This window comes from Triplophysa rosa, linkage group LG6, assembly GCF_024868665.1.
Source record: "Triplophysa rosa linkage group LG6, Trosa_1v2, whole genome shotgun sequence".
Taxonomy (NCBI): domain Eukaryota; kingdom Metazoa; phylum Chordata; class Actinopteri; order Cypriniformes; family Nemacheilidae; genus Triplophysa; species Triplophysa rosa.
In genome coordinates, this window is record NC_079895.1 from 14,381,277 (window position 1) to 14,443,713 (window position 62,437).

Below are 62,437 nucleotides of genomic sequence, written 5' to 3' on the forward strand. Positions count from 1 at the left end.
GTGGGTGTCTAAAGAGGGAATTTTAAACATCTTTTTGCGGCATATCAGTGAAAAATTTGACTGGGCCAAAATAATTTCCTAAGCAGTCAAAATGAGGGTTTCCTCGTCCACCATGAACTCAGCACCTGTTCCAGTACATCAAACCAGCTAATGTTGCTCACTGGCAGCACGTTGTAAAAGTTTAACAACACAAAACAAATTGAAAACAGAACAAAACTTTGATCAGAAAAACAGCTCTGGCATCAGAAATGTTAGCAATTTGCTGGACAACTAAAAACTCACAGGAAGAAGACATGAGAGGAAATGATCTACATCTTGTGAAACAGTGTTAATATTTTACTAGGGCTAGATAAAGTATTTTCTTTTTCAATTACTAAGTTCTGAATAAAACTGTCTCCCTAATATTTGGTTTAATAAATAAATCATTTCATTTACGAGTTTGAGCCATGTGGCTTTCATCTTTTTCATTGGCGGCACTTCAGTGTTGTTACATACATCGTTTTAAATTACTCTTAAGCTATGACTTTACCTCTCTTGCAATAACGTTGAGGGCATCTTCCTCAGCCGTCAAGCCATTTTTGCTGGTGGTTCGTTTACGTCCTGGCCCTTGTGATCCCATTAGTACAACCTTTAGTAAATCCTTCTAGGCTATGAGAAACACGCGTTTGCGCTGTATACTTGAGACCCTGATCAATAAATACGAATCCTTAAAAGTACAAAACAAGAATATGTATATCCAGTTTAAAGCGTTAAACAGAAAGGCTACGCTGTGTGGTTGCCGACGAAGTTCATTGCGTTACATCCGTCTTCTGCGCTCTTCCTAGTGCTGTACTTTCAAAGAGCGAAGAAAGTCACCGGTGCAGAGTGCGCAAAGACGTATTCATGACACACGTGTTGCCCCCGAGGAGCTGCCAGAACGGCTGTAAACGAGCTGAAGTAAGTCAGTTAGAGAACCGGACTGTTTTCAGTGTGGCTGACAGTATTAAAGCTGGCTAAAACGTTCCCCCTGTTGTTTAGTTCACTCTTGGTGTGCGCAGATCGACTCGAGCGCCTGTTCTGAGCGAGTTGGGGGAGTGACAGGCTCCCACCCTCCTCGCTATTTTTAAATCATGGCAGCGGTCTAGTGCTAAAAACAGAAACCTTATCGTGCACTTCTAGAAGTCAGACTATCAGTAGTTTCACACCGTTCTCTATGACAAACAAAATATTATGTTTGTTCTTAAAGTTAGGGTTAGTTTTGTACTTTTATAGTAGGCTATGACAACATTTGACCACAATATCAAAATGTACAAGTCTAAATCAGTTTGTAAATGAAATTTAATTAGCAAACAACTTTTTTGTTATTTATTTAGTGATAATTATTCAGTCGGCTATGTATAGCCTAAATCTCCCGTAAGCGATGAAGGCAGCCTGTAGGTTTCAGTTGGTGTATTTTGACATCTAGTGGTAAATGAGGAGAACTTACCAGTCATATTGCGACTCTAAATTGTTTCGACGAAAGTAGAAAAATAAATAAAATACTGCGCTTAAAAATGTTCTGTTTAGAATAATTTTTATAATTCCCTGTTGTCTTTGACGAATATTCTTGGTCTTGGATGTGCTCGTTATATAATTGATTCGAGTAATGATGCAGGTGTGCACAGGTGGATGTGATTTAAATGAAGATTTTAGGTGTGCTGTTGGTAGCTCATTTCAGGCCCGTGAAGGTGATTCTTCTGCTTTTGCAATTCTGTATCTTTTATACAAATGCTTTTCGCTAGTGATGGGAGAAACGAAGCTTTGAATCAAATGCTTCGCAAAACGATTCAGGTTTTCGAAGCGTTCGAAACACCACATGCTGGCGCCACCTACTGGTGATAATGTTGTAAGAGCATCGAGATCTCAGGCCATTCACGTGCACAAATAATATACTGTATATACATTCACAAAAAAACAATTCACGTGCGTAAAATAAAATGATATCCTCATAAAATATGTTTCACAAACGCTTAATACAATTCACAGACGTACAACTGTGCACAAATATTTCGAAAGTTTAAAATGTACAAGTTTATCATTGAATTTGAATGCGCAAACCGTCACTCACGTGTGAATCGCCTTGGATTTGTGCGTGTGTATTTTGAGACTCTAGGCTTGTTCGACTTGACGCGGCGGCGCAAGATCCGACAGGCGGATGACATCAAAGTACCGCGAGAGCATTTCGAAAGCAAACACTTTATGTTTTTTTTAAATCGCTCTCGCGGTACTTTGATGTCATCGGCATGTCGGATTTTGCGGCGCCACGTCAAGTCGAACAAGCCTTCTCTTGGCAGCGCTGTCCCTCCCACTTGAGATGTCATCCTGTTTAGCCAATCAGATTCAACCTTACCATTCAACCAATCATAATCGTGGAGAGCACAGAACTGAAGGTCCAGGAGCGCTAGTGTTGGCACTAAACTAAAGGCTCGTTCGTACAGCTTCGCTACTCTACTCTCTGAGCTGTTTTTATTAACTTATTTTGCAGAAAAAAGTATGAAATAGTGAGTGAACATGACCACTTAAACTACACAACCAGCAGTCACTTCCACTTAACTGCTAAATACGTCTGGGTAACAAACTGCCTGTTTGAGATGTGTTCATGTTTGTATGTCCATACAATGTATGTTTTAAATGAACAAGGACAATAAATGACTAGTTCTTGGAAACATTGTTTTGTATGGGCGCAAAGATTTGTAGCTAGCCGCCTTTTCGAAAAGATATCGCTAAAGGGGGCTGAAATCACTAAATTGGCAACACAGGAAGCGAGTCAAACTGAGCAAAAGGTGCGCAGACTCAGAGCCGTTTTCCTTGAGTCCTGTGCTCTCCACGTTTATGATTGGTTGAATGATAAGGTTGAATCTGATTGGCTAAAGAGTACGACAACCCACGTGGGAGGGGTTGCGCTGCCAGGAGAGTCTCAAAACACACACACACACACACACACACACACATCCAAGGCGAGTTTCACGTGAGTGATGATTTGCACATTCACATAACACGATAAACGTGTACATTTTAAACTTTCGAAATATTTGTGCACAGTCGTATGTTTGCGAAACGTACTTTATGAGAAAATAGTTTTGTTTTACGCACGTGAATAGTTTTTTTTAATGTATATTTATACTTTGTGCACGTAAATTAGGTTTTATTCATGTGAAACTGTTTACGCATGTGTGTATCTTGTTTTATATAATAAGAGACTAAAATCGCTCCATAAAAATTTTGTGTTTTAGTTGTATTTAATTATAATCATCAGGGCTGCGTTTCCCGATAACGTTGTCTCTTAGCGCGCTACGAAGACTCTAAAGGTACACCTTAACTCAAGTTATACCTTTTCTAGGCGTGTTCCCCGAACTATACCTTTTGAGGTTACTTAAAGGTACAATGCGGGATGTTTTGTATGATCTATTAACAGAAATGCAATATAACATACAAAACTGTGTCTTTAGATGTGTATAAAAACCTTACGTAATTAAAAGTTATGTTTTTATTACCTTAGAATTAACCAGTTGTATCTACATAGGGAGCGGGCCTATCTACATGGAATTTGTTATGTTGCGCAGCCATGTTTTGTACAGTAAGCTCTAATGGACAAACAGCTCTACAGAGCGCGTTTCGTATATATGTTGGTCTTCTTCGTGTGTTTTTTTAGATGCAGCTTGCGTCATCACTGAGTTGAAGAAGCACAAAGTAGTAAGTTGTAGTACGGAGAGGAGGAGGAGTAGTCGTCGTCTAGCTGAAGCAATTGATTGTTCTGTTTTAGAAGTTTTGATAAAATGGAGGACCATGCGTATTGTGCACAAGAGCCGACAGAGCGTGAATCTCCGTCGTCAAAGAAGTGCAAACGTGATGCTGCCAGACGAATTAGAGACAAACGGCGGCAGAAATCCAGGATAAGCATCGATGTATCTATTATGGAAGGCACTGTTGAAAGACAAATGTTTTCAAGGCGACGCCGAAGTTGCCTGTTTTCTGCTAGACTGGTAAGATAATTCAACATTTTCAATGTTTCAACTTTTTCAATGTTTACCAAACAACTGTTTTGTTGAAACGGTAAAGTTAGCATTTTATACAAATGGCCATATAACCTACGAATAATAATGTTTTTCCGTCCCTGCAGTACGTACTCCGGTTGTTCCTGACTTTACAAAGGGGGAGACAAACGTCTACTAACTTACACCTAACTGCCTATGTCGCTGTCAGATCAAACGCTTTGAACAGTGTTGCTATTTACGATTAGCTAACTTTAGTTACTTCACTACTCTCAGCGTGTACTAGATAGCACGCAAGAAATATATCTAATTATAGAATTGTAACAGTAACTTTCGCAATAAAATACATGTTAAATGATTAATTACGTTAATATATTGTCTTACCTTTGTAAAGAAACATCGTTGCTTGTATCAGTAGACGACATCTTTTTTTACTGTTGCGGCCACCGTCGTACTTCGAAAGGGAGGGGTGAGCAAATGACTCAGAGATTCGTTGCAAAACTATAATACAACGCTAGTGGGCGCTGATTTTCAAGAACTGCGCCTTTAAGGTAAACCTTCTTAAGTGCGACGTTAGCAGGTGCTGTCCATGGCGGTGGTGCTGAATATGTTGATATCGATGCCTCGAGAATCGATTGTTCGCTCTACTTTGCGTTATAGAGTGGGTAAAGTATTGAGAAAACGATGTTTATTATAAAGAAACGCTTTAGAAATAGTCGAAATTGCATTTATCAGGGCTCACTGAAACACTGTGTGTGTGTGTGTGTGTGTGTGTGTTCATGTTTGTATATCCCGGTGGGGACCTAAACCTGAATACACACCAACACATGGGGACTCGTGTCACCGTGGGGACCAAAATTGAGGTCCACAAGGGCAAAAAAGCTAATAAATTGTACAGAACAATATTTTTTACAAATCTAAAAATGCAAAAAGTGTTCTATGATCTTTAGGTTTAGGGATAGGGTTAGGGATAGGGGATAGAATATACAGTTTGTACAGTATAAAAACATTACGCCTATGGACTGTCCCCACGGGGATAGTCAACCAAAGCCTGTGTGGGTGTGTGTGTGTGTGTGTGTGTGTGTGTGTGTGTGTGTTCATGTTTGTATATCCCGGTGGGGACCTAAACCTGAATACACACCAACACATGGGGACTCGTGTCACCGTGGGGACCAAAATTGAGGTCCCCAGGGGCAAAAAAGCTAATAAATTGTACAGAACAATATTTTTTACAAATCTAAAAATGCAAAAAGTGTTCTATGATCTTTAGGTTTAGGGATAGGGTTAGGGATAGGGGATAGAATATACAGTTTGTACAGTATAAAAACATTACGCCTATGGACTGTCTCCACGGGGATAGTCAACCAAAGCGTGCGTGTGTGTGTGTGTGTGTGTGTGTGCGTGTGTGTGTGTGTGCTGTGCGTGTGTGTGTGTGTGTGTGTGGGTGGGTATGTATTTATAATTTTGCAAGTGTCTGATCCCGCACCCTCACGTCCATACGTTTTCTGCGTTAACCAGCTACATTAACTGGCTGTTTGGCTTCACTTGTTTTTGAAAGGGTCATTTATATTCTCATAGTTTGCCATCGTGTGTTAATGTTCTCCACGATCTGTGCTGATTCACATTATTGGCGTAAATAACTCATTTGTGTATAGGAATAAGTGTCCCATCCAGAATGCCAATCACTCGCGGGACACCCGCAATGGCATGGAAGCCTTGATGTGCCTCCATCACGTCGTGCCTGGCAAAGGCATACATATGTAATCGGTGGCATGACGGACCAGGATGTTTGTCACTGAGTGAACGCACCGCCACACCGAGGTCTTTCTCAGCCCATATTCATTCCCAAACACCTCCAGAAAACTCCCCACGGCATAAAAACGAAGAGACGCCATGCAGCAGCTGATTTTCGGGGCTGAGGGGGTAGTTCCGAGTTTGTCTCGACAAAGTTGGGCGAACAAGATACAAGAGCTGCAGAATTTGCTCCCGTGGCAGGCTAAATTTGTGTAGAGTTTTCTTTTCTGACATGGTAGGCAGGGGACTAAAATGTTCTCTAATGAAATTGTGCAAATACACTAACTGGCTCTTTGATTAAGACAACTATTCGCTGTCTCGCTTCCATAGTTTGACAAAACTCCCCATAACATTCATTCCGTTTATATAGACTACATCTTTCCTGTCAAATGGTTTGCCAGCTGATGTGCCTTGGGATAATAGGCTGTAATTAAAAACGCTAACAACCATCAGTGTATGACAATTTTATTCATGAAAACACTTCAATAGCCTTCACTGAGTGTTAAAACCAGAGTATTTTATTTGTAAAATTAAAACTAAGTTAAAGTAAAAATCTAAATTTAATACTAAATAGAATTTTATATTAAATTATTATATTAAATTTTATATGTGAAATTAAACTGCAATGTAGAAAAGCTTTTTGCATAGCGGTATGAACCATCAAAGGCAATAAGGTATAGCTAAGAGCGGTCCAGACCAACCTTACGAAAGTATGACTTACAGAAGGTACTGTATACTTAACTAAGAAGGTTTCGGGAAGCACGTATTAACAATAAGGTACAGCTTAAGATATAACTTAAGAACGAGGTAGCGTTAAGAAGGTTTCGGGAAACGCAGCCCAGAGCATTAATGGGGCAGTCGTGGTCTAATGGTTAGAGAGTCAGACTCGTGACCAGAAGGTTCGATCCCCAGGGCCGGCGGGTAACGACTGAGGTGCCCTTGAGCAAGGCACCTTACCCCTACTTGCTCCCCGGGCGCTGCAGTGATAGCTGCCCACTGCTCCGGGTGTACGTGTGTTCACCACTTGCTGTGCGTGTGTTCACTACTCTCTGGATGGGTTAAATGCAGAGTCACATTTCGGGTATGGGTCACCATACTTGACAAATAATTGAATTATAATTATAACATATTGTATAACATAAATGTATTTTAATAATACACTTGTTTGCCATTAAAGCTGTGTAGACAAACAGTTAGGTAAAGTAAAGGTAGTGTTATACATCTGGAAAAGGACAATTAAATTATTTTTTAAATGTTTCTGTGTTATACAAAGTTTATTTCCAGATATTAATTGTAAAAACTCAACAAGATGTTTCACATTTTGTTTTAAACCACACAGGCTTATGTGTGAAAGGGAAATTATGTTTGACAAAAATTTAACTGTGAAATTCGTCATTATAGGGTGATATTAGGCAAATTGGGCCACTTTTTGGTTAATCGCTTGGGACACTAACAAAAACCCATGTGTGCTTATGATTAATAAGAACTGTTTTTAGTATTTTTGTGTTGAATTGATGTAATAAAATACAATTGTTTAGGCCCTACAGGTTTTTAAACATTAGCTGTCCCACATTTTTTGAAATAGCAGCGTTCAGGTAAAATGGGCCTGCAAACTGCAAAGTGAAAGAGACATTTCTAAAAAAAAAAATTATAATGTTACAGTGTAACATTAAATTTAAATTACATAAGAACATCAGTTTTAATTACATTAAAAGATCCAGTTCATCAACTAAACTTCATGTTTCATTTCATGACAAAATGTAACAATAACAAGTAGTGTTATGGCAACAGTTTAAAAGTTAACAGCCAATGACTGCAAAGAATTTCAAAGTGATAAGACACTCAAACCTTTCAATTAATTTCATCAATAAAACAAATTTAATGAAAACAAATGTTACAATAACAATAACAAGTAGTTATGGCAACAGATTAACACAGATTATTTTTGCCGCATCCCTGGCAGACATCCTTTCTATCTCCTTTATGTTCCTTTCTGACAATCAGTGAGTAATCAAGACATGAGTTATGAATCATTATTTTTAAATGTGCATTTGTTTTTTATTGATGTATAAACCTTATTATTGAGAAGTAAGATTGGATATGTCCGGCCACTCACCTTACTTTTTTCTGGCACTGTCTGAAATTGAGGCATTGCCCCCCCCCAGCAATCAGACCAATCAAATCATTTGCTAAATGTCAAGTACTGTTATGGCATCAGTTTGAAATTCTTTGCAATCAGTGGCTGTTAACTTTAAAAGAGATTAGACACTCAAACCTTAAATGGCCCAATTTGCCTGATATCACCCTACATTTTTATTTAAGAAAACATGCTTTTGTAATGTTTAAGCAATTACAGTTAATGATTCACTTTTTGCAACATAGCATCTTTTTGAAAAAACAAATCTTTCCCCTGAAGCCTCATCCTCCACCACACTGAAAATGGCTGTAACTCTTTGATCATGTCCAGTAAAGCCCCCAAAATCCCCTTAGGTCTAGCTAAAAATAAAATAGAAATGATTCATGTATACTATGTGTTTTGTAAATATTTATAGTCTACAGTTTTTAGGATTTGAGGGGTTAACATTTCTTTAATCACATCAAAATGTGTTCTTTAATCACTTTGTAAGATGTCTAGAAGAGTCAGTGTGAAGCACTTAAAACCTTGTCTATGAACATCCTCTCTATCAGATGTATGCCAATCCAATAAATCAGCCTGTTGGGAGTGCGTTTGTTTCAACATTGATGAAATGGTGTTAAGATAAGTGGGTTGCCGATCACAAATTATACGCCTCAAAAACTTCACTCCACTTATCTAAGATATTATGTATTTAAAAGCCAAATCACCAGACATGTCAGCCTGCTACTACGAGAACCTCCTGCTTGTGGTGTACAACGTCAGCTGTGTAAATGTGAGAACACAGGGGGAACGGTATAAGACAGTAAGATTCTCAGCTGTCAGTTACCATTCCCCCTGCAACAACTTGAAAAATGTAGCCTTGAAGGCTTATAACGTCGCGATAACGTTCTAGAACAAAAACAATAGATTCTTATGAAGCCTTTCATATAGACTGCGAAAATGCAAAGGTTTTTTTTCCGTCTAGTGCGATGAATCTTTCCCCATTCGCAAAGCGAAGAAACGGACCCTCCAATAAGAATCGAGCATTTTACATCACGTGCCTAGAGCCACTGAAGGCACGCGGGGGCGCTAAAGGCTCAGAAAGCTGTTGTGAGAGAATGGATGTCGAGTTGTTACTGTCGTTGGTGTCAGAACTTTTTGAAAAAAAGTCACAGCGACTACAAAAACCAGGACATAAAAGAAGTTATGTGGCATAATTTGAGGTGGCATTCAAATCTAAAAGTGTAAACAGTATATATAAACTAATATATATATAATCTTTCATATGAATACAATTCACATGTTATGTTGTAGTATGGGATATTACAAATATACTGGCGGTACCGGTAAAAGTCATCAAATACAATCAGTTTCTTCAAATTTCTTTATTTTTATTTATATACAATAACTAAGCAGTTTTGCTTGTAGGTAGCACAGGCACATGTAAACAAACATCAGGTCATGTGTACACATATTTTACAACAGTTTAAATAGTACAGCTGCAATGCAAATGCCATTTGGTAACTAATTAACCCCCAGACCATCCTCCTGAAGTAACGAGGAAAACGATCGTGGTACAGCTTTAACTCCTGGATCAATCTATTAAATTCCCCGTGCTCTTCTCTCTTCTCAAGAATAGGGTGAACCCAATATCGTCTTCTCTTCCTTTGCTCATTCAGGCAAAAACCAATAAACTCATCTTCTGTAACGGATCGTGCAGGGAAGACTCAAGAAATGCAGATAATACAAAGTGGTTTAATATAATCCAAGGAGACACAGGAAAAACACAACACCATATACACATACAATACCAGACCAAGAACTGAACTAAGGAGAGAACTTAAATAAGACAGATAAGAGGGGTAGACAGGTGATGGGAATTAGTAATGATGTCCATATGATAGGGATCAGGTGAGATGGGTGCAAAGGATTATGGGAAGTGTAGTCCAGTGGTAAATGAGGGCAGACGGTGGACCGTGACATCTTCGCTGCTGCTGCTGCTAGAGAAATCCATTTCTTGTTCTGCTGTTGTAAGTATGTAAAGCAAACAGTACTAGTAGCCTGTATTGCTACGTGCTAAGCTTTAAGCTTTTCTTCTTCTCAGCAGCCGAGGCCTGAATAGCGGTTGAGCGCTACCTAATGTTTAGGCGTGAAATGTATTCTCCATCAGCGCCATCTACCATGCAGGTGTCAAATAGAAGAAAGCGAACATTCGTTTCGTCGATGATATGAAAACTTGGTTCGTCAGGTATTCGTTTCGCTTTTTTGCATCTCCCGCAATCTGAACGGGCCTTAAGTTGGCCCCATCTACAAGGCCAAGTGGTTTAGGTTAGTGCTAGGTTAGTGCTTTATGATGAGAAGGTCATTGGTTTGATACCTGCTTGCTTTCCCTGGGGAAAAGGGGGACCTTGTCTGACAGCAGTACTCTTAGTTGTCAGAAGACATTCTTCTGCTTTCTTGACTAGATTTATAGATATCATATATAGATGAGACACATAAGACTTTTATATCTTATGGAACACAGGGGGAACGGTATCCGACAGTAAGATCCTCAACTGTCAGATATCGTTCCCCCTGCTATAACTTGAAAAATGTAGCCTTGAAGGGCTTTACATTTAAGCTGTCCACTTCTAGAAAGTCTACTAATTCCAGTAGTCTAATGTAAAAGCAGTGCAAATTTGGTACACATATGACTTTTCTATCTTATGGAACACAGGGGGAACAGTATCTGACGGTAATCTCCTCAACTGTTAGATACGGTTCTCATCTCACTGAACACAGGGAACCTCATCTGGGAGAAACATTCTTAAGCCGGGCTGAAACTACGGGACTGTGACACTATTTGAATTGCTATGGTGCTTACACTGCATAATAAGGTTTCTTGTCATCCTTCATCTTCTTGTTGTAGCAGCACACACACAACGCAGACAAAATGAGCTAACAACAAGACTTTGGTCAAGGACCAACAGCGAAAACTCCTCCCACATCGTGAACACTTCTAGTTGGATGGTGGATGGCAAACAAGTTGCTGGTGCGTTTATGCCATCCACTGGAATGGAGCGTGAAACATTGAAGTGTTATTAAAGGGTTTTCTATATTCTATTACACAGACTTGTTACTTTAGGATAGTTTAGTTTTGCCCAACTGCCAGGATTCTACACCCTTTAAACTTTTGCATGGATACACATATGATAAAAACATTTGATGCATGGACACAAGTTACACCAAGGCCCGGTTTCACAGACACGGCTTAGCTTAAGCCAGGACTATGCCTTCGTTGAATTAAGATATTTATTAAATGCTTTAGAAGAATACATTACTGGAGTGCATCTTGAGACAAAACAATGGCACTAATATATAGTTTAAGATTTTTCTGGGCAAGATATATTCAGTTAAGGCAGGTCACACATTCATTTTAGTCTGGGACTAGCCTTAAGCCTCGTCTGTGAAACCGGGCCTAAATGTCTCATGTAGAATTTATTAATATTTCCATAGACTTGCAAAAATTTCGAGACAACACAAACTGCATGTTACACATGGCAAGATAATATTTGAGGCGAAAAATTGGCGAATGTGGTGAGCACTGGCTTTATGATGAAAAGGTCGTTGGTTTGATTCCTGCTGCCTTGCCAATTTTAACCCAAATGAACGCATGGGTAACCTTATCTGACAGCAATATTCTTATTTGTCAGGAGACATTCTTCTGATTTCTTTGAAAAATTTAGAGAACATCAGCCTGAAACTACGAGTACCTACTTCTTGTGGTGTTCAAGGTCAGCAGTGGAAATGTGAGACACATATGCCTTCTCTATCTTATGGAACAAAGAGGGAACGGTATCCGGCAGTAAGATTATCAGTTGTCAGATAGTGTTCCCCCTGCAATAACTTGAAAAAATTAGCCTTGACTGTTTGAACTGGTCACTTTCAGAAGGCCCAGGGGTGTAATGGTTGGTGCAATGGGTTTGTCATCAACAGGTCATTGATTTTATTCCTGCTTGCCTTTCCTTTCCTTTTTACCTCATTGAACACAGGGGAACCTTGTCTGACAGCAACATTCGTAGTTGTCAAGATACATTCTCCTGCTTTCTTGGAGAATTTTACATATCACTGTGAAAATCCGACAGCCTTCTTTTTGTGGTGTTCAAAGTCAGCGGTAGGGATGCACCGAAAAGACAATTCTTGGCCGAAGCCGAACATGATGTGAAACACCGAAGGCCGAATAATACCGAACACCGAACATGCTTTTTTGCATTTCTTCTATTTATTAAGCCATTTTTTTCACTATTGCACAAACTGAATAGTCAAAATGTGCTTTTTATAATTTGTCTTGCTTTTCAATAAAATACAATACAACTTAATATAAAATTGAGCAAAACAAAGTAAATTCAAACAAAAAATGGAGCCCTCTCCCTTCATGAATAGCCTATATTAATTAGGCCTACAACTGACTGCTAAAAGAATGTAATGTAAGTTACTCTGTACCCCTATAAAACACTTCATTAAAAACTGTCATTCCACATTAGGCCATAAGATAAAAATACGAATGAACTAAAACTGTTGGATTATTATAGGCTATATTGCAAAATGATTTGAGAGAAAAAAAACATCCAATGCAAGCAATTCTGACCGATGCTGACTGACAACCATTTCCGCCCACAAAAGATGACTGTTCTAGAAGGTGCACTCGTGGATGCACCGAACATACTTTGACAAGTTGTTTAGTACAGGGAACTGTGTGCACGCGACCACTGTATGATGTCAAAGGATGTCGCGAGCGGCGGGGCTACTGTCAGACAGCCCGCTTCCGTCTGAAGTAAAGTTACCGACCGGTAAAGACGCTTTCATTCGGAAATTTACTTCCGTGCGGCAAGTCCCGTGCTGTGTCTTTCTCTGACACTTTAAAATGCTCCACACACACACACGCACGCACACACACACGCACGCACACACACACGCACGCACGCACGCACGCACACGCACACACTTCCAAAATGTTCTCTCTCTCTCTCTCTCTCTCTCTCTCTCTCTCTCTCTCTCTCTCTCTCTCTCTCTCTCTCTCTCTCTCTCTCTCTCTCTCTCTCTGCGCTGGTTGCTGCTTGATCGTATCACGAGTCATGTTTATGGCGCCTAGTTCGGTAAAATTTATTCGGCCACTTCACAAATTCGGCCGAACACCGAACTTGCGTTTTTTGCTATTTTCGGCCGAACATTTTCGGTGCATCCCTAGTCAGCAGTTCACGTTTGAGACATAATGACTTTTCTATCTTATGGAAGACTTGCAAAATTTAACCACGAAGGGCTTCACATTTGATTTGGTCCCATCCAGTGGTTAGTGTATTGGGTTTATGATGATCAGGTCATTGGTTTGATTCCTGCCTGCCTTTCTTCTTTTTTCATCTGACAACAACATTCTGAGTTTTCAGGATATGTTCTCCTGTCAGCTAATTGTCAGCTGTCAGATCATGTACACTCTGCTATAAATTGCAATATTTATACTTGAAAGGCAGTTAAAGAGACTGTGAATATATATTTTTAAAGTTGCATCAAATGCTATAAGTGAGAGTTCACCCAAAAATGAAAATGAAAATTATGTCATCATTTACACCCTCAGGTTGTTCCAAACCTGTATAATGTCTTTTGTTCTGCTGAACACAAAGGAAGATATTTGGAAGAATGTCAGTAACCAAACATCTAAACTCCCATTTACTGCTAAGGGAACTAAATACTGTCATGGCTCTGCTTCCTTAGTCATGTTTTTCTTGGTCCTGTAGCAGAGCCATGACAAAGTCTTTGGTTATGTGTGGAGAGAAACATATTATTGTCCGTTTGACTATAATATACGTTCTCTCCAGTGTCTTGTCATTGGCCCTATTCCTCTCGTTTCCTCGTTATGTTTCCCTGAGTGTTTAATGTCCCACACCTGTCCCATGTCGTTATCCCTCGTTTGTCTTCCCCTATATATACCCTCTTGTTTCTTTGTCTTGTGCTCGTGGGTTGTACTACGTCGTGTTGTGTGTCCGTTCGTGCCCCAGTCCTCTTAGTGAGTTTTGCTGTGCCTTTGTATTGTTTTATTGTGCTTGTGTGCCTGTTAGTAGACATTGTGTCATAGTTGTTTTATTTTGTCCTTTTATTTTTGCCCCACTGAGGGAAGAGTTTTGTTTTCAGTTTTTGCCTTAGTCGTGTCCTTGTTACCCCCTAGTGGGTGTTTTGTTTCTGTTATTGTTTATTAAACGTTTCTGTTAACCCCTTCACTGCCGTTGCCTGCGCTTGGGTTCTTCTTTCTGCCAGTCCGTGACAGAATCCACGAGACATCCCAGAACCCAGCAGGCAGCAGTATGAACACTGGACGGTCCCACCTAGCTCGCCTCCTCTGCGGACTTCGCCAGGGAAGCGAGAGTGTGGACGAGTATGTGGAGAGGTTCCTGGATGTCGCCGAGAATGGCGTCTTTGGGGAGGAGGAGCTGGCGGTGCTGTTCAACTCCGGTCTCAGGAACCCACTCTCAAGGGCGGAGATGAGGGCGTTGAGGCCGTTGGACTTCGACGCCGTGTGGCTCTCCGCCGCAGAGCGGTCGGAGTCCATGGTCTCAACAAGTGCCCGCTACCCATCTCCGTTGGTCACGATCCCTGAGGGTGGTTCCCTGCAGATCGGGGTTGTGGGCATCGGCACGCCATCCCCCTCACTCTCGGCAGCCTCTCCACCGTCCACCAGCCTCGTGGGCAAGCGGGGGAGGCGAGCGTCCTGGGGATCCACCTCCGAGGAGTCCCAGCCGGAGCCAGCCGTGCCTATACCTCCTTCCATCACCCGACCACCAGCCGGGTGGCTGGCGGAAGAAGAAGAGGCACGGGGGCAGCGTGGCTCCAACCAGCCGGTGCAGCCGGCGTCCAGTCCGGTGCAGCCGGCGTCCAGTCCGGTGTCCAGCCGGCGTCCAGTCCGGTGTCCAGCCGGCGTCCAGTCCGGTGTCAGCCGGCGTCCAGTCCGGTGTCCAGCCGGCGTCCAGTCCGGTGTCCAGCCGGCGTCCAGTCCGGTGTCAGCCGGCGTCCAGTCCGGTGTCCAGCCGGCGTCCAGTCCGGTGGTCAGCCGGCGTCCAGTCCGGTGATCCAGCCGGCGTCCAGTCCGGTGTCCAGCCGGCGTCCAGTCCGGTGATCCAGCCGGCTGTCCAGTCCGTGTCCAGCCGGCGTCCAGTCCGGTGATCCAGCCGGCGTCCAGTCCGGTGATCCAGCCGGCGTCCAGTCCGGTGATCCAGCCGGCGTCCAGTCCGGTGATCCAGCCGGCGTCCAGTCCGGTGATCCAGCCGGCGTCCAGTCCGGTGTCCAGCCGGCGTCCCAGCCGGCCTTCCAGCCGGCGTCAAGCCCTGTCCAGCCGGCCTTCCAGCCGGCGTCAAGCCCTGTCCAGCCGGCCTTCCAGCCGGCGTCAAGCCCTGTCCAGCCGGCCTTCCAGCCGGCGTCAAGCCCTTTCCAGCCGGTCCCTGGGAGACTCCCAGGGCCAAAGACTGTTCCCCCCAGGACTCCCCCTAAGTCCCCCAGGACTCGCGCCCTGAGCGCAGCCGGGGACTGGGACTTTCCCCACCCCATGACTGCCCCCTATGGGCCCTTGTTTGGCCCCACCCCCCCTCCCATGTTTGTTATTTTTATTGTCGCACCCCAACCCCATTGTCATTTTGTCTTGTTTGCCACTGATTCTGTTCTCCATGTTTTGTCTGGTCTTGTCTTTGTCTCAGTCTGCCTTGTCTTGTCCGTCTACCCCTTGGTGAGCACCTGGAGGTGCTCATTAAAGGGGGGGCTTCTGTCATGGCTCTGCTTCCTTAGTCATGTTTTTCTTGGTCCTGTAGCAGAGCCATGACAAAGTCTTTGGTTATGTGTGGAGAGAAACATATTATTGTCCGTTTGACTATAATATACGTTCTCTCCAGTGTCTTGTCATTGGCCCTATTCCTCTCGTTTCCTCGTTATGTTTCCCTGAGTGTTTAATGTCCCACACCTGTCCCATGTCGTTATCCCTCGTTTGTCTTCCCCTATATATACCCTCTTGTTTCTTTGTCTTGTGCTCGTGGGTTGTACTACGTCGTGTTGTGTGTCCGTTCGTGCCCCAGTCCTCTTAGTGAGTTTTGCTGTGCCTTTGTATTGTTTTATTGTGCTTGTGTGCCTGTTAGTAGACATTGTGTCATAGTTGTTTTATTTTGTCCTTTTATTTTTGCCCCACTGAGGGAAGAGTTTTGTTTTCAGTTTTTGCCTTAGTCGTGTCCTTGTTACCCCCTAGTGGGTGTTTTGTTTCTGTTATTGTTTATTAAACGTTTCTGTTAACCCCTTCACTGCCGTTGCCTGCGCTTGGGTTCTTCTTTCTGCCAGTCCGTGACAAAATACTATGGGAGTCAATGGGGGATGAGATCTGTTTGGTTACTGACCTTCTTCCAAATATCTTCCTTTGTTTTTAGCAGAAGAAAAAAGTATACAGGGTTGGAACAACCTGAGAGTAAATGATGACAGAATTTTCATTTTTGGGTGAAATGTAAGAAAAGTACAAGTATGATACCACCAACTGTATGGCAGAAAGGATAAAAATAGCAGCAGCACCTTGGTTTTTTTGGAGGGCTGTTTATGGTTGGTTTGGTTTCTGAAGGGCATTTTTCTCAGCTGTGCAAAACATTTCCAAGGGATCTGTAGATGTAGTGCATTGATGTCCGGAGGCATCATTTTACTCACTTTTTGCCATTTTCTCTGTATTCACTGTATTCTGTGATCTTATATGTAGTAGAATACCCAGTATTCGCATCTTTGTTGTCACAAACAGAGTTGCAATATCAATCGCAACATGATGCCATATTTGACAACAATGTTACGCGCTACCCTTTAAAATGTTCATTATTATTAATGTGTACTGTTTTATATACAGGCTACTACTTTTTTAAAGTTAGCATGTAGGATAAAGTCTACACGGCTCAGTGAGGAGTATGCTAGAACCCCATTAAAAAGGTAGGCAATGAAACCCCTTAGACCTATAGGGACCTCTTGTGGTGTTATTGAGAATGTGTGAATGCATGTATCAGGGTTTGTACATGTACATTAAACCCTTTTCTCTGACAGATTTAATACTTTTAAATAAAGTCAGTTTTAATTGATATGAACCCAAAATACACAGACATACATAGAAACCAATTTCAAGTGCTCTGTTGTGAATTAGTGTCTGTCTGACACGCATATTGGAATGCATATCTAAACGCTGATGGCTCTGTTGGCATATGGATGAAACAAATCATCTTCTGACCCTGTTCACAAGATGGTTTGTTTTAACCGTATGCCCAATTACAGTACTGCAGGTAAACCTGTTCATTGAAAATTTTTACTGATAAACAAGGCAAATAAAGGCTGTATGTGTAAGAGATGTACCAAGCAAAGGACATGCACTTAAACAAACAGATTCAAATCATGTTAAGTTTCCATTTTAATTTGTATTGTTTTTTGCAGGACAAAAATTGCAAAAAAAAACATTGCAAAAGCATTTAGCATTAACTGGAAAACCGATCGCATGCAAGGCGGATTTGTGTGGGCTCTGCAATGGAAGGATCTGTGGTTTTAGGTGACAGTCTTTACAAGCAGTCTTCTGGGCGTAGATCAGTTTTGCGTGCAACACACCTTTCCTGGCTTGGCTAGACACCCTTAGCATGCTAACCACAATTCGAGCAGTTCAATGTACAGTTCAAAACTGTTCAAGACAGAGAACTGTGTAATACTAATGATACTTGTTTAATCTGATTTAAATGGTTTAAGATATATCTGAAAATATTTGGAGACTTCAGCAATGAGTAATCTATATTTCAATACTGGACATTTCTGAGTTAAACAAATGTAACCACTAATAGAAATACAGTGACTGTCAAAATGGTAAATTGTTTGTGTTTGACAATAGGCTACTTTGATTCAAAAGTAAAGCACACTGTTGGATCGCTTTGTTTTGTTTTTCGATGTGCACCACATAAGGAATCACTTATTTCATGTTTTCATTATCCAAAACAAGGAGCCAATTAGAAACTTCAAAATGGTAGACAGTATTCCACCATGTGCTTGTGGTATATCAAAGGAGCTTCCTGAGTTAAAGACTGTCCTTCTGGGAAAAGCTCACAGGCTTGACATGATTTTGAGATCTGTCCTGAAGGTTATTTTGATTAAGTAATTTAAACCCACATGCCTCTCATTAAATGGACCCCGATGGGTGGTCAAAAATTGACCACAGATAATACCAAATTGTCATTTCAGATGTTCAGAAAAAAATAAAGTGAACATTTTTGACAAATAACAATAGCATTTTATTTCCAAACAAAGTAGCAGTTATTCTGTTAAACTCTGTACAGTCTTCAAAGGTTTCACCTTTAGTGAACACAGCATGGGATAGCTTTCATCTCCAACGTCCAGACTATACAAAAATATTTAATTACAGTGAAAGACTCTGAGTCAAACACAGCCTAAAGAATCGGTTCCTATGCTATTACCGGCTATTCGTTTTTCCATCAATGGCACAGGCTGGAAGTCATAGATTCACATCCCCAATAAACTATATCATTCAGTTACCAAAACCAACACATGAGCCCCCGATGTCAGAGGGAATGACTGGGTCCATCCCCCACACTGATTTCAGCATTGCATGGCAGTGAGAATTTACACGAGGGAGTCTTAAAACGGGAACCACCTGGAACACTATGGCGTGGCATAAAGTCTGTTTTCTTGCATGATGGCACTCACCACATGTGCGTATTTCACAGCCGTGCTGTTTCTTGAGGCGAGATGTTTTTTGATGTACGGTTTTATTTAGTTCATAGAACAGCGACTCAGCAACTGTAGAGGATATTGGTCCTTTACTGCAAGAAGGGATTACGTTAATTACCTCCATTTGTGCACATCTAAAATTTTAAATAAAAAAAACTAACAAGCATAGGTGCTGTTGTGCTGAACATTGGCATTGTTGTGATTTGGAATAATATGTTTATTAATGCTATATGACATTATAAACATTATAAAGTGCAGTAAGTTTTTATAAATTCTCAATGTTAGCACATGTAAACACAACTGCTTTTTCCATTGTATATTTTGTACAGCATTTACTTCATCACTTGATCACTGATGAAACAGTGCTAAGAAGTAGTAAGTCTGTACAAGATACCAAGACATTGTTGAGCAAACGGCAGCAATGGGAGCTGTGGTTGGTCCCAAAGCTTTCAAGATAAGGCTGTCCCATGCACCAGCTGAGCTGTTTTTTATTAGTGAGAGTGAACCGTCGAGGTCCAGGAAACGTCCTGAGAGAAACAATTGAAATTAATCTCCTTAGCTAGAAACTGATCAATAAGACAACTATACATTTCCTCTTCATTCCTAGAAGCTCTAATTAAAGAATTAAAAGTAATAATGACAGTAATGTAATGACAAAACTAATGATTTACTGCAAAACCAAGACTAATGTGTGAAAGCTGCAGGGGTCACAAGTTGAGCTATCACATTAACAGTGTGCAAAAATAAATGTCAATAAGGAATAGACTAGACTAGACTACACTAGACTAGACTAGACTAGAATAGAATAGAATAGAATAGAATATACAATATATACAATAGAATACAATATAGAATATAGAATAGAATAATCTGAAGAGTCCCAGACACATTAAATGACACCAAACTCACACGTCTGAACTAGGAAAAAAGATTTCACCTAATACAAACATAATCCACTTTACTACATTCCCTGCCAGCTCACAAGACCAATAATGTACTTAGGAAGAATATATGAACTGTATTTGAGGAAATATAAACTTCAGTCTTGAAAGTATATGGCCTTAAACTGCCTCTAATCTTTGGGGCTCAGAAATAAAAATACAATGAGATGAAAAGAGCAGGGTGTTTCTCTTGCATTGTCAATGTTTAAACAGATTTTCCTAGGTCAACAGTTTCACACACACTCAAATTTCACACCTAGAAATCATTTAATTATATGTCCTGTTAATCCCAAAATTTGCTTTTAAACTCTGCATGTAAAAGAAAATGCCCACGATATAAACGAAAAATACTTCTATACACCCTTTCCAAGAAGAGCTTCATAATTCTTAAGAAGAAATATGTCACCCTATCAGTTATCTGCTTGTTTGGGGCTTTAAAGAAAGAGCTGGTTAGAGAGACATATGTGACCTCCAGTTCCTGGCCTTGACCTGGACGAAGAAGAGGACATGACCCAGGTGACACCTTTTGGACAAGTTTATCCAGTAGCTTCTCAGCTGTCACCCAAAGTCTTCCATGCTTATTGAGACATCTGTAAATTCCAGATTGGAACTACAACCACATCTTACGATTTTGTGTCATTGACAAAATTATGTGTTAAACAAAATTAATCATCAACTGTCTGTTTCTTTTCTAGTTTTCTATTCAGTGCTTCTATTCCACTCACTCATAAAACTGCGTTAAAAGCTGTTGCTTAGCAGTAGAGAATAAGTGTTCCAGGAGCTTGGACCCCTGCTCTTTTCCAATTCCCTCCCTAATTCACTTCATTAAATCTCTGTTTCGAAGCCTTCTCCAAGAAGAGACGAAAGGTCTCTCCCCTCCTGCGTATGTGGAAAAAAGGCTTAGATGAAGAAGCTGGGACAAGGTTCAGGGGAACCAGGATGCTTATCCGTGACTGTTTGAAATCTGTTCTGATGCTTTTGATTAGGGGAGACAATATGCTTAGACTGTTCTTTCATGCAGGTTATTGTGATGGAAACAATCACTCTATCATTCCTTCATGAGGTCAGACCTTTTCTCTATCACAGGATTAAAACTATGGCATATCATGTAAAGGCATGGTTTAATCAATGATTAAAAAAATATAAGTATAGGCTATATAATCTACAATGTAAATTTCAATTGTCAAATTAAAGATATTTGCTGAGAATGATCTTTAAAGATATACTGTAATCTGAGATATAAAAATATTTTTATTGTTCCAGTGTAGCCTATAGATTTACTATATTAAGATCTACCACTTTTTAGTTTACCAACAAAACTATAGCCTATTAAAATTAAAAGTAATGTAGAAACACAGAAGTTTAGTAAATTGAAGAACACTCATCAGTGAAAATGAGTTTTTAAAATTTCAGTTTGTCGTTTTGGGCGATTATGTTTCATAATGTGTAATCAGGCAGACAGACTTGACTGTTTTGATGTGTTGGGGAGGATCCGTGCTGATCATGTTTCATCATGAATCATCGAGTAAAAAGACAACATTAACAAAGAGTTACTATCATACAAAGGCCGAACTAAGAGTTACCAGTGTCAGATTGTGAGAATGCGAATAGCCAGTAACTGTACATGTGCGCAACTCTCGTCTCATTGCCGCTTTTCACAGACGCTTATGGGCGTCACCGCTTTCAGACTCTCTATTTAAACAACCTGCAGCGGACGCGTGCTGGCGGGAGCGCTTCTTGTCTTTCTGGACTACAACAAAAACGAGGATTAACTCTACTGCGTACATTAAAGGGACAAAATGACGGAGGTAAGTAATATAATTTAGTTTTAAAGAACGAGCAAATGTGGAAGACTAGACAAACGTGTAAGTTTTTTAGTTACACCATTGTCTGGTTTAAACACCTGCACAGATTTGCTACTACCTAGTTTTTCTTTCAATACAGATAGGTTTGAATGTAAACGAACGAAAACTAACAGATTTATTCATTTACAACTGTTAGACAAACATGACTATGCTGATATTTGTCTGGTGTCGTAATCAAGTTACTGAATCCTCGACAGCCGCATCAGCATATGACGTTAAAGGTGTATTAACTTGTCATGGATGGTCATGCATGACCATTTTTCCCACTTCAATTTAAAAACAAGTCGTTTTGCTGCCCTATAAATGTTTTAAGTTGAATCATTATGCTGTTGGTTACAAGTCATTTCAGTTTAGTATTTTGGTGCTAAATTAAATTTATAAAAAAAATACGTTTGTATTGTAATATGTCGCCATGACTTATTGATCACGTCATTTGTACAGTTTCCTATCATTTATTTTAACCAAAAATCCTCTTAATTTTTATTGCCTTAATAATGTGATAGAACGTTACCAAAGACTACAATCCAGAGGTTTGTTTTGAATTATAAGTTAACATATGTTACACATTTTCATCGAAGTGCATTATGTCCATGACTCTGCATACATTGCTCTGCAGTTCTTTGCTGGAAATGATCTCAGTCTGTCACATTTGTTCGTGCTTTAACTCCATGTATAATTCTATTTCATTGTTTATATCTGTCAAAATCCATACCCTCAACAAATTTTGTTTTTAATTTGAAACAGAGAGTTAACTGGCAAAAACAGAATATATTTTATTTGAAAATAATTAAATTCTGAATTTAGGGCTGTAGAGACCTTTCAAAGCACCAGGTTGAGAATAGATACTACAGAGGTATCCAGTGAGGGTCCAGGCAAAACTGTGAGTGAACCATGACTTAAGCATCCTGTCAGTAAGACCAGTGTCACAGGTTCAAGGCCCTCAAGGTGTCTGTTGTCATAAAACATTTGACTTTTGACCTTACGATGTCCTTGCTTTAACCACTTTGTACCATGTGCAGGGAGACAGAACAGTATTAGTGTTCACAGATTTAACTGCTTTGACCGAGAACCATCAGAGATAGTTAACCCAAAAAAATCATCGCCTATGACTCTTTCTTCTATGGGTCATAAAGTAAAAGAGATAAAAAACTCAGAAAAAGTAGGTTTGTGTCAGTACAGTTGAAGTCAATGGGAGAGAATCAATTTTATTTTTTGTTCTGCAGAAGACAACACACATAATGGCAGAAATACAGAAAGGACATGNCTCTCTCTCTCTCTCTCTCTCTCTCTCTCTCTCTCTCTCTCTCTCTCTCTCTCTCTCTCTCTCTGCGCTGGTTGCTGCTTGATCGTATCACGAGTCATGTTTATGGCGCCTAGTTCGGTAAAATTTATTCGGCCACTTCACAAATTCGGCCGAACACCGAACTTGCGTTTTTTGCTATTTTCGGCCGAACATTTTCGGTGCATCCCTAGTCAGCAGTTCACGTTTGAGACATAATGACTTTTCTATCTTATGGAAGACTTGCAAAATTTAACCACGAAGGGCTTCACATTTGATTTGGTCCCATCCAGTGGTTAGTGTATTGGGTTTATGATGATCAGGTCATTGGTTTGATTCCTGCCTGCCTTTCTTCTTTTTTCATCTGACAACAACATTCTGAGTTTTCAGGATATGTTCTCCTGTCAGCTAATTGTCAGCTGTCAGATCATGTACACTCTGCTATAAATTGCAATATTTATACTTGAAAGGCAGTTAAAGAGACTGTGAATATATATTTTTAAAGTTGCATCAAATGCTATAAGTGAGAGTTCACCCAAAAATGAAAATGAAAATTATGTCATCATTTACACCCTCAGGTTGTTCCAAACCTGTATAATGTCTTTTGTTCTGCTGAACACAAAGGAAGATATTTGGAAGAATGTCAGTAACCAAACATCTAAACTCCCATTTACTGCTAAGGGAACTAAATACTGTCATGGCTCTGCTTCCTTAGTCATGTTTTTCTTGGTCCTGTAGCAGAGCCATGACAAAGTCTTTGGTTATGTGTGGAGAGAAACATATTATTGTCCGTTTGACTATAATATACGTTCTCTCCAGTGTCTTGTCATTGGCCCTATTCCTCTCGTTTCCTCGTTATGTTTCCCTGAGTGTTTAATGTCCCACACCTGTCCCATGTCGTTATCCCTCGTTTGTCTTCCCCTATATATACCCTCTTGTTTCTTTGTCTTGTGCTCGTGGGTTGTACTACGTCGTGTTGTGTGTCCGTTCGTGCCCCAGTCCTCTTAGTGAGTTTTGCTGTGCCTTTGTATTGTTTTATTGTGCTTGTGTGCCTGTTAGTAGACATTGTGTCATAGTTGTTTTATTTTGTCCTTTTATTTTTGCCCCACTGAGGGAAGAGTTTTGTTTTCAGTTTTTGCCTTAGTCGTGTCCTTGTTACCCCCTAGTGGGTGTTTTGTTTCTGTTATTGTTTATTAAACGTTTCTGTTAACCCCTTCACTGCCGTTGCCTGCGCTTGGGTTCTTCTTTCTGCCAGTCCGTGACAAAATACTATGGGAGTCAATGGGGGATGAGATCTGTTTGGTTACTGACCTTCTTCCAAATATCTTCCTTTGTTTTTAGCAGAAGAAAAAAGTATACAGGGTTGGAACAACCTGAGAGTAAATGATGACAGAATTTTCATTTTTGGGTGAAATGTAAGAAAAGTACAAGTATGATACCACCAACTGTATGGCAGAAAGGATAAAAATAGCAGCAGCACCTTGGTTTTTTTGGAGGGCTGTTTATGGTTGGTTTGGTTTCTGAAGGGCATTTTTCTCAGCTGTGCAAAACATTTCCAAGGGATCTGTAGATGTAGTGCATTGATGTCCGGAGGCATCATTTTACTCACTTTTTGCCATTTTCTCTGTATTCACTGTATTCTGTGATCTTATATGTAGTAGAATACCCAGTATTCGCATCTTTGTTGTCACAAACAGAGTTGCAATATCAATCGCAACATGATGCCATATTTGACAACAATGTTACGCGCTACCCTTTAAAATGTTCATTATTATTAATGTGTACTGTTTTATATACAGGCTACTACTTTTTTAAAGTTAGCATGTAGGATAAAGTCTACACGGCTCAGTGAGGAGTATGCTAGAACCCCATTAAAAAGGTAGGCAATGAAACCCCTTAGACCTATAGGGACCTCTTGTGGTGTTATTGAGAATGTGTGAATGCATGTATCAGGGTTTGTACATGTACATTAAACCCTTTTCTCTGACAGATTTAATACTTTTAAATAAAGTCAGTTTTAATTGATATGAACCCAAAATACACAGACATACATAGAAACCAATTTCAAGTGCTCTGTTGTGAATTAGTGTCTGTCTGACACGCATATTGGAATGCATATCTAAACGCTGATGGCTCTGTTGGCATATGGATGAAACAAATCATCTTCTGACCCTGTTCACAAGATGGTTTGTTTTAACCGTATGCCCAATTACAGTACTGCAGGTAAACCTGTTCATTGAAAATTTTTACTGATAAACAAGGCAAATAAAGGCTGTATGTGTAAGAGATGTACCAAGCAAAGGACATGCACTTAAACAAACAGATTCAAATCATGTTAAGTTTCCATTTTAATTTGTATTGTTTTTTGCAGGACAAAAATTGCAAAAAAAAACATTGCAAAAGCATTTAGCATTAACTGGAAAACCGATCGCATGCAAGGCGGATTTGTGTGGGCTCTGCAATGGAAGGATCTGTGGTTTTAGGTGACAGTCTTTACAAGCAGTCTTCTGGGCGTAGATCAGTTTTGCGTGCAACACACCTTTCCTGGCTTGGCTAGACACCCTTAGCATGCTAACCACAATTCGAGCAGTTCAATGTACAGTTCAAAACTGTTCAAGACAGAGAACTGTGTAATACTAATGATACTTGTTTAATCTGATTTAAATGGTTTAAGATATATCTGAAAATATTTGGAGACTTCAGCAATGAGTAATCTATATTTCAATACTGGACATTTCTGAGTTAAACAAATGTAACCACTAATAGAAATACAGTGACTGTCAAAATGGTAAATTGTTTGTGTTTGACAATAGGCTACTTTGATTCAAAAGTAAAGCACACTGTTGGATCGCTTTGTTTTGTTTTTCGATGTGCACCACATAAGGAATCACTTATTTCATGTTTTCATTATCCAAAACAAGGAGCCAATTAGAAACTTCAAAATGGTAGACAGTATTCCACCATGTGCTTGTGGTATATCAAAGGAGCTTCCTGAGTTAAAGACTGTCCTTCTGGGAAAAGCTCACAGGCTTGACATGATTTTGAGATCTGTCCTGAAGGTTATTTTGATTAAGTAATTTAAACCCACATGCCTCTCATTAAATGGACCCCGATGGGTGGTCAAAAATTGACCACAGATAATACCAAATTGTCATTTCAGATGTTCAGAAAAAAATAAAGTGAACATTTTTGACAAATAACAATAGCATTTTATTTCCAAACAAAGTAGCAGTTATTCTGTTAAACTCTGTACAGTCTTCAAAGGTTTCACCTTTAGTGAACACAGCATGGGATAGCTTTCATCTCCAACGTCCAGACTATACAAAAATATTTAATTACAGTGAAAGACTCTGAGTCAAACACAGCCTAAAGAATCGGTTCCTATGCTATTACCGGCTATTCGTTTTTCCATCAATGGCACAGGCTGGAAGTCATAGATTCACATCCCCAATAAACTATATCATTCAGTTACCAAAACCAACACATGAGCCCCCGATGTCAGAGGGAATGACTGGGTCCATCCCCCACACTGATTTCAGCATTGCATGGCAGTGAGAATTTACACGAGGGAGTCTTAAAACGGGAACCACCTGGAACACTATGGCGTGGCATAAAGTCTGTTTTCTTGCATGATGGCACTCACCACATGTGCGTATTTCACAGCCGTGCTGTTTCTTGAGGCGAGATGTTTTTTGATGTACGGTTTTATTTAGTTCATAGAACAGCGACTCAGCAACTGTAGAGGATATTGGTCCTTTACTGCAAGAAGGGATTACGTTAATTACCTCCATTTGTGCACATCTAAAATTTTAAATAAAAAAAACTAACAAGCATAGGTGCTGTTGTGCTGAACATTGGCATTGTTGTGATTTGGAATAATATGTTTATTAATGCTATATGACATTATAAACATTATAAAGTGCAGTAAGTTTTTATAAATTCTCAATGTTAGCACATGTAAACACAACTGCTTTTTCCATTGTATATTTTGTACAGCATTTACTTCATCACTTGATCACTGATGAAACAGTGCTAAGAAGTAGTAAGTCTGTACAAGATACCAAGACATTGTTGAGCAAACGGCAGCAATGGGAGCTGTGGTTGGTCCCAAAGCTTTCAAGATAAGGCTGTCCCATGCACCAGCTGAGCTGTTTTTTATTAGTGAGAGTGAACCGTCGAGGTCCAGGAAACGTCCTGAGAGAAACAATTGAAATTAATCTCCTTAGCTAGAAACTGATCAATAAGACAACTATACATTTCCTCTTCATTCCTAGAAGCTCTAATTAAAGAATTAAAAGTAATAATGACAGTAATGTAATGACAAAACTAATGATTTACTGCAAAACCAAGACTAATGTGTGAAAGCTGCAGGGGTCACAAGTTGAGCTATCACATTAACAGTGTGCAAAAATAAATGTCAATAAGGAATAGACTAGACTAGACTACACTAGACTAGACTAGACTAGAATAGAATAGAATAGAATAGAATATACAATATATACAATAGAATACAATATAGAATATAGAATAGAATAATCTGAAGAGTCCCAGACACATTAAATGACACCAAACTCACACGTCTGAACTAGGAAAAAAGATTTCACCTAATACAAACATAATCCACTTTACTACATTCCCTGCCAGCTCACAAGACCAATAATGTACTTAGGAAGAATATATGAACTGTATTTGAGGAAATATAAACTTCAGTCTTGAAAGTATATGGCCTTAAACTGCCTCTAATCTTTGGGGCTCAGAAATAAAAATACAATGAGATGAAAAGAGCAGGGTGTTTCTCTTGCATTGTCAATGTTTAAACAGATTTTCCTAGGTCAACAGTTTCACACACACTCAAATTTCACACCTAGAACTCATTTAATTTTATGTCCTGTTAATCCCAAAATTTGCTTTTAAACTCTGCATGTAAAAGAAAATGCCCACGATATAAACGAAAAATACTTCTATACACCCTTTCCAAGAAGAGCTTCATAATTCTTAAGAAGAAATATGTCACCCTATCAGTTATCTGCTTGTTTGGGGCTTTAAAGAAAGAGCTGGTTAGAGAGACATATGTGACCTCCAGTTCCTGGCCTTGACCTGGACGAAGAAGAGGACATGACCCAGGTGACACCTTTTGGACAAGTTTATCCAGTAGCTTCTCAGCTGTCACCCAAAGTCTTCCATGCTTATTGAGACATCTGTAAATTCCAGATTGGAACTACAACCACATCTTACGATTTTGTGTCATTGACAAAATTATGTGTTAAACAAAATTAATCATCAACTGTCTGTTTCTTTTCTAGTTTTCTATTCAGTGCTTCTATTCCACTCACTCATAAAACTGCGTTAAAAGCTGTTGCTTAGCAGTAGAGAATAAGTGTTCCAGGAGCTTGGACCCCTGCTCTTTTCCAATTCCCTCCCTAATTCACTTCATTAAATCTCTGTTTCGAAGCCTTCTCCAAGAAGAGACGAAAGGTCTCTCCCCTCCTGCGTATGTGGAAAAAAGGCTTAGATGAAGAAGCTGGGACAAGGTTCAGGGGAACCAGGATGCTTATCCGTGACTGTTTGAAATCTGTTCTGATGCTTTTGATTAGGGGAGACAATATGCTTAGACTGTTCTTTCATGCAGGTTATTGTGATGGAAACAATCACTCTATCATTCCTTCATGAGGTCAGACCTTTTCTCTATCACAGGATTAAAACTATGGCATATCATGTAAAGGCATGGTTTAATCAATGATTAAAAAAATATAAGTATAGGCTATATAATCTACAATGTAAATTTCAATTGTCAAATTAAAGATATTTGCTGAGAATGATCTTTAAAGATATACTGTAATCTGAGATATAAAAATATTTTTATTGTTCCAGTGTAGCCTATAGATTTACTATATTAAGATCTACCACTTTTTAGTTTACCAACAAAACTATAGCCTATTAAAATTAAAAGTAATGTAGAAACACAGAAGTTTAGTAAATTGAAGAACACTCATCAGTGAAAATGAGTTTTTAAAATTTCAGTTTGTCGTTTTGGGCGATTATGTTTCATAATGTGTAATCAGGCAGACAGACTTGACTGTTTTGATGTGTTGGGGAGGATCCGTGCTGATCATGTTTCATCATGAATCATCGAGTAAAAAGACAACATTAACAAAGAGTTACTATCATACAAAGGCCGAACTAAGAGTTACCAGTGTCAGATTGTGAGAATGCGAATAGCCAGTAACTGTACATGTGCGCAACTCTCGTCTCATTGCCGCTTTTCACAGACGCTTATGGGCGTCACCGCTTTCAGACTCTCTATTTAAACAACCTGCAGCGGACGCGTGCTGGCGGGAGCGCTTCTTGTCTTTCTGGACTACAACAAAAACGAGGATTAACTCTACTGCGTACATTAAAGGGACAAAATGACGGAGGTAAGTAATATAATTTAGTTTTAAAGAACGAGCAAATGTGGAAGACTAGACAAACGTGTAAGTTTTTTAGTTACAACATTGTCTGGTTTAAACACCTGCACAGATTTGCTACTACCTAGTTTTTCTTTCAATACAGATAGGTTTGAATGTAAACGAACGAAAACTAACAGATTTATTCATTTACAACTGTTAGACAAACATGACTATGCTGATATTTGTCTGGTGTCGTAATCAAGTTACTGAATCCTCGACAGCCGCATCAGCATATGACGTTAAAGGTGTATTAACTTGTCATGGATGGTCATGCATGACCATTTTTCCCACTTCAATTTAAAAACAAGTCGTTTTGCTGCCCTATAAATGTTTTAAGTTGAATCATTATGCTGTTGGTTACAAGTCATTTCAGTTTAGTATTTTGGTGCTAAATTAAATTTATAAAAAAAATACGTTTGTATTGTAATATGTCGCCATGACTTATTGATCACGTCATTTGTACAGTTTCCTATCATTTATTTTAACCAAAAATCCTCTTAATTTTTATTGCCTTAATAATGTGATAGAACGTTACCAAAGACTACAATCCAGAGGTTTGTTTTGAATTATAAGTTAACATATGTTACACATTTTCATCGAAGTGCATTATGTCCATGACTCTGCATACATTGCTCTGCAGTTCTTTGCTGGAAATGATCTCAGTCTGTCACATTTGTTCGTGCTTTAACTCCATGTATAATTCTATTTCATTGTTTATATCTGTCAAAATCCATACCCTCAACAAATTTTGTTTTTAATTTGAAACAGAGAGTTAACTGGCAAAAACAGAATATATTTTATTTGAAAATAATTAAATTCTGAATTTAGGGCTGTAGAGACCTTTCAAAGCACCAGGTTGAGAATAGATACTACAGAGGTATCCAGTGAGGGTCCAGGCAAAACTGTGAGTGAACCATGACTTAAGCATCCTGTCAGTAAGACCAGTGTCACAGGTTCAAGGCCCTCAAGGTGTCTGTTGTCATAAAACATTTGACTTTTGACCTTACGATGTCCTTGCTTTAACCACTTTGTACCATGTGCAGGGAGACAGAACAGTATTAGTGTTCACAGATTTAACTGCTTTGACCGAGAACCATCAGAGATAGTTAACCCAAAAAAATCATCGCCTATGACTCTTTCTTCTATGGGTCATAAAGTAAAAGAGATAAAAAACTCAGAAAAAGTAGGTTTGTGTCAGTACAGTTGAAGTCAATGGGAGAGAATCAATTTTATTTTTTGTTCTGCAGAAGACAACACACATAATGGCAGAAATACAGAAAGGACATGTGCTTGTTTGTGTATTATGTTTTTGTTGCTTAAATGATATTCATCTGTTACATTTTGTGCTATGAACTTCCCAAAATGTTTCCTTTTAGGGCTAAAGCACATAAACCATTTTTAAACAAACATGAGATTAAAAGCTTTTATCACACAGCGCTATTGTTTACTTATTAAATGAAAGACAATTATATTTGACTTTGTAATGAACTTCAAAAGGAAAACAGGTGGAGTAACAGGAAATTTCCTTTTGGAGGGAAATAGTGTGTAATTCAGACTTTGGGTATATCAGTGCAGAAATACAGTCACACACTGTTTATATAATGATAAGGCTCGCAACACAAAAAAAGGCAGAGATTTATCGATTGATTGATACAGAACGTAGCATACTGACCTCCACATCCACAGTTTCAGCTCTGCTTGAGTCTGAAGGGTTCCACTAAAAAGGATTTAAAGACCAGAAAAAAATTAAGGTCAAAGGTTTGCGACCTCGGCACCCACATAGCAACAGTCTTTTAGAAAGGACCACTTAGATGTTTAAGATGGCGTGACAGAATCCCTAAACTGAAATTACTTTGCTCACAGAATTTGCTGTGAAGTCATAGAACCAAATCGCTTTGATTTTTGGAGAGCAGAACCAGCTTATAGGGTGCTTGAGCACGATTGGCTTAAATCCAAACAGCTTTGTGCTTTTGAAGTAGTGTCAACTTTCTAACGGAGCTGAACCGTGAAATCATAATAGGATGTTGTGACGATTTCACAGATATGCCACTCTAGTGCCATAGACAGGTTTGTCTTGCGTGACTGGAAAGGTAAATGTCAAATAAATAATCAAAACATTGACTCCTAAATGCTTTTTTGCACATATGAGCCTGGCACATATAGCCTGCATCTGTTAGTTCTTACTGTACTATTAAGCAATATGTGAGATAGTTGGTTGCTGTTTTTTGTATCTAATAGACAGTCAAAAAATCCTTATAGTGGGTTGGGTAAATTTAACAAAACTTAAAATCAAAATGAATGAAAAAAATCTAAATAAATAAAAAATGAAAGGTCATATTTCCTCGCATAATAACAATGAATCACAGAACATTTGAAATACAAAAATTGAAATAAATTAAGACAATTTTGTGAGTCACCCATCAGAGAATGTGGAAGCCTTTTTATGGCAATCAAAACAAAGAAAGCTGGACTTTGTGTTAAACTATCCTGTTTCCTTCCCTTTCCACAGTTGCTGTCTTCATCTCCAAATGAGAAGATGGGTCTAAGTGCCAGCGAACTGTCTGAATTCTTTGCCATGTGGGAGGAATTTAACTTCACAGATGCCAACGAAAACATATCACAAGTGGAAACACAAATGTGCCCAACTTCATTTAACCGTTCTGCTCTTCTTCATGCAATGTGCACCCTTTACGCCTTCATTTTCATCTTCGGCCTAGCCGCCAATGCACTAGTGGTGTGGGTCAACCTACGCTCAGAGCGCCATTATCATGAAACACACTTGTACATCTTAAACCTTGCAGTGGCTGACCTGTGTGTGGTAGCTACTCTCCCCGTGTGGGTAAGCTCGCTGGCACAGGGTGGCCATTGGCCGTTTGGCCAGGTAGCTTGCAAGCTAACACATCTTCTGTTTAGCGTCAACCTTTTAGCGAGCATATTTTTCTTGGCGTGCATGAGCGTGGACCGGTATGTTTCGGTGGTACACTCAGGGGAGATATCTCACAGACGGGGAAGGCAAATACGCCGTTTAGTGTGTGCTGTAACATGGCTCCTTGCTCTGTTCGCATCGGTGCCCGACACATACTTCCTGCAGTCGGTGAAGTCGCTACACGGTCATGTGACCTTGTGCCGTCCCGTGTATCCCGAGGACAACCCTCTGCAGTGGATGGTGGGCATTCAGCTGAGTTTTGTGGTTTTAGGTTTTGCCATCCCCTTCCCCATAATAGCAGTGTCTTATGCCCTTCTGGCAAACACTCTGGGTTCCCCTAATTCCCCTTTAGGTGGAGATCAGGATCGCAGCGTGAGCAGGAAGGTCATCCTCACATACATAATGGTCTTTATAGCCTGCTAGGCACCATATCATGCCGTGCTCCTAGCCGACGCTCTAGCCATGCTCGGGGTGCTTCCTCTGGGCTGCAGCGCGGAGAACTCTCTCTTTGTGGCGCTGCACCTCACGCAGTGCCTGTCGTTGCTTCACTGCTGCGTGAACCCTGTGGTCTACAGCTTCGCTCATCGTCATTACCGATATGACCTCATGAAGGCGTTCATCTTCAGGTACTCCACCCGTACAGGGCTGACACGTCTTATGGAGGGCTCTCAAGGCACCGAGACGGAGTACGCAATGGTGGAGAACACCCCTACAGCGGTGAGCTAGGGGACCTTGGGGACCTTGGCAACCTTCACCCTCCACCACCAAAGTTCTGCACTGCTTCAAACATGACCTCACCTGACATGTTTCAGATTTGGATTTCCAGATAAACAAAACTCAATTAGAACTGAATGTTTTTCATCAAAGGTCTAAATGCTTAACGTTGGCCTCAGAGACATTGATAGCTTTTGAGCTTTTGGAATATTTCCAAAGGCAGTTATGCAAAAATGTACCAAAGTCAGATGGGATTTTATTTTAACTCTATAATGTTTTTAACCAGGTTAGAGAAAACTTGGTATTAAGTTACAGTGTGTTAGAAGAATGGCTGGCACATCTCACAAACAGTAATTGGGTCAATAATAATCTCAGAAATGTGAGAGAACTTTGAAGCAATTTATGATACAGTATGCACAAATGTCACATAATTCTAAAAGTGTCTTGCTTCTAAAAATTCAAAGGTAAAAAAGGACATAAAAACTTTGAGAAAGTTTAGTGAACAAAATGTTTATTTGTGTTATTTGTAACGTTTATAGTGGTCAAGTTCTCTTTCTAAGAGTAGTAATGTGGCACACTTGCTAATGCTTTAATTGCTCAAAGCACTTTGAGGAGGAGCAGAGTCTCTTATCTCCCGGGCAAGAATTTTAGCATTGCTTTTGTATTTTGAACTGTTACATTTTTGAAGGATGGAGCAATCTGGATATTTGCAAAGAGCACAGTTTGAACTGGATTTGAAGGATAGAGTCTTCACATGCTACTGCATGTGTTTGTGTTTATATGTTATTGTATTTTTTGTTCTTGTGTATATGATGCTTTTTGATAGCTTCTATTTTGTAACAGAGCCTCCTATGTTGTACTTAGAAGAACATTGTGTTAATATTAGATGTGTATATTTAGATTTTCTGTAAGGTATATACATTGCTGTATTTAATTCTATCATATATTTTTGTTATAGAGTTCTGATGGAACATTAAAAAAACCTAAAGTCATTGTTCTGGAAATAAATATCATACATTTTATTCATAATGCTGCTTATTTACACATTTTTTACAACTGCTTTGTATATAAAGCTACTGTGTATGAAAACTGTTTTCCTATGAAAACTGCATGGATAGGATTAATTCATGCATACGCTGAAGTCAATATGGATTTAATAAAAACTTGCCTTTTAATGTTTTATAAATATAAAATACTCTGTAGTATTACTGGTTCACCATCTGTTCAGCAGTGGTGGCCCACTTTTATTTACACCCTAAGGGCTTCATAAAAACTTAAAGGTAATGACTACATTCTTTTTTAGTGCAACAACAAACATCTTTGAACAACTTTTATCTTAATTGAAAATACTCAGTATATCACCACACAATGTTTCAAGATGGTCACAGTCAACGTATACTAACTTTTACTGTTTGCAATGGTCAAGCATGTTTACACATCTGTACACTCATTGCAGCTAAAACATACGTTTAACATTTGGAAATGTGAAGGGATGTTTAGATTTTCATGCAATGAAAATGTAATTAGCTGCTTTTTTTAATTGAAAATGCATGAATGACTGTGGGAATACACTTCCCATTTCAAGCAGATACACTTTGAGCAATTTATTGGAATGGAATGTTAACAATCAAAACAAAACCTTTTTCCAACATAAACATTTCAATGATGAAATAACTTTTAAGTTGTGAATGCATCAAATAACATTTAAATGTATTTATTCAATGTGACAATTTGAAGATTCAACTCCACAAAAAATGTATCTTAGAAAATAAAAAAGGACTCAAATCAGATAACAGTCTTATTTGATACTCATATTGAATTAGATCTTAACATAAAATGTGGTCATAAAAATGTGGTCATGTTTATTGAGTCATATAGAAAATAATTTTTGACTTCAATACATAATACATTCAATACAGAATCCTTCCAGGAAGATTCGTGTTCTTGACTAATACATATTTTCACATTAAAAGAAAGAAAGAAAGCAGGTCTACTTCAATTGAAATATCTATGTCGAAAGCCCTCTACAGTACATGTGTGCACATGTGGGACACATGTTGAGGTTTAATTTAGCAACACCCACTGACAAAATCCCATCTGTAGTCATTGTAGCTTTAAAACATTGCTACTTTGCAAGCTGCATTTATCTAAACTGATTGAATGGAATTTATTCGTTCAAAAGGAGCCAAAATCAAACTTTATCGTTTCTCAGTACTACCTTTGGTTACACTTTCTATTAAGGTACACACATTTATCATTAACTACTTGCTTATTAACATGCATATTGGTTGTACAACATATATATAAAACACATATTAATCCCTTATTCTGCATTACTTTATTCTACAACCCTTAATCCTTCCCAATACCTAAAGCTAAAAACTACCTTATAAGCAGTAGGCCTAATAAGGAGTTTATTGAAACAAAAGTCGTAGTTAACAGTTTATAGTGAGGTCCCTATTCTATACTTTTACCCTATAGACAGTAATTGTTGAGCTGCATTTCCACACCTACCAGTAGCAGAACAAGAACGGAACACATTAGAGCTTGATTTATGTTGATCTGTGTGCAGTCCCTGTCTGCTCTCTAATGCTTTCAACACTTTTTTGTGACCTGCAAGGTCTAACCACTTAAGGTCACGTTAGTTTCCGGCTACAAAGGACACGGTCTTCTTCAGCATAATCCATGGCTTCAGCATAATCCACGGTTGCCTTGATGTTTTACATTCTCTGATGGCTCCTTTGCGGCCGGAGATGGTCTGCAGCCTTCAGCACTCCTCATGGCCCTATATAGGATAAGATGGATAGAGTATGAAACAGAGATAGATGATGTTTTTTTAAGCTTATACCATCCTAATGTTGTATCTGAAACTTTGTACTGTCGAAAAAGCATGAAAAAAAGCATGTCTGCATGATGAAAAAAAATAGTTGAGCTATTAATGCGGTATAATTATCCCAAAGCTTATAATCATTTTCAGTATCTTACCTCTAATCAAGTTTGCATGATATACCGCGGTACATTCAGTTTAGTAAAACGAATAAATTCTGTATTTCTTACAGCCGAACCAAAAATATTTTAGCCTCTTTAAACTCATTTGGTTTTAATTAGTCTGTGATCTGTCTCACACTTATTATGACACATCTTAAATGATCTCTTGTCTTTCTCTCTCTCTTATTTGGCAACTGTTCATTGTTGCTGTCATGCAAAGTGTTCAGGTCTGGAAAATAGCACCACATTAAAAAAACTGCCAGACATCAGGACAACACAGTAAAACACTGTTAAAACTCAAAAGACATTAAACAGCTTCATAAAAATGTGTTCTTCAAACACACCATTGTCCCGAATGTAGGCTGTGATTGTGTTAAACCCACAGAGGGAAAGAAAGTGAGCATCAGTTTGAAACAGGTCGTGACAACATAAGTTCTGTTTCTGCTAGAGAGGGCCTCAGTTTACAGGCTACCCAGCAGCAAAGACTGTGAACATTGGAATTTTAACAATGTGGATGAAGAGACTGAAGTTGTTTTCAATGTTTTCTAGCACAAAATCATATTTAGAATAAACATTTAGAGTAGACGTATTGGAAGAACTACAAAAATTATAAATTTATATCATTGAAAAGACTTGCTGATATCATTTGTCATGTGTTGTAGAGACATCTGCACTTGATTGTGTTTCAGCTTATATTGAATGTCGGGTCTACAGGATATAAATATCGGTCTGTCATTTCAGTTGCCTCCTGTGGTTTGGCTGGTGTTCCAAAAGGGATTTTAAAAAAGGCAGGAAGACACTGGTTCAGACTGAATGAACAGCTCAGAACGCCATGTAATATGAACAGCCGGTATTTCTGTGTTGGTTTTACAACAAAGCTAGAGGATTTGTTTCTGATTCGGTTGATATAGTGTTTGTAGGTTTGCATCTAAACATACTGCAGTTGCTATACGGGTCTACAAAGATTCTGTGAAACATGAAAATGCCTGAAGATTATTATTTATATCCACCAACAATGTTATGCATATTTCTCTTTCCGGGACAAAAAAAGGTATGCTTTGCTTTATCTGCAACAATTCTGTGTGAAATAGTTTTCACTTAAAGTGATAGTCACCCAAAAGTAAAAAGTCTGTCATCATTTACTCACCCTCTTGTCATTTCAAACCTTTATGCCTTTCATTCTTCCGCAAAACACAAAAGAAGATATATTTGAAAAAACTGTCCTGAACCTGAAAAGTTTTGTCTTCATTTACTAGATTTTTATTTAAAGGGAAACACAACAGAAATACAATCACTATTACCCCTACAGGACTGACAGCAGACTGTAAATATGAGCAGAATGTCATTGTTAAATGAATAATGTATTTTGCTTATTCTTGCCACAGTATGATTTACTATAAATGGCTGGTGGGGTTAACCTCCGGGTTGGCAACACAGGAGTCCTAAATTTAAAGGCAGGGTGTCCGATTTCTCTTAGCTGTTGTTGATGTTAAAATCACCAAAACAAACACACCCCTACCCCCATCTTTCGCTTTCGTCAGCGCTCGGCTCGGCTACTGTCTGTCCTGTGCACTGTACACCTTACTGCTGATTGGCTACAAGGTTGTTTTGGTACTCGGCCCGACTCAGTTGTCTAAGGCGTAATTGGGAAATCGGTTACCCCGCCTTTAAAATCGGAAGGAGTGATATATGAACAATTAGCACTATGACCTTGAGACAGACACTTTTGGATGAAAAGCATTCATTAAGTGATGAATAACCAAACCGTCAGTCATGGAGAAGTCAATGAGAATCAAGTTTCTCTCTAGGGTTCGATGAGTGTATAGATGCGTTGAGTCTTATTTTTCATCCCTGAAATGTCTGTCTCTCCTATACACTCCAGAGCATAAATTCCCACGGGAATCACTGGACTGTGAGGCTAAAGAAAGCAAAAACCCTCTCAGCCCCTTTTCACTATCACCACAATATTAGCTCATACAATATGCTGAAAGGGTTGAATTTCACATGGAAATTGTAGCTTGATTAGTAAACCAGCAAAGCAGGTTTATCCCACCCACTATTCTTTCTATTCATCCTCATGTCCATGTGTCCTAAATTGGAGTCCCGGGGACACGGAAAACAAAATACCTAAAGTCTCTGTGACTCAGCAAAGTAAATAAAAGATCAGAAAGAGTTTTGCAATGTTCATTGAAATCCTTATGTGCTACTTTTAATTACCTCCAACAAACACTATATACTGGACTATGTTTTCTTTAGAAATAGGATAGCTATGAATAGTGTAAATGTGAATACTGTGTGACCTTGTGAAATACGATGAGTACACCTTATTTAGCTTTCCATATTTTCAAAATAAAGCCTAAATCATGAGTCATATTAATATGTTAAATTAAATTTAGTTATGGACACGCATGCACCTCAAGATTTTCCTGCTTTATCATTATTTTATATTTCGTCATACAATTTGAGAAGTTTTTCTGGTCATATTTATTTCGAAAGACTACAACGATAAACTTACAGTAAGTTTCTTGTGCATTGCGGGAGTCAGTACCACATGTCTGATATCATCAACAATGTTACGGTGTGGTTTCACATGAGCGCTCATAAAGAGTTACAGCTCAAAAACAATTGTCACACGTGAAACTTGTTTTCACAGTAGCTCTGAATTTCAGTATACTCTGATCAAATTCCTCAATCATATCCAGATGGTTTATTTTAAGTAAAATGATCTCATACCACAATCACTGTCATTTCATGGCTCACCTCTCTCCCCTTTTTCCAAAAGCTTCTGTGTTAGTTGGAGCTTTGTATGACCTATGCCCAGGTCTAGACCACATCTTACGCTTGTGTAAACAGATGCATTATGATGATAACCCAGAACATTTTCAGGCTAACTTAAACCAGGCTCTCGATAAAAAAAATCCAAAAATGTTAGTGAAATCCAACTAAAGTCCATCAGATAAGTTTGTGGTAAAATATCATTCCATCATGTGAATCACCTCTCCTCTTTTCTCGTGTACTTTGGCTGTTTGTGGTCCATGAACAAGACAATCAAGATGTTTTTTCTAGTGAAGGTCTCTAGATTTAAACTAACAACATTAAATTTACAAGTCTTTACCCACAAGGTTATACAATCCTCCACATACTGATAAAACAATATAGTTTGTATACCCTGTAAGTCACTTAGGATAAAAGCATCTGCCAAATGCATAAATATAATGTCTAAGAATTATGAATTTTGTAATATACTTAAGCAAATCTAAACCTACGGTTTCATCGGACGCATGCGCCTTGCCACGAATTTAAAATGACATGTCATCCTAAAATTTTGTCACCATTTACTCACCATCTTGTCATTACAAACCTTTACTTATTTTTCTGCAAAACAAAATAAAGATGTTATTTTGAAGAAAGTTGGTACCCGAACAGCACTGGACACCATTCACTTCTATTGTATGGACACAAAACTAATGCAAGTGAATGGGGTCCAGTTACCAAAATTTTTCAAAATATCTTATTTTGTGTTCTGCGGAAGAAAGAAAGTCATACAGGTTTGAAATGACAAGAGGGAGTAAATGATGACAGAATTTTTATTTTTGGGTGAACTATCACTTTAACCTTTGGTCTGTGTTTGTTGATCAGCCTGGCTAATAATATAACTATGTATGCCTATATTTAATTTAATTTAAATTAATGTTAATTTATATTAATATTTTCTTGTATAATAGTTGTATTAAATAAACAATTTGTTGAATTTATTGTATACATCTTTTAAAATAAACAAATGAATGTGTCGTGTAACTTTGTCGCATTTAAGTTTAGCTATAAGTATCGGTTACTGGTAAACCAAAATAATACTGGCTATAGACATACTTTTAACTTGCTAAGTTGCTAGCTAATGTGATTTACTGTTATGTCTCTTGCTTGTTTTCAGAAATAATCTACAGGGACTCTATTCTTTGCGGACGTCAAGTTTGGGTCACAAAAGCGTGCGCAGTAACGTTTGTTTATGTTGTTGCTCTGAAACTGTCTATGAAGTGAAAACATACTGTGTATATTTAAATATATAAGATAGCATATTATCTTTTCATTTCTACTTAGTTATGTTTCTTGTTTTCTAGCACAGTAGGCTACTATTTGTCACTGTCCTTTTTAAAAAATGACCTTTTCACACTGGTCAGTCATTTCCTAATTAAACAGACGCTGTTATAAGCCTGTTCTGTACACCCAGCTCAGTTTACACCAGTAAACAAACAGGTGACTCCAGACACCCTGGAGGCATCATTCATCACTGGAGCACAGCATGACAGGTAAACTCACAATGAAGAACATGATCCAAACCCACAGCAGCGCACAAACACTCCTAAACAGAAAGTATGCAGCGATTATCTGAACATTTTTCATAATGAGAAAATATCTCTTCTAAAACATATGTTAATTCACATTTTATTTCAATAAAAACAGTCAACAGAGATCAGATGTCAGGTAAAACGTTGGAAACTGACATCCTCAGTCGCATCTATTGCGATTTTGGGTGCGTCCCCTGGAGGTCGCGTATGTCCACCACACGTCATCAAGGTTTATTATTTCAGGTTTTATTTCAGAAAAGCAACCGTAATGAAACTACAATGATTATACGTCTTAAGAGAAACAAATGTTCATTTTATACGTTTTTTTTACGGAAATTTGAGAACCTCGATGATGTATGCGGTGGACAAACGTGACCCCTGGAGGACAAATCTAGCCAGGACATGTCCGGGAAAAATGGCACGTATGGTCACCCTACTGTATGGAAAAGGATTAAATAAGTAAATGATGACTGAAGCTGTAGTGCCTAACATTCAGTTTTGTATTTCATATTTGACATGGTTTGGAACAACATGAAAGTACACGATGACAGTATTTTCATTTTGGGGTGAACTATTCCTTTTAGCATATTATACATATTAGTATTCGTACTGTGTAAATGTGGACAGATCGTAAAAACACAGAAGCGTAAGAAACATGGAGGTAATGTTTTGTTCTGAGGCCAGGAATTTAGAACATAACCCCAGTTTGTCACAGATTTAGATTGGAGCACACACATTGAAAAAAAAAACATCAACATACACAATTTGCTTATATTTTGCTATGAATACTCAAAAGGATTCTATCTGCCAAAGAGCAGAAATCTATTATATTGCACATGCTGTGTGCTTGACCCCTGTCCCATTTTATAACATTTTTGAGTTGTACTAATATCACAGGAATGTGAATCTCTCTACAGAGACCAAGCAAATTGGATCCCTGACAGAGTTTAAGGGAGCACAAATGTGTGACCAAGATTTCTGGTATTTAAGAAAAAGTGGTATTTTCCATTTAGGCATTTGTAACAAAAACTGGAAATAACAAAAGACTTAATGGTAGTACATAATGGAAAAGGCAAAAAGTTGTTCTATTATGCAAACTCTTGATAATAATCTCTTCCATTTTCATGTTAACCATATGTTTGCTTTTGGCTAAAGGAATGTACTGTACTATGATAAGTCAATAAGTCAATATGTTGTTGCAGAGGTCCATAAAAATATGCTGATGCATTAAATTCCTTTGTCCATCACGTAAGCAAAATGGACAATTTCTTCAAAACAAGGATTTTTGAGAACATTGTGGTTTTGGGTTTCACAGGATAGAAGAATCAGATATCATTTGCATGTTTTATCCAAAGCGACTTACATTGCATTATACTATACATTTGTTTTCTGAGTATGTGCAATCACTGGGATCGAACCCATGATCTTGGCGTTGCTAGCGCCATGCTCTAATCACTGGGCCACAGGAAAGCTTTAATCATCAAGCATCTTTTAAACAGCTTCCTGACCCAAGGACAAAACACAGTTCAGGAAGACAAACAACTCTGAGGACAATTGCAACTGTTTACTCCTGCAGAGATGGAAGGACTAAAGAGCAGGAGATGGGAAACAAACACATCCGCCAATGGCCAGGTCATCAGCCGGACTCAAAGGATGGGATGGGAGAGGTTTTGAGGACACACTTTTGTAAACAGTCAAGCTCATCACATATCCTATGCAAGTGGAGTCCTGCTTGACTCAAAGTACAAATGGACAATATCTGTGACCAAATCTACATAAATGGTTTTGTTTATTAACCTAAATGATCAATATATTAATCAATTCACTTTCATTGCATATTTGAAGAGTTTAAGAACACTGGTTTGAGATATACAGTAAATCAGATGTTCATTTGTTGTTCCAACATCATTAAACATCCTAAAACCATCCTCTTTCAATTAAATATGCATATACAGTCTGTTGACATGGCATTTCAAGCTACTTGGAGAGCACCTGGGATGAAGTCAAAATTAGATGTATGCACCCTAGAATGTACACACATAAGATCAGAAACTTTCCTTACTAGGCTCTTTTCTCTGTGGGGGTAAGAATGATGATTAAATCTATTCTCTTAGTTGTTTTCTTTTATGAGTTTTAACAAGCTAATAAATAAACAAACAAACAACATGGTTAAACTTTCTTGTGTTTTTACATCCTGCCACCTGTTGGCAATAAAGAAATTTTATTTCAGAGAATGTTTTCATAGGTTTATAGAATATTTGTTCATTTATTTTTAAGCAACATATTCAAGTAAACATGTCTGCCATTATGCATACAACACAAAATAAGCAAATATAAGAGTGTCAGGGCCCAGGGGAGACAATAATATAAAAATAAGAATACATACTTAAAAATAAAAAATAAATATTTTTTATATTCAGATAAATATAAATATAAAATACATACAGTACTTTGTAATATTATTATATTATATTTGCAATATTATTTATATGCAGCCTTACACACTAAGAGTGTCTTAATAAACTTGCATTTATAAATGTGAAATTTCGTGAAACGTGTAAATAAATTGATTAAATAAAAGCCCTTTTATAATCAGATAATCAGTGAATCCAAAGAGCAGAGTTCAGAAATTACAGCAGCCAAATTGTTCGGGAGGCGTCACCTAAGCAGTTCGTGTACTGTACAGTAGGTGGTGGTAATAAGCCTACTCATGAGGAATGAACGACTGTTATACGTGAAGAAGAAGAAGTGGAAGCAGAAGACAGGCATGGCGTACACGGCGAAAATTGGTCCTTCAATATTGAGCAGCGATTTGTCGCAGCTCGGACGGGAATGTGAGCGGATGATGGAGTGCGGTGCGGATTATCTGCACCTTGACGTTATGGATGGGTGAGGAATAAAGTTTGTACTTCCGCATGTAACTTTCTCACCTTCATGACCTGGAGCAAATGGCTTAGGTTCAGAGTCATTCATTGACAGAAAACTATTGTCAGTTTCTCTATCTGATCTTTTTTTTGCTATACGAAATGGTAACTTCTTGTAAATATTTACCTTGCATATCATTATGCAGGCAGATTATTATCATAATTACGTGTGATATTCGTATATTATAGTCACTTTCCTACTTGAAGCAGTGACATTAAACGGAGAACTCACCGAAAAAATTAAATTCTGTCATCATTTACTCACCCTCGGGTTGTTACAAACCTGCATACATTTCTTTGTTCTGCTGAACACAGAGAAAGATATTTGGAAGAATCAAACCAAACAGCTCTCATTCCCCATTTACTGCCATAGTAGGGAAGAGAAATACCGTGTGAGTCAATGGGGGCTGAGATCTGTTTGGTTGCTAACAATCTTCCTAACATCTTCCTTTGTGTTTAGCAGAACAAACATTTCTACAGGTTTGGAACGATCTGAGGGTGAGTAAACGATGACAGAATATTCATTTTTGGGTGAACTATCCCTTTAAATGAGTCACATATTGGTCCACTTCTTACTCTATTCTTTAACCTGTTTGCATCTTTAGGCATTTTGTTCCTAACATAACATTTGGCCATCCGATGGTGGAGTGTTTACGGCACTCTATTGGCCCTGATCCATTTTTTGGTAAGTTTATTTTTTTGCAAAATAGTATTCTCTATTTGATGTGGGTTGCAGAGTCTGCCCCTCCTCTATGTGACAGTTTGTCTTCAGTTATCTAATCTAAAGTCTCACATGATAGACATGATTGAGCTTTTTAATCATTGTTTGTTTAGGTTGAATTAAAATAGCTGTCAGTTAAAAATGGTTAAATTCTTGAAAAATGTAAGTAAGCCTACCTTCCATGGCTTCAGTCATGTTTTCATGCTCTGCCTGAATTTGGTCAACTTAATTTACCTGTGGGACAGCCCTTGTAAAGTTGCAGTGTTTGTTTCTTATATGTTTATAGTTATTTGCTTACCCTTTGCCTTATTGCAGACATGCACATGATGGTGTCCAGGCCAGAGCAGTGGGTGAAGCCCATGGCGGCAGCAGGAGCAAATCAATACACTTTTCACTTAGAAGCTACAACCAACCCTGGCAACCTTATCAAGGAAATCAGAGAGAGTGGTATGAAGGTATGTGAAGAAGAGACAAACTGCATTTTGTTTTGAAATGAAAAAGTTATGGTTTGTTTGTGTGGACATTTGTATACCCCGCCTCGGTTCATTGCTACTACACTGAGTATCTGGCGCCCTCTACTGATAAATAAAGGAAGTTAGTAACGTGGCCAATTCTTTCAAAATTGATGCAATTAATTTCCTTATCCCAAGTTTATTTGGATAAAAGCTGAGTAAGCCATTTATATCAGTTTTCCGCCAAAGGTTGTTTCATTATCATCATTCCAGAGGAATTATTTTAATTGCATTGTTCCAAACAATGAATTATGGAGGAGTATATGAAGCAAGTGAAACACATTATTTTGTAAATCTTATTATCAGTGCATGTCTATTTGGTGCAGTTGGTAGCTCAAAAATGACACACTTTACCTTTGAGTGAAGTGCATGTACTTTGGTTACCAAGATTTGCTGACTTCATAATCCAGAATAGTTTTTTATTATTATGTTCAAATCATTTTTTGTTTTTGTTCTGATGCAGGTTGGTCTGGCCATCAAACCTGGAACGACAGTTGAGGAATTAGCACCGTGGGCCGGACAGATCGATATGGCTCTTGTCATGACAGTAGAGCCTGGTTTTGGGGGTCAGAAGTTTATGGATGATATGATGCCGAAGGTGTGTGCGTCTCTGTATGCCTCTGTTACTCTCTGTAGAAAACGGCAGACGGGGACACTAAAGATGCCTGTGTGTCTCTACAGGTGAGCTGGTTAAGAAGTCAGTTCCCTTCTTTGGACATCGAGGTAGATGGAGGAGTTGGTCCAGATAGCATCCATAGATGTGCTGAGGTACATTCATCTTTTTTCTATAATTACCTTACACCTTAAGAACATAAAACGGACATCTGATTTTCAGAAAATTATTATATTGTTTTTATTACATAAAGACAGCTGATATCTTTGCTCCATTTGCCTACATGTGTTAATTTAAGCTCTGAATTATTCTCTTTAGGCTGGAGCTAACATGATCGTGTCAGGCAGTGCTGTGGTGAGCTGCGATGACCCCCGCTCTGTAATCGCCCTTCTCAAAAATGTTGTTAGTGAGGCCATCCAGAAGCGCTCTTTGGACCGCTGACCATCTACACTTTCAACCTCAATCTGTTTTCAATCACCACTGATAGTCAGTATCTTTGTTGAAGTTCCGATTTAAATACAAATAGTTGTTGGTGCTTGTGAATGGAAGGGAAACAAAACATGATGTGCCAATGCCGTGTTTGCACATCTGGACACTCTGCCAAGAGTTTTGTTTTGATTCAACAGGAGCTTCCCGATGCTTTCTTAAAGGAACTGCTTAGCTTCCCAGCAATTTGACCATTCATCTCTTTAGGTTTGATCTGTTGGATCAAACCAAATTATGACCTCATAGTAGCAGTTGTGCGGCACAAGGTTACACCGCTGATGGTAAAGCTGCTTATGCTCTGTTTTATTTAAACAGTTATGCATTTAGTGTCATGAACGGGTTTGTTGATATTAAGCTGACAATGACATGGGAGCCGATTCTATGAGACTCATACTGTAATCATTCACTGCAGGGCATTACCGTTTCTATCAATTTTGACTGTCTATTGAACATTCCAAAAGACTTTTATTTTAAAGGACTTAGTATGTCTTTAAGTCTCTGTTCTGATAATAATAAAATGACACATACAGCAAACTGTTTCAGACATTAACATGATCATGTTTGACTTCATCTGTTAGCACAAAGTACAATTTTTAACACATACATTAACATTTGTATTGTTTGTATGATTTGTCAGTCCATAGCCATGACTTCAGGATAGCAGGACCTGTGTTTTCCCAAATATGATCCTTCACCTCTTTGTGACATTCTTCGCCCGAATCTCCCAACTGGTCGTATTCCTCTACCTTTATACCACAGGGCATCAATGTTTGGATCTGATGGCAAAAAAAGAAATTGAAAAAGTGACTAGTAAGTGACTTAAATGATGGAGAAAGAAAATCAAACTTCTACATTTACAGGGATAGGTAAAGGAAGCTTTTATTTGAAGTTTTATTACAGATTTAGGTTTTATTTGAATATACATCTGTAAAAGTGCACCTCTTATCTCAGTTGAGCGTAATGGCAGATCATCAGGTTTTGGCTGTGTAAGACAAACTAGCAGCATAAGGATACAGAGCAATGCAAACGGTTTTACAGCCATGGCAGGTGTCTCCTATAAGAATAAGAAAGTCAATTATAATCTCTTTCTCCATGTCCAAAGTCAGAACCATAAAAAATTGACAAAATGAAGAAATGTTTCTCATCGTAATATTTCCCCCTCAGGTTTGTGGGGTCTGTCTATTGCGCACAAGTATGATCATGGACATATACAAGTATGGGTATACCACTAAATAATTATCATTTTGAAAAACATTTAAAATACTCATGTTTTCACTCTGATGCTACAACTTTCAATGACAATTTCTCTGAGTTCTCAATTTATAAGGATTTTAAAAAAATGTTACTTACTATGTATTGACAGTAACGCTTACCTCTTCGTGTCTAACCTCCTGCTATGTGGTCCCTGGCTGTCAGATAAAAATCCTTAAGTGCAGAATAAGCCTCAATGTGTCTTCAAGGTAGTAGATGATATTTGTTATCTTGAGTACAGGAAAGAAATATTCTAAGCAGCTTTCTTTGGTTTTTCTCAGAGGTTGGGGATGTTCCATCAATATATATATATCCCCTGGGGGAGGGTGAATGATACACCACTTGCATATAAACGCAAATGCCCTTAATATGCAAATGTAGTATAATAGCATGATGGGGTAGTTATGGATATTGAGAGGCTGTAACAGTTCAAATGTGCATTAGTGCTGATAAAGAGTTGTTGATTTGTTAATTGTTGATACAGAGGAGATTAAGATCAAATTTGTGTTGTGTAATATTTAATTAGTGGAATACATAAACATTTATGTAAAATAATCATACAGTATCCATTTTGTTTTATGCAGTGTGTATTAATGGAAACAGTTCATTAGAAATCATTCTGGTAAGTTAAAGGGAAAATCATTTCAGATATTAAATAATATATACGATATGCAGGATAGAAAAATAATAATCATATTAATTTCAGATATTCAAAATCTGAATAACACTGAACAACAAATAAGCATGAGTATAAAGACAAACATTTTGTATTCCCAGAAAACAAACAGCCTGTGTGAGGTGAGTTCCTTTATCTAAATAATTGAACATTTGTGACCCTGGATCACAAAACCAGTCTTAAGTAGCACGGGAACATTGTTAGTAAAAGACAAAAATACATTGCGTGGGTCAAAATTATCGATTTTTCTTTTATGCCAAAAATCATTAGGATATTAAGTAAAGAACATGTTCCATGAAGATATTTTGTAAATTTCCTACCTTAAATATATAAAAACTTTATTTTTGTGAGTGGATGGTCTGCCACAGTGCCCCTGATTAACAACTTCAAAGGCAATTTTCTCAATATTTTGATTTTTTTGCGCTCTCCGATTCCAGAGTTTTAAACGGTTGTATCTCAGCCAGATATGCTCATATTCTAACAACTCATATATCTATAGAAAGTTTAATTATTCAGCTTTCAGATTATGTAAAAATCTCAATTTCAAAAAATTGACCCATAAGACTGGTTTTGTTGTCTATTTATCTACTAAAAAATAAAAAAGTACTACATAGGTCTAGATCTTAAGAAGGGAGTCCAGTCCACTTTTTTTTACCTATAATAAGATTCTAAGTTTTTTTTGTGTTCACATATTGTGTGCATAAGTTATATGAAACAATGCTTGCATTGTGTAAATGTATAAATGTTCCGTGGGTCTGTGTTCACATGATGCTCAGCTTCCGGAAGGATCTTGTTTCATTGCTGGCTCCTTCAAGGAAAGCAAAAAGAACCTATTAGCGAATGAGACATGTCTTCTTATTTTAATGTTTACAGTACCATGTCTGCCAACTGATGGAAATGATTAAAACTGACTGATGGTAAAATGTTTTTGGTGGCCTTTTGAAAAGATGATACACATTTCAATTTCCATTAAATCTCATATCATAACCAAACAAAACATTTTCTACAGTCCCTTTTATGACAGCAGGAGGTGAGCAGTCTGATTGTTCCTGCGGCTAAGCGGGGGGACCTGATCCATATCAGTGTCATGCACTTGGAAAATCACAATGTATCTTTCAGGAATTATAATGAAAACTTTAAGTAACACTTGTCAGGCAACAATGTCAAATAGGGATTTACACATACTTGATGCTTGCATTTGGAAATGATCAGCCCTGAATGGAAAACATCTTGTACATTTTTTTGTGTACAGAAATAACTTGATAACTGACCAAAGATGTTCAATCGAGAACAACAGGCCCAAATCTCCTGTAGAGTTTTATTGTTATTTGATTTAACATTATATAATGTTAAATAATGTCAAAAAAGATGAGGAGATGGAAAAGAAGTAAAACATTGAAGGGATTCTGTCATCATTTACTCACCCTCTTGTCATTTCCAACCTGTATGACATTCTTCTGCAGAACACAAAAGAAGATATTTTGAAGAAAGTTGGTAACTGAAAAGCAGCGGCGCCCATTCACTTCTATTGCATGGACACAAAACCAATGCAAGTGAATGTGTGCCGCTGGACAATATTTTTCAAATATCTTCTTGTAATAAAGCAAAAGTCGTTTCAAAATACTTATATTTATTATATGAAATACTGTTATGTCCATTTGTACACTTACTTCTTGGAAATTCATGCAATACCTTTGATGGCTGAAGACTTAACTGCATAAAAAAGAAAAAAGAGAACAATATATTTGCTTCTTTTGCAACAGAAGGGACAGATTTTGATACAGTAACATTTTTAATTCGATCAAAATATGTCAAACATGTTTTCTCTAGTGTGCTGAAAACCTAAACAAAAATACAACATGTAAGGGATAATGTACAGGCAGCTGGTTGTTATCGCAGAAATAAGCCCTGACAGTGTGATCAGGACCCGATGCGAAGCGGAGGGTCTTGTATCACACTGAAGGGGCTTATTTCTGTGATAACAGCTGGCTGCTTGTACATTATCCCGCTTATTACACGGCTACTTGCCACATGAGAAATAAACTGGACATGAAATGTGAATTTGAAATATTTTATTGGCTCATTTTAACCGAATGCAGACCTTCCGCGAGGAACGGCCATTAACTTTCAGTTTTAAGGTAAGAAACGACGTTCATATCTCATGAACGGGCAATTTGGTTGAATCATTTGTAAATGTAATGTCATATACGTATGTTATTAAAACACATATTTATATTTAAATTGTCCAACCTGTCAAATTGATTTGCTGCATCCGGGTTACCGTGTGTTAATAGTTTTGAGAGGTTGTTATCTGGGAATAACGAACCTGCAAATGTCGCGACTGGCCAATCAGAATCAAGCATTCCAAGGAGCCGTGTAATAATATGTAATATATAATAGTACTACTCGTCTGCGAGAGGCCTCCACTGTCATTCCTGCAGAGCTTAAAGCTGCGATTCTTTTCTGGATGTCTGTAACCTTCAAATAAAGCAAGCAGATATTATGACAGCTACAGCATATGGGAAGTGTTAGATATTTAAACTAAAACATCTTTTGAAAAAGAAATATGCAGTGAATTTTTATGTACCCCACTTTGTGTGCTCTGGACACTGGCCGCTGCCATTGCTACTTTACCCTCCAGCTGTGACAGCTCACAGCTGGTTGTGTTACCGAAATCAAAGGGACTCGGCCTCCTCTGCTTTTTAAAAGATGTATGTACATCCGGCTTTACTTTCTGTAGGTTACACAATGAGAAACATATGAAACATATTAAAACATTAAGCTTTACATTTACATTTATTCATTTGGCAGACGATTTTATCCAAAGCGACTTACAAGTAGGAGAGCATATAAACATTTTGTCAACACGCTAAACAGTACTTTAAGCAAATGTATATGAAATTTAATGAACTCATTATCATTACATTACGATTAGGGCTGTCAAAAGATTAATCGTGATTAATCGCATCCAGAATAAAAGTTTGTGTTTACATAATATATGTCTATCTACTGTGCATATTAATTTTGTATTTATAAATACAAACACATACACAAGTATACATATTTAGGAAATATTTACATGTATTTTTTTATATTTACCAATAATTGAAATTATATATAAATGTTTATTAATATTTAGATTTTTCTTAAATATATGCATGGATGTGTATGTGTTAATAAATACAAAATTATTATCCAAAGTACACAGATATATATTATGTAAACACAAACTTTTATTCTGGATGCGATTAATCGTGATTAATCTTTTGACAGCCCTAATTATGATATATATGACCATTACATTATGTTTAATGCAATATGTACATGATATTACAATATAATATATAAAAAATGAATAATGTGCATGTAAATTTGTGCTGAGAGCTGATAATTAAATAAAGTTATATATTCTTACACATTCTTCTATTTCAAGAGACCACTCGTGTCTAGCATGTCCAAATCCATCTGAAGATGCACCAGTGACTGCTGAAGAGTTCTTTAAAGAATCCTCTGATTTTACAGCATCATCCTCATCTGAGGACAGGTCTTTGTCACTTATTTTGTCAGTAAGTTCATCAAGTTTTTTTCTTAGCTCAAGCTCCTCTAAGTCAACTAGATCCTCTTCCTTTGCTTCAGTCTGCAAGAAGAGCAGAAGAACTAGTACATGTCTCTCCTTGAGGCCCAAAACCATATAGGATGTTAATTAAAAAGCTTTTCAAAGCAATAACATACAATAACATATACAACACAATAAAAATCGCTTACAACAAAATTAAATCGTTTTGCATATTCATATATCTATAATAAACGATAAACACTGATGCTTTTTGATTTGCAGTTATAATTCATTTTTACCTGTTCCTTTGTTCCCTCAGTCACAGATAACAACATTTTCTGTTCCAAACGGATGAGAAGAGTCTCAACTGCCGACATGCGCTTTTTCAGCTCAAGAATCTAGTGTCGGAGAGATAAAACACGGGCCAAAAAAACAGGTATGAGAGAACTATGATGTTATGTGTCATGAAAGAATGAGACGATCACCACAGTTCATTATATCATGACTGTTATGATTTCACCTGTGGAGGAACGTGATGTGGTGAAGGCTCCCTCTGTAAGACAGGACTGTAGGAGTCCTCCTCATCATCTGAAGAAAGCTCACGGTGAAGGTGATAGCTAGCGCTGCCCGCTGAGGATAAACTCATCTTTGAGAGGGAACGAGGTTGTGACATCGTCTGCTCTATGTGTGTGTAGTCATCTGCTGACAGCAAAATAAAACATTTGCTCTCTGTATAGTATAGCGGATCAACAAACTTTAGCAGAAACAAAACAAGCTGGTTGTATAGTTTTAAGTGTTTTAGATCTCCCACAAAAAAGTACTATTTTCTGGTGGCTAAAAATGAATAATCTAAAGAAGCAACCCCTCCACTTCTTGAGATTCTTGGAAAAACCATCAAATCAGTCAAGGGAATTTGAAGCAGACATCATATCTTACCAAAATGAAAAGGTCTGTCTAGACTTGTCTGGCTGATGTGATACATGTCATCACCTCTGCCATGAGTTCCATTCTCCAGGATCTGCTTAAATGTTGTGAAGCAGTTCTCTTCGGCAACTGAACCACTATTCTGGAGGATTTTCTCCTGGCTACCTGCATACTGTGAGAATCACAAAACATATTTTACTGATCTGCTACCAGAAATCAAAGCCATGATTTCTTGAAATTCATAGCAAAACATTTGAGGGTTGCAGATTTCTAAGATTTTTGGAACTATTTATTTAATCATTTTAGTATGTACTAGAATTAAAAGCATTTAAAATTAGTCAGGAAACAAACCCTGTTACTCAAAACTTGGTATGGCTAATTTTAAAATGATGTGCCTCGATGAAAACACAAGGTACACGCAACACAAAGACTTATCAGAGTTAACAGTCACAATGTTAATAGTCATAGTCACGCACCACGCACAGTTGGAATGCTTTACAGAATTTGTTCAGCTCGCTGGTTGAAAAAACTGAGAGCACGAAAGCTCTGTCTTTTATTTTGTAATCTAATGCATTTTCCATGCCATAGATCACAAAATGTAAAAATCAAAGGTGCTTCCATGTGGCGAAAGCACAGTAACTACAAGCTTCAGTCCATCAGTGTTTGCCAGATGATGGATCGAGCAACAGCTAAACATCTTCTTATTTGTGACATCAGAATATCAGATGCGTAGGAACAGAAAATACAAACCATGAAGTCAGGCCGAGAATACTCAGACTTCCCAAAGCCAAGATTAAAATCAAGAGGATCAACTGGGAGCAGCCGTCTGGCTTTTCTAGTCTTAAGGGAGAGAGGAAGAAATGTTAAGTGTTTAATTTATACTGTATCACAATGATCAAAACAGAAACAACTACTTAAAGGGATATTTCAGAGGCAAAACAAAATTTACCCATGTTTCACTCACCCTCAAGGCATCCTGACAGAATATGACTTTCTTCTTGAAGAATAATGCAGTCAGAGTTATAATACCACGTATCATTTTACTTCCAAGCGGTAGAATGGCGGGCAATTATTTGAATCTCCAAAAAGTGCATCCATCGATCAAAGAACTGCTCGTTAAAGAGATAGTTCACCCAAAAATGACAATTCTGTCATCATTTAGGCCCGAAAAAAAAATTCTCATGTTATTTCATACCTGTATAAATTACTTTGTTCTGATGAACACAGAGAAAGTTATTTGGAAGAATGTTAGCAATTTTCAGTTCTGGAACATCATTGACCACCATGGTAGGAAAAATTAAGTCGAAGGTGCCCCAAAACTTTTTGTTTTCCTAAATTCTTCATAATATCTCATTTAGTGTTTAACAGAACAAAAAATATACAATCATTTTTTCTACTATGTTTAGTGGATGATGTCACAGAACTGAAAATTGCTAACATTCTTTCTTTGTGTTCAAAAGAGCAAATATATTTTTACAGATTTGAAACAACCTGAGGGTGAGTAAATAAGGACAGAATTTTCATTTTTGGGTGGACTGTCCCTTTAAGACCACGGAGCCGTGTTGAGCAGTTCTTTGATGGATTTTGTTTTGCCTCTGAAATATCCCTTTAAACGATACACATATAGTACTGGTGGGATAAATTTAACAGACTATTCCTACATCTAACAAGTTAAATTATTCACTAAAAACATTTAGACATTATTTCGCTACTGTTCTTCTCAATCCTTGTATCTCCATATTTCGTGATTTTTTTTAAAATCATTATCAATAAATCAATAAATCATTATTATTAGTCACCCTTTATGTTTGTCACTGGGTTTTGAAAATATCTAACCAATAAAAGTATTAAAAAGTGCTTGTCAACTTTGACAACATGGTATTTAATCATTTTGGCTATACAGTGTTTTTTTTTTTTTTTGAAAAACAGCAAATTTGGACATCCGGTTTCAGAAGCACAGCGACGATTTACAATTATCAGATGGGGTTCTGACTTTAAAATGACAAAGATTACAAAAAAATTATACAAAAATATTTAACCCTTTTTTCATGACACCGTCTTTAAATTCCTTTTTGGTAAAAGTCGTGTTATGGCTGGAATACACTACAAGACTTTTAAAATCTGACCAGATTTTTTTTAAACTAGACATCATACACTTGCAGACTTTTTGAAAGTTTCAGATAGAAACACACTAACTGATCAAATCTGCACACTGACACAGACTTTCTGCAACAAGTCCAGACTGAAAATCTGGGCAAAATCTGAGCAAAAGTCTTGTAGTGTATTTTAGCCTTTACTAAACTAGTGTTTGTAATTGTTAAGCTGCCTGAAGCAAAGATCTGAAAGTTTAAATGTAAAAACGTATCACTTGACCTGTTCTGAGCTCTAAATTAAGCAAAAAAAGAATCCAAGACAACTGAACAAAATTGATCCGGTCTAGTTGTAATACAATTAGACCACCAGAGGGCGATCTCTCACTATGCAGCACCTGCCTCTGATTTTCCCTTTCCTCTAATTTCCTCTCATTATCTGTATAGTACCAGGACGTGGTGTTGTCCGTCTCCACATTCAGACTCTTCATCCTCCTGGCTATAAAGAGAAGCAGCTGTGAGCAAAACAAGAAGTACTCACATTAGTATTTTAGTAAATACCAAATTTGCTTTTTAGATCATCAAAATAACATTTCTCACAGCTCCAAAAGAGTACAAATACTTGTGTGTTCTTTATTGTGCGTTTAAATGTTTTTTTTTCTCCCACAGACATTTTGTTCTCCTTATTCCCCGCCTTATTAAACTGGTGCTGCCGTATTGTTCAGGCAGATGAAAGATGTTAAGATCTTGCATGACATCAGCATTTATATATCACAGAGGAGCAGGGTTTGTTTTAACTTACTGTGAACTTCAGGCATGCTGTGCATGTCATCGTCTCGGGACTCTTGGTAATGGGCAGCATGGCGGGGCAGCAAGAGATAAAAAGTTAAAAGACAGAAATTAACAGTGATTTGTTACACATCAGTTGAAAGAAGAACATCCTCAAGCAGAGACTCAAATACCTGGGGATTAAACAATGACTTGAACTAACAGGTTTATATCAAAAAAATGTTGAGTATTTTATTTGTTCTCAAAATGATATCTGATTTATCTCATTTTGAATTATTTCTTTAAACGTGTCTGTGTTTGAATCATCCATCTCAATTCACCAAACAGCGGTGTTCTCCTGCTGACCTCGGTATTCGGGACAGAGAGAGATTGAAAATTGGATAAAAGAGATCAACTTCAGTCCAGGCGCAGACAGAAAAAAAGACACGTGACTCTTTAAAGGAGTAAATCACATGGATGACTCAGCCCAGCCAATTTACTCCTTCCCTCTGGATCCCTCACTAAATCCTTCAGTTATGAGGCCCTCTCTCCTTTCAGCTCGACCTTAAGATTGCTTGCAGTAGGTCTTCTGACATTATTTCAGCTCTTTTCACGCCTCATGGCAGTTCTAGATTGTGTTGACTTTGAATCAGTATGCTGTTGGACTCTCTTTGAGGAGGGAGTAAACATGTTTTCATGTCGTTACCTCTAAGTTCAGTTTGTGAGCAGGCGCGATCACTGTTCAGATGCTTGACAAGCAAATTCATAACCTTCGCGCTGCCGAAACGTTTGAAGCGAGAGCGCACGTTCTCATGGAACCATTCCAGTGCGCCAATCTTAAGGATTCTATGTAGGAAGAAAGGCAATAGTCATTTTACAATTTTCCTGTTTGTTGTTTCTGTGACGTGTGATCTAATTTTATCAAACATGTCTGTGTCGGGTATGGGCTCACCTGGCCATGTGGCATAGATCACACACCCAACCATGTTCCTTCTTGTTAAATCGGCTGCAGGACTTGCATACAAAGAGCTTGCAGTCCAGACATTGGCGCTTGCTGTTGACAAGGAATTTGAAGGGTTGCAGACAGCGGTTGCAGAGAGAATCGCTGAGTTTGGGCTGATATTCCAACAGCTCTCTCTTTGTATCCTCTTTCATTATTTTGGTCTTCAGTTCCCTACATGCACAAGAAAAAAACACATTCACAGGCTCACACGTGCTGTTTCTTTTCTTTTCATTTCTTTTCATTCTTTTCATTATTGGGACTATTCTATACCTAGAGCATAAACAAACATTATTTTCTATCTAAATAAAGTCGTTTTTTGAGGGGGGCCGGAAATGGTTCTTCTATATGTCATTGGTGTGATGAACCTTTTGTAGCATCATTTGAAAACTGTATAGTTGAAAAAAACTCGAAATAAAAATGAAAAAGTTTTGGGTTAAGATGAATATTGTGGCTTTTGATCTCACTTTTAAAAGTTGTGTTTCTGTATATATCACACTTCTACATTCTTCACTCAAGGCACATGGCCGTTATTCTGTTAATAGCAACTGGGGTTTCTGCACAGGTTTCCAGAAGAAAAATGGGAAATAACTCCATGAGTAATAACTTGCCCCGGGGTCTTCCTCTCTAGCGTTCTCTCAAAAACCTCCATTTTTAATGTGCCAACTTTTTAAGCTTCATGACCAAAGGGATGGCCGTCAAACACAATGACCTCTCTGTATCACAGCTGTGAAGCATTACAAATGGGAAATATAAGCAATTTCAGCTAAATCTGCTGCTTTTAGAAAGCAACCAGCGAAGAGCTTTCCTCCACATGTTGAAAAGTTGTGTGCTGTTTGGCAAAGGTTGAAAGCAAATCAGCATAGTCATGTAAATGTGGTTGTATAATATTACAGCATACTGTAATAATCAATTTCAATAGTCGCTCGAATCAAATTCAAGACTCTGCTCCTGGCCTACAAGACCACCACTGATTTGGCACCCCCTTACCTTCACTCGCTAATGCAGACTTATGATCTTAGATCCCTACGCTCTGCAAACGAACGACGTCTTGTTGTGCCATCCCCAAAAGGTAAAAAATCTCTCTCACGTACTACCTTCTCGGGATCGGTTCCACATTTATGGAATCATAGCAGATTCTGTAGCCATCTTTAAGAACCGTCTGAAAACACATCTCTTCCGTCAACACCTGACTGATCAGTTCTGACTTCTATCTCTTTTCTACTCTTTCAACAACAACAAAAAAAAATATATATATATATATAAAAAGCGTAGCTCTGTATACTGTGGTAGGCTATATGAGACCAGTTTTCTTTTATTGCACTTATGCTTTTTGTTGTCCTTATGTTGCTCCAATTGCTTCCATTGTTTCCCTCATCTGCAATTCGCTTTGGATAAAAGCGTCTGCTAAATGACTAAATCTAAATGTAATTTCCTAATGTACACATGAAAAAGAAAGAAGATTGGTAGCTGATTTTTGTGAAGTCAGCAAGAAATTTTCAAACCGAATAATTTTTCTTACCGTTTTTTGCTAAAACAACACTGAAGAATAAGAAATAAACAAGCTGACTTCTCTGCATGTGGAATCATCTGTGTGACCTTTTCTCTCACATACGTAACAGTGCGCCTGATCTGATTTTAAGAGCATGTGAAGTGAACTTGACTTTCTCTTTGATTTAGTACTCGAATACAACTTAAAGGAGTCATGTGACATTGCTAAAACAAATAATTTTGTTTGTTTTAGATGTAATGCATACACGATTTAAGGTTTAAAAACGCTGTATTTCCACATACTGTGCATGTTTTTATCTCCTCTCTGAAACGTGCAGATTTTTTACCAAGCTCATTGCTCTGAAAAGCGATGTGCTAAGATTGGCCAGTGAACCAGTGCGTAGTGATTGGTCGAATACATTTGGGCGGTCTTAGTCAAATCATACCACGAACTGACGTAGATTTGTGGGGGTGTGGTTACACGAGGCGTTTCAGGCAGGTCTGGGTGAGCATTCGCTTTTAGATAGAATGCATCTTTTGTTCCGACACTTTAATTTTTGCAATTTTAAGTGTGTAATACATGCATGGGCAACTTATAACACACCAAAGACACAGCAAAACACGTATTCGCGCAATATGACCCCTTTAATTCTTTTAAAGATTTCTTTGAAAATTCGCGAGCTGTGGATAAATGAATGTAACTTCACATTACCATATCGTGTTTCCATGGAAAGAACTTCTTTGTATTTATCATCACCACACTAGTTTCCGTGGGACTATTTTGAGCTAGTTTTTGCCTCCCAACTGTGAGAGAATTGAGGCAAAAACGTCATGTGATGTTATTCAATATGCTGAGACAAATCCTATTACCTCCTATAAAATGACTGGAATTTAGACTTCCATGAGCTTATTCGGTTTGTAATGGTGTCTAAGGCATCGACCTCTAAAAACTACTGCTGATTTTTAATAAACAACTAGATAAGGTGCACATGAAAAGCATTAGGAATGAACATCAGGCATGTCAATGGAAGGTATGCCTTACGTCCTCTTTAGAAATGTATTGAAATCAGCTCTGTGGGACAGAACATGGCAAGGACAGAACAGGGGATCTTATGACATATTTTTCAGTTACAGTTCTAGCAAATTATTGAGCTCAATTATCAACAGCTTCACATGCTGTGTGTCTGTAAGCATGACTGGACCACATTTGTGTCTCTGTTATTAATAGATTAAAATGAATGGTTACAGATCCAGAGAGTAGTGACCGATTTCATGTACATTATATAATCATGTCATGTACATTCACAAGACTATTTCTTGGATTACCAAGTTATTAGTTACTGCTTTAATTTTAAGAAAAAATTGCCAATTTGTTCAAATAAAAGATAGCAGATATGAGAATGAGACAATCAGAATACCCTGTTTCCCCGCTGTCAGAATACCCAATGTCAGATACATGGTTGTTTTTGTGGTTTTGAAGGTCCAGCTTCGAAAAGGAGGGGGGAGAGGTTACAACTCTCAACCTCACCACTAGATGCCGCTTACCAGATGCCACTAAATTACACTGGACCTTTAAGATTCTTTCAAAATGCCTTACAAAAAGAAATTCTCTCTCCAATAAAAGATTTCAGCTGAGATGACATGCCATGGAACTGTTCCTAAGATCCATATTTTGTAAGCAGTGTAAATTAATCACAGACATCTCACAGATTCCAGTTAAATGATAAATCCCAGTCGACCATACTATAAAAGCAAACCAAAATGTCAGAAGTGATCACAAGCACTATTTTAAACATTGATGGCCAGACAAGACCATAGGTCTTGTTAAATACAATATGTAAGGTTGCAGAGATGTTGGAAAAATAATTTTATGGTTATCATTTAGGGAGAAGAAGAAACAGGCTCTGGATTCTCTAGAATCAATCTTTGAATTCATGAGACTATATTGAGTAAGTCTTTGAAGTTCCATCCAACAGACACATGCTAAATTATCCAAAGATTAAATTACTATTTCAACATATTTGGTTTGAAGTCATGCAATAAAACTCATTCTTTCTTAAAGGCAAAAATGCTCCAAACTACTTATTAAAAACAAGAAAGAAACTGTGATTGACGTGCGTCATCAAAACGTAAAAATATCTAAAGGTCTCTCACCCGAGTCTGTTCTCTTCTTTCTTTCGCAGGCTGAAGTCTCTCTGGATCACTTGCCACACATGCTTGGCTTCATCATCCGTCAGCCTTGACAGATCCAAACTCTTCACATCTCCACTGCTGGGCACCATCTCGATTCTCATCTAAAATGCCTGTTAACTGAAATCACAGATAATGTTTAGCCTTATTTATGTCTGCTACCACCCATCTAGTCTAAACCATCTAGTTTTGTTTCAGCACATTTCCTTGGGAATTTTACATTTTTAAAACATTATTAAAAAGATCTCATATAGTTGAACTACAGGGTAGAATTATGAAATGGTTAGTTAGCAATCTGAGCATGTCATTTTTAAGTGATTTTGAGCACAATATAAAGGAATGATTTTTTTATAGCTCTCTAAACAGGAAACAACACCTATTTGTTCAATTACATAAACAGTTTACTGAATCAGTAATTGAATTTATTCTTAGGACATTTGACCAGCCATGCCAAGAGCATGTGCTTCGCTGTGGGTGAGTTGAGTGCTAAAGGGATTATTGAGCTCAAGCTGAACTTTCTTTAGTCAAAATCCCATGACATCATTATCTGAAGGATGTTTCAATCTTCCCTAATGACAAACTACAAAGACTGAACAATGTTTATTCAAGGCTTCCTTCTCGTGCTATTTCATCTATGCAATGTTTTTAATGTATGATTCGAAAGCAACAAGAAGTCTTCAACAATACAATTCAGCAATATATTGAAAGGTTAACTTAATTCTGATGTGAAAACAGTTTATTGCCATTTTGTGTTTGTTTAAACACACAAATTGTGGAGTGACACAAAGCTTTTTCATGTCCTTGTCAGGTCTTTATGAAAATAAATCATTGGTAAACCAAGTCTAATAAATAAATCCAGCTCTCTTTAACCATTTCCAAACTAACATTTTGAGCTTTTATAGCACTTTGAGTGCGTCACAGTTTATACCATAGGAATTTATACATTTATTGGACTTGGTTCACCAAAGATGCTTGATATTCTTCACCGTTGATCGTTAAGTCACTTATTAAAACACTGTCTGCAACTCTATACATGCCATTCCATTACACAGCATGCACAACTCCCAATGTGACTACTGTTGCTTTGCAAAATTTTGTACAAAAATCATAAATGTTATTTCTATACAAATTACACAGTGTAAAACAGTTGTACACACAGGGCCTGTCCTTTGCTTTTGTATATCCTAATAAAAAGAATAATCTAAAATATGCATTAAAATATAAGAGTATGTATAAAAACAATTTTTACCTGAATTTTGATTTAGCAGCCTGTGGTTATCAAGTGGGATTTCATATGGCCAATTTCAGGCAGAAAATCAAACTGCTGTGTTTGTCACATGTCCAATTAACTGTGAGACTGGGAAGGGCCAGGGAAATATTTCAACCCCACCTCACAGTTCTCTTTGAAGTATTAATCTCTACATAGTCTCCAGCAACACTACACTACAGTACATTGTAAAAATAGTCCTTCCATATGCTGTATGAGCATTACAAATTACTTTAGCTGTTTATTGTGGTGGTATGTTGGTAAATTTAACCATTGTAAAAAAGTTCAGTCATTCTTGGTAGCATTTCAGTTTCATGTATGCTCTAAGTAGTTATGATTCAAATGATTGGGATAATTGTTTTTGTTAACCGGGTGTCATTTTAGAACATTACCATGAGAGCCATGCACAGAACTCTTGAGGGGCATGTGCTGAAACTGAACCCTTATTGGTTGGTCACGTCTTTTTTTAAGTTATATTTTTGGGCATTTTGCCTTTATTAATTATAGGACAGTGTAGAGAGACAGGAATTGTTTGGGAGGAGAGAGGGGAGCAGGATCGGGAAAGGACACCGAGCCAGGGCTAACGTTACGGGCAGTGGTCAAATTGTAAAAAAAATTAAAGGGGGATGGTGCGGGAGTGTATGTCCCGTAGCTAACCTTAAACAACAATTCCAAATTATGTTTATTTTAATCAATATTAAGAATGATTAGAACTATATGATTTTTTGAACAAAATTTGAGCTATTCAAATGTAATTAATCTTGTGGAACAAAGTCTCTTTATGAAGAAGGCAAAAATAGAAATATTGCAAAATATTATTACAAATTAAAAGTGTTTTTAATATATTTTAATAATGTAATTTCCTTGATGACTTTTCAGCATCATTGCTCCATAGTATACCGTGTCACATAAACTCAAATGAGGTTTTTAAATGTGGGACATATATGTTTTGTTCATCCTTACGACAATCCAGGGGCGTTGCTAGACCTAAAGCTCTGGGGCACAGGCCCCCATTACTTTTTCAATCACTTTTTTCTTTAAAACCTGCTGTGCGCAAGAAGTATGCAACAAAATGCACTATACAAACTTCCCTTGCTTAAACCACTATCCCTACAGTGCAACAATACTGGGGAAGGTAAACATTATGTATTTAAAAATATTAAAGTATCTTCAACATCCTTAACATAAACTTCGTTGCATACACTGTCTGGAAATAATGAAAGCAGAGAGTTTTTTCTTGAACATCTGTATTCATTACAAAATTATAACAATGAATAATTACATATTTTCAAGAATTTACAATTACAGTATTTCAAGAAAGCAGTCATTTTATGGCTCCAACTAATATAAAGAGCATATTTTATCTAAAAAAAACAATATTTTCTGGTTTTACAGCCAAGTCCAAACAAAGTTGGTTCATTTTTTAACCCATTTTCTTCCTCTTGAAAAAGTGCCCTCTTTCTGGGATTTTTTATAAATGGATATATGAATGTGCACGCGTATGTGTTTCTGTTTGCGCACGGCTTTCCTTGTCAAACAATTAGAAAATGTCAGGTCAGGTCGGGAAATGTTGAGTTTCTCCCATCCGCGTATCCGCGCAGTAGTGATGTTTCGTTCGTGAACGAATCGTTCTTTTTGAACGAATCTTTTAAGTGAATGAATCGTTCTCGTTCACGAAAGGCAATGACTCATATTTTCGTTCACTGAAATCTCTCCCTCGAGCGCAGAGCGTCTTGGCTTAAAAGAGTGTCTAAAGCACGAGCCAATGGCGTTCGAGAGTGA

General features: G+C 37.9%; 4 protein-coding genes across 22 annotated transcripts in view; 2 read left to right on the forward strand and 2 right to left on the reverse strand.

Annotated features, from left to right (window-relative positions):
• The window catches only part of lrrfip1a (leucine rich repeat (in FLII) interacting protein 1a), a 41,267-nt gene extending 40,212 nt beyond the window's left edge, over positions 1–1,055 (reverse strand). For all 19 annotated transcript variants that reach the window (XM_057335597.1, XM_057335596.1, XM_057335593.1 and 16 more), the window contains exon 1: positions 530–1,055. In XM_057335597.1, coding sequence (XP_057191580.1) covers positions 530–619 — 90 coding nt within the window. In that variant the 5' untranslated portion in view covers positions 620–1,055. The remainder of the gene's footprint in view (positions 1–529) is intronic.
• A 27,324-nt stretch (positions 1,056–28,379) lies between these two features.
• On the forward strand, positions 28,380–34,002 carry ackr3a (atypical chemokine receptor 3a). The gene is made up of 3 exons (XM_057336075.1): positions 28,380–28,434; positions 29,033–29,179; positions 31,722–34,002. The coding sequence occupies exons 2-3, from the start codon at positions 29,171–29,173 to the stop codon at positions 32,559–32,561; spliced, it is 849 nt and encodes a 282-aa protein (XP_057192058.1). The 5' UTR covers positions 28,380–28,434; positions 29,033–29,170; the 3' UTR covers positions 32,562–34,002.
• Positions 34,003–42,928: 8,926 nt separating this feature from the next.
• Positions 42,929–46,053, forward strand: rpe (ribulose-5-phosphate-3-epimerase). Its single transcript, XM_057336989.1, has 6 exons — positions 42,929–43,075; positions 43,716–43,795; positions 44,147–44,286; positions 44,807–44,941; positions 45,025–45,111; positions 45,275–46,053. The coding sequence occupies exons 1-6, from the start codon at positions 42,954–42,956 to the stop codon at positions 45,395–45,397; spliced, it is 687 nt and encodes a 228-aa protein (XP_057192972.1). The 5' UTR covers positions 42,929–42,953; the 3' UTR covers positions 45,398–46,053.
• A 439-nt stretch (positions 46,054–46,492) lies between these two features.
• On the reverse strand, positions 46,493–60,688 carry mlphb (melanophilin b). The gene is made up of 16 exons (XM_057336988.1): positions 60,638–60,688; positions 59,353–59,508; positions 55,660–55,881; positions 55,414–55,553; positions 54,742–54,783; positions 54,390–54,454; positions 52,600–52,689; positions 51,862–52,021; positions 51,446–51,624; positions 51,225–51,323; positions 50,785–51,006; positions 49,957–50,103; positions 49,776–49,847; positions 49,040–49,082; positions 48,794–48,826; positions 46,493–48,177 (listed from the first exon to the last, which is right to left on the reverse strand). Exons 2-15 carry the CDS (start codon positions 59,490–59,492, stop codon positions 48,801–48,803), a joined length of 1,647 nt encoding a protein of 548 aa, XP_057192971.1. The 5' UTR covers positions 59,493–59,508; positions 60,638–60,688; the 3' UTR covers positions 46,493–48,177; positions 48,794–48,800.
• Between the last annotated feature and the right edge of the window lie 1,749 nt (positions 60,689–62,437).

Bases quoted from the DNA above. Each gene is read 5' to 3' on its own strand.
- mlphb (XM_057336988.1), bottom strand. From the start codon at position 59,492: ATGAGAATCGAGATGGTGCCCAGCAGTGGAGATGTGAAGAGTTTGGAT. The intron at 54,455-54,741 runs GTAAGTTAAAAC...TTTTGCTCACAG, and splicing joins CAGCATGCCTGAAGTTCACA to CTGCTTCTCTTTATAGCCAG. The intron at 49,848-49,956 runs GTACATAAAAAT...CTTTATTTGAAG, and splicing joins TCCAGAGCACACAAAGTGGG to GTTACAGACATCCAGAAAAG.
- rpe (XM_057336989.1), top strand. From the start codon at position 42,954: ATGGCGTACACGGCGAAAATTGGTCCTTCAATATTGAGCAGCGATTTG. The intron at 43,076-43,715 runs GTGAGGAATAAA...TTGCATCTTTAG, and splicing joins CACCTTGACGTTATGGATGG to GCATTTTGTTCCTAACATAA. The intron at 44,287-44,806 runs GTATGTGAAGAA...GTTCTGATGCAG, and splicing joins TCAGAGAGAGTGGTATGAAG to GTTGGTCTGGCCATCAAACC.